At 38.3% G+C, this 72,089-nt stretch overlaps 1 protein-coding gene and 1 non-coding gene across 2 annotated transcripts; both read right to left on the minus strand.

Annotated features, from left to right (window-relative positions):
• Positions 1 to 3,316: 3,316 nt before the first annotated feature.
• Positions 3,317 to 44,760, minus strand: LOC141665135 (uncharacterized). The gene is made up of 3 exons (XM_074471118.1): positions 44,016 to 44,760; positions 4,368 to 4,519; positions 3,317 to 4,273 (listed from the first exon to the last, which is right to left on the minus strand). Exons 1-3 carry the CDS (start codon positions 44,758 to 44,760, stop codon positions 3,317 to 3,319), a joined length of 1,854 nt encoding a protein of 617 aa, XP_074327219.1.
• Positions 6,782 to 6,887, minus strand: LOC141669723 (small nucleolar RNA R71). The gene has a single exon (XR_012553989.1). It is a non-coding gene; the product is annotated as a small nucleolar RNA R71 (small nucleolar RNA).
• Positions 44,761 to 72,089: the final 27,329 nt, after the last annotated feature.

Genomic DNA, 72,089 nt, shown 5'->3' on the forward strand with positions numbered 1-72,089 from the left:
AGGACAGATCCCCAGCCCCAGATAGGACAGAACTGGATGACGATGACTGGTTCGAGAGTTTGAATGCCGATAGGTATAGGGGTGTTGAGAGGGGTATCAACGTAGGTGCATGACCTTCTAAAGTATCCTACAGGGTTGTATCCCCAAGCCCATCTCCTCAACAAACAGAGGGCGCGCCTACTTCTCCTGTCCCTAAGGGCGCGCCTAAAGTAAGTGCGTCACCTCTACGTGATGAAGAAAATTTCTTTGACGAGGACTCCTTCCAATTTTCCACCTCCCCTGAACCTTCTCCAATCCCCTTCCAATACTGGGAAGTTTCTGACAGTGATTAGACTTTGATTAGGAAGAATTCAAACCATGCAATGAAGCTGTGAAGAAACGTTTCAGGAAGGAGCATGAGAAGCTTTTCTGTGTAGGCCTGTCCTCAGCTTGTTTAGATGAGCAACTGGGATGGCTCATGGAATTTTATGATATGGAGGGCATATGGGTGCGCCCTTTAAGCATGATGCGGCCCCATATCTTCAATTATGGGAGAAACTTTAAGATTCCTAGAATGGTAACCAGCCCCAAGCTGGTATCTTTGGGTATAGGCGCGATCTTACATCCCTATCTTAGGGAAGTGATAGAACTATACGACGTGGCTCCACTCCAACTTTCTCCCAACAGCTACAAGTTTATCCTGGCTCTGTTCATCCTTTATACGGACTTGGGTTTCCCCCAGCCGTCAATGTTTGAAGTTGCTTATTTTTTCAATCTAAGAAAGTCTGACCACGGGTACTACTATTTGGTGGTAGACAAGCAGCACAACAAGAAGGGTTTTTCCTCTGGCAAGCTTAGCCATGAGAAAGGTTGGAAGGAAAACTTCTTTTACCTGTACGACATTCCCAGAATAAGGATAAGATTTAACAAGTCACCAAGTAAGGGCGCACCCTTTCTTTCTTTTCCTTGCGTTATTTCTATGTTTTTTCTTTCTTTTCTCATCCTTATACTTTTTCAGACAGACCAGTGGCCAAACCTCTTAAGGGCGAGCCCAAAAAATGAGCTGAAGCCCTCCTTAGAGTGGCTGCTGACAGGTGGAACTTAAAAACCTTAGTCACCCGGACCAACTTGATGCGAGTAGGAATTCTTTCTGACCAAGTAGGAATTCTTTCTGACCAAGTAGGAATGAAGTGTAAATATGTAAAATTTAGGAAGGATGCTCCTGTTTCTCATGTCGTCGACTTAGACAGTGAAGAAGAAGCTGAAGAAGAAGAAGAAGAGACAGAGGATGGCTCCTTACAAGGCCAAGATCCTTCAGGTTCATTAATTGTAGAACCTAAAGGCGTGCCCTCTACGATTGGCGCGTCCTAGTTTCTTTTCTAATAGCTTTTATATCATCATACTGGATATAAATTCCTATGCATGTAGTTAATCATTCCGCCTCTCAGGGCGCGCCCTTTTACTCTAGGCGTAGCATACATGTTTATCAATGTTATCTTTATCAATTGCTTAACTTGTCACGCTCAACTAACATGTTCTATATTTTGTGCAGAAATGGCTCCTCCAAGAATCCCCAAATCTTTTGGGGCGCGCCCTGGTGACAAACCTAGGCCCAAGTCAAAGAAAGATGCTCCTGCAGCACAGGCCTCCATTCCAACTTCTGTTCCCATTCCTCAAACAACACCTATTCCAAAAAGGCCCATAATTGATCTTACAGAGAAACAGGGCGCGCCTAAGAGGCATAGAGCAGAGGGTGCGCCTTCTGGCTCTTCTGCTGCATTGAACGCTCTTGGCCCCATGGGTTCCCTTCATGTTTCGGATGAAGAAGTGGAACAGTGACAAGCCATGGATTCGGGAGATGCTGCTCGTGCTTCTATAAAGGCATCTTGTCAATTGTGCATCCACTCCACTCGAGTGGTGGACAAGCTACTTGAAGAGGGGGCGCGCCTAGAGAGGTTGCAGGGTGACAACAACATTCTGAGAAATAACCTCAAGGACAAATACTTTTTGCACGCTAAGGATATCAAGGCCAAGGATTCTGAGATTTCCTTCCTCAAGGATGAGGTGGCCAATCTCACTTCTCAGCTAGAGATTGCCAACAAAAAGGCTACCTCTCTCCATACTGAGCTTGGTGCAGCCAACTTGAGGATTGAGTATCTAGAGGAGCAGTAGAAACTGGGATGGCCTGATGAAAAAGGGAAATGACTGATGAGGCATTTGCCAATGGCTTCCACTTCTACAGGGTTGGTTTTGTGGCCAATGACCCTTATTATACCTTTGAGAAGTTTGGGGAAGAGACTGTTGCTGAGATGGTGGAATTTAAAAAGGAGCATGCTGCTGAAATCAAGGCAAGGAGGATAGAACTTGGGCTGGAGGAGGAAGAAGGTGAGGGCGCGCCACAAGAGGAAATCCCCAAGGGCACGCCTAAAGCTGATCCCACTGTTCCTCTTCAATCTATTCCTCCAACAGACCAGTCTCAGGGCGCGCCTTAAGTCATTTTAATTTAAACTTTAAATACTTCTGAGGAGCCAGCCCTCTTTTGATGGTGTGCAAAGTTGTATGACTTATCTTTCTGCTACCCTTTTACTTTTGCATGTATGGCTCGACGTTAATTTTATCTTTCCCCATATGCATAAAAATTTGTTAAGGCACTTTGATTTTTCCCTTGGCCATTTATAAAAACATGACTCATATTTTCATGATGGCGCGCCCTCATATCCAAGTCTATGATAAAAGGGACGATAACAACTTCGAGATCACATAAAAAGAAAACACCCACGAATGTGCTAAATAAATAAGCTCTGATATCAAAGGGCGCGCCCTGTAGCAACATCAGTCATAATGAACATAGTGCAGATAACACGTACTTTTTCTTATCAGTAATGCCTTCGCGATTTTTTATTTACTTATTAGTTCAAGGGCGCGCCTTAATTCGATTAGCTTTTGCTTTAGCTAATTTCGTTGTCCATGTACATTTATTCCTTTCACCCTTGAATACTATGTTTATCTTGATTATGAAGCAGAAGTTATTAGATAGGGCGCGCCTCAACATGGGGTGCGCCTCTGATGTTTTTCAAATGAGAAATTTCATGTCAAGCAAATAAAGCAATTTGAAGTAACTTTTCCCTTTTATTGATAATGCGCTCTAGTGTATAAATTACACCAGTCCCATGGCTACTATGCTCTATGGGGAAATTATTTGAAAATTTTTCTTCCTTCTGCTAGTTCCAAGGTTCGCAGTCACATGTACTAACCCCCTAGGCTAGGAGGAATTTATTTGCTACTAGCCTATTACATAAGAATCAAAATAAGAAAATAAGGGGGACACAGCCACACCCTACTGATAATACTTCCGTAAATGTTCTGCGTTCCATGCTCGAGGAATAAGTTTACCATCTAGATCTTCTAAGCGATAGGTTCCCTTCCATATTATAGCTTTAACTTTGTACGGTCCTTCCCAATTAGCTCCAAGCACCCCGTGCTGAGCTATCTTAGTGTTAGGCATAACCTTTCGCAACACAAGATCTCCAACCTTGAACGGTACGGATTTTACCCTTTTATTGAAATACCTTGCGACCATCTGCTGATATGCAGCAAGCTTCAATTGAGCGTTAGTTCGAGCTTCGTCTAACAGATCCAAGTGGAGCCTCTGGTTAAGTTCTGCATCTTCCTCGACAAACACGTCTCTCCGTAGGGATCCCGCTCCTACCTCCACGGGAATCATGGCCTCATACCCATAAGTCAGCAGAAATGGGGTTTCTCCTGTGGTCGATCTAGGGGTCGTATTGTAAGACCAAAGGACCATGGGCATCTCTTCTGGCCAGTCTCCTTTTTTCTTTTCTAACTTTGCCTTCAAGGTGTGTTTTATGATTTTGTTTAAGGCTTCTGTCTGACCATTACTCTGCGGATGATAAACCACGGAGAAGTCCTTTTTAATCTTTAAGTCCTCACAAAGCTTCCTTGACTCTTTACTATCAAACTGTTTTCCATTGTCTGAGATGAGTTTGTAGGGGATACCGAACATGCATACTATGAAATTGAACACAAAATCCCTTATCTTCTTTACCGTGATCATGGCTAGTGGCATAGCCTCTGCCCATTTGGTGAAGTAGTCCACAGCCACCACAGCGTATTTCACACTCCCCCTTTGCTTTGGGCAACTCTCCAATGAGATCAATTCCCCACATGGCAAAAGGCTAGGGACTCGCCAACGAGGTAATGGTAGATGTCGGGGCGTTGGAATAGTTGGCGAATCGCTGGCAACGATCACAAGCCTGGACAAAATTGAAAGCATCTTCTCTCATAGTCGGCAAGTAGTATCCTTGTCTGAGCACTTTTAATGCCAAGGAACCACCCCCTGAGTGATTGCCACAAATCCCTCCGTGCACCTCTTTGAGAATATAATTTCCTTCTTCCATATCCATACAACGTAATAGTGGCTGGTTAAATCCTCTCTTGTATAGTACCCCGTCATATTCGACATACTTTGCGGCCTGGTAACGAAGGCGTCGAGCCCATAGTTTATCTTCTGGTATAACTCCTGTTTGAATATAGTTATGAATGGGGGTCATCCAGCTTTCTTGTGGGGTTTCTTGCATTTGAAACACCTCCACCTCCGGAATACTTGGGATTTCTTGGATTCCCAAAGGGATTTGTCCAAGTTGAACGCAGTCCATTGATAAGTGGCATTTTATACCACTTAGAACGTCTTAAAATGGCTTAAATTGGTGTCTTGAAATCAAGTATTTTGTGTATTTGATGCGTTTTTCTAGTGTTTATGCATTTCAGGGTATTAGTTGCATTTCGGAGAAGGAATCATCAAGAATAAGCATTGGCATGTGTTCACCATTGCGAGAGGAAAAGAACGGGAAGATTACGGCGAAGAAACGGAGGAAACCTGGAAATTTTCCAGTAGGGTCCTGCGCGCCCGCGCAGCAATACTGAGCGGCCGCGCAGCAGCCTTGCGCGCCCGCGCAGAAATGCTGAGCGGCCGCGCAGGGTCGGGGAAAATAATATATTGTTTTAGACTTCTACTTCTGTTTGGCTTCCAACTTCTATGTAATCTGAGTTTTATGAGACTATTATATAAGTAGATTTGAGACGTTTTTCACAGAGTATTAAGAGGGGATTATGTTTTAGATTGTGTTTTGCAAGAAGCGAAGGAGATAAGGAAGAAGACCGATTTAGCACACAGCAACGAAGAGGAAGCATATATTCTTGTAATTCTTGTTTCGTTGTAACGTTGGATGCTAGTTTTCTTGCTTTGACTTATTTACTCTTGTGACGTACTCTGTTTTAATATAATTAGTTTAGTTGTTATTTTCTTGTATTCGTTTATCATGATTTCATATGAACCCATGATGGCGATAAGTTCTATTATGGGCTAATTGTGATCATGGGGTTGCAACGGATTTATTATGGAATTCTTTAGTTAATTGTTTAATACTTTAGTGTGTGATGATTGCATGATATCTAGTATTGGTTGTGCGTATTCGTCTTATGTGCGTCGCGAACATATAAGATAGGGTGTTAATCTCTTGTGAAGCGACGGTGGATCTTGAGATTTAGAACTTGCCATGCTAGCATAGGTTCATGTACGTTGTGCATGATTAGTGGGTAACTCTAACAGTTTTATTTGCCCTATGTAATCAAAAGAAATAACTTGTGCTTAAATCGTTGTGTTGTCAATTTCTGTAGACATATAGGAAATCAACATAATTGATGACTATTCAACTTCTATCTTAATTGTGGATGTTTGGTAGAATGGTATTAGTACAATGAAAGTTGGCTTTTATCAGTTTTGTGTTATTCGATTAATATCATCACTGTCACATGCTAAAGGTAATAACTATGGCTATAGAAGGAAGTAATAATGAAGTTGTGATCTCATGAGTGTTTTATTATTGATAAATTGAAGTGTTAGTTAAGTGGTTAATTAAGTAGTTAATTATAGTTAATATTTCATCAACAATTTTAAGTGTTATCTTAACATTGAGAAGTAATCATACATTGGTGAGTGAGTTAAATTAGACAATAACTTAGTCTGAGTCTCTGAGGGAACGAACTAGAAAGTATTCTATATTACTTGCGAACGCGTATACTTGCGTGAATATTAGTGCGTGATTTCGCCCTAACAAGTTTTTGGCGCCGCTGCCGGGGACTCGGCGTATTTGTTTAGTTTATGTACTTACCAGCATTGGTCATTAGGACTCAGTGATTAGGACGTAGTAGTTAATTACTCTTTTCGGTTGTGTTTCAGGTACTTTAGCAAACGTTTATACAAACTCGTTCTCGTGCTCGCAAGAGGACCTTAGATACAGCTGAGGAGAAAGACGAAGTTCTTGATACACCGGAGAAGTTAGATTTTGAGGATTCGGATTCAGGAACTGAGCAGAAAGAACCAGTAAACATGGGAGATCATATTGTTCAAGCTGATCCAGCTCTTATGGATTTTTCTCGGCCTAAAATTGATGACATTCAGTCAAGCATCCTTCATCCGGCTATTCAAGCTAACACCTTTGAAATCAAACCGGGCACTATTCAGATGGTGCAGAATTCTGTTTCTTTTGGAGGAGCGGCAACTGAAGACCCCAACATGCACATAAGGAATTTTGTCGAGATCTGCAGCACTTTTAAGTATAATGGCGTGACTGATGAGGCTATCAAGTTGAGGCTTTTCCCATTCTCACTGAGGGATAAGGCTAAAGACTGGTTACATTCTGAACCAGCTGGGTCAATCACTACGTGGCAAGATCTTGCGCAAAAGTTTCTGGTGAAGTTTTATCCAATAGCAAAGACTGCTGCTATGAGGAGTGCTCTTACTCAGTTTGCGCAGCAACCTACAGAATCTATGTGCGAGGCTTGGGAACGCTACAAGGAATGTTGAGAAAATGTCCACATCATGGAATGCCGGATTGGATGGTAATCACTGGTTTTTATAATGGTTTGGGGGCTCAATCTCGGCCCATGCTCGATACAGCAGCTGGAGGCGCCTTATGGGCTAAAAGCTATACTGAGGCGTATAATCTTATCGAGACGATGGCTGCAAATGAGCATCAAAACCCAACTCAGAGGATGACATCAGGCAAGGTAGCAGGTATTCTGGAAGTTGATGCAGCCACCGCTATTGCAGCCCAGCTCCAAGCGCTATCAATGAAGGTTGATTCTTTGGCTACGTATGGAGTTAATCAAATAACTATGGTTTGTGAGCTTTGTGCAGGTTCTCATGCTACGGATCAGTGTTCTCTTGTCAACGAATCTGTTCAGTATGTGAATAATTATCAGCGACAACAGCAGCCTGTGCCAGCGACCTATCATCCTAACAACAGAAATCATCCAAATTTCAGCTGGGGAAATAATCAGAATGCTATTCAGCCACCATATCAGCAAGGAGTGAGTAAACAGTTTAACCCACCTGGATTCCAGCAACCACAGCAGTATGCTACAAGACAATCATATCCTCAACAGGGAAGTGCAGCTGCACCTACTAGTGCTGATTTTGAGGAACTTAAGTTGTTGTGCAAGAGTCAGGCGGTTTCTATCAAGACCTTGGAAAATCAAATCGGTCAATTAGCCAATGCAGTGCTCAATCGTCAACCTGGCACTCTTCCCAGTGACACGGAAGTACCAGGAAGGAAGGAAGCTAAAGAGCAAGTCAAGGCTATTACCTTAAGGTCTGGAAAAGTAGCTGATGCTGAAAAGGCAAAAGAAGTCGAAGCTGAAGTTCGAGATGAAGAATCTAAGCAAAGGGAGAAAGCGGCGGAACCAAGGAAGACTACTGTTGAACACACTCTGCCTGAGGCTAATATAGGGGAGAAACAGCTCTATCCTCCACCACCTTTTCCTAAGAGATTGCAGCAACAAAAGCTGGATAGACAGTTCGGGAAGTTTCTGGAGGTGTTCAAGAAACTTCACATCAATATACCTTTCGCTGAGGCTCTGGAACAAATGCCTAGTTATGCGAAGTTTATGAAGACTATTCTTTCAAGGAAGGTGAAACTGGATGACCTTGAAACCGTTGCTCTCACGGAAGAATGCAGCGCGGTTCTGCAACAAAAGTTACCACCAAAACTGAAAGATCCAGGAAGCTTCACCATTCCTTGCACCATTGGCAATCTAACTTTTGACAAGTGCCTTTGTGATTTGGGAGCAAGCATTAATCTGATGCCGTTGTCGATCTTTAAAAAGCTGGACCTACCTGATCCAAAACCCACATACATGTCGCTACAATTGGCGGACCGTTCCATTACTTACCCAAGGGGCATAGTTGAGGATGTGCTCGTCAAGGTGGATAAGCTCTTCTTTCCTGCTGATTTTGTTATTCTGGATTTTGAGGAAGATAAAAAGATTCCCATAATCTTGGGGAGGCCTTTCTTGGCGACTGGCCGTACCTTGATAGATGTGCAAAAAGGAGAACTTACTATGCGGGTTCAAGATCAGGATGTGACCTTCAACGTATTCAAGGCAATGAAATTCCCTATAGAAGATGAGGAGTGCTTAAAAGTGGATGTGATTGATTCTGCGGTTACTTCGGAACTCGATCACATGCTAGTGTCTGATGCATTGGAAAAGGCCTTAGTGGGGGAATTTGACAGTGATGATGAAGATAGCAACGAGCAATTACAATATCTGAACGCTTCTCCCTGGAAGCGAAAGCTAGATATACCATTTGAATCTCTTGGTACTTGTAATAACCCCAAAATTTTCAACTTTTTGTAACCCTTGTGAATAGTGTTTTAGCTGAATGAAGAAACTTTTCATGCCACACTATGTAGGGGTTCTGTTATGGATATTCTGGGATATTATTAGTACTCTATGAAGTATATAAGTGTATGTAAAGATCGTCAGAATCCAATTCCGAACACTTTGGTTTTTCCCGGAAATCCACAAGATACGGAGAGAATTGAGTATAAGGTAACAGGATAAAAAGGATTTAAATTAAATGATTATAATAGAGGATCATAAAAAGGAATATAATGTATTGAGAAAGGTTAAGGGAACCTAAGTAATAAGATCCCGGGTATGATCCTTCAAACGATAAGCGAGAACGAAAGTTAAGCAAACCGTATAACAGATCAGTAGTCATTAGGCAAACGATTAGGAAGTTAATCAAAGGGATTAGGGGGAATGATGTCATCCAACCAATAGAAAGAGGACAAGGAAGGGAGGATGACATCATGAGGATGACATAAGCATGACATGGGAAGGAAGGAGGTGTGGTAGCTTTGTAACCACACAATTTCAAGGGCAAGAAAGTAATTGACTAAATCAAATACAAAACAAGTCAACCAAGCCAAGTAAAAATCATTCTCATCAAAAAAATCAAAAGCAACCAAGGCATGAGTTCTTCATTTGCTCTCGGCTTTTAGCATTTTTAAAGGCATAGAATTTCAAAACTCAAGATCCAAGCCTCCTAAATTGGTAAGATAATTCCCTGATCATCTTCATGCTTAGTTAGGACTATATCATGAGTTTAAGCCATTAATTCTTTCTCAATCTTCTTCATTTAATCAAAGAAGAAGACAATGAATAGTGTTTTCAAGTTTTTAACTTGAACTTTTTCTTGTTTTTCTTGAAGATCCAAGCATTCTTAAGACTTCTCAAAGCTTCTTAAGGCTTCCTAGCTCCACCCACCACTTCAAGGAAGGTATACCATCTCCAAACCCTAGATTCCTATATATTATAAGATGATTTTGATTAGTGCGTTGATATTGTAGTTTGTTGTTATGATTTAGAGTTTGGGATTTGGAATGGTAGTGAAATGGAATGGTAATTGTTGTGGTTTTGATTTAAAGGAACTTAAGTATGATTAAAGTTAAGTTTAAGCATAAGTATGAATGATTAAATTGAATTGGTTGGGGTTGTTATGATGTGATAAGGATGGATGTTTGTTGTGTGTTGGATTTGAGGTTGGTTTGTGGTTGGTTTTGTATGGTTTAAAATTGGGAAATCGCGTAAACATAGCCGTCGTAACGTCCGATTTTCTTTGGACTGTTTTTGTGCATAGCATTATGACCCGAGAACCCCCTGCTAGATTATGACCACTGCCATGTTTAGATAGCTCATGTTACGAGCTTCGTTTTGATATGTAGTTCGTTCGATTCCGATGCACGGTTTAGGAGAAACGACCGTTTCAAGTAACGGCGTTTCGCGAACGAAACTTTTCCCCTCGCCTTACTTTGAAACATAGATTAAAGACCAAAAAGGGTTAATTAATGTATGAAACATATATGGTAAGTGTGTTAGGCAGTTGGTAAGACACTCGCGAAGGAATCGCTTTAAAACTCGTAAAGGTTAAATTATTAAAAATGGTGGAGCCGAGGGTACCCGAGTGGCTTAAGCGAATCAGTGAGCGCAAAACAAGCGTTAGAGTCTAAGTTAGTTAAAGTATAGATTTACAAGTGACTTTGGTTTAATTCCAACTTACTTGTTGTTTATAGGTTACCAGACTCGTCCCCAGCCATTCGTAACCCCAGTCGCTCAGGCAAGTTTTCTACCCGTTATACTGTTGTTGTGATGTAAATATATGTATATGCATTATCTTGTGATATTGCATGATTGTTATTAGCAAATTTTGCGATATATTGGAGCATGCTAATATGGTATATATGCATGTCTGTTTCGTAATCTGGTTATCTATCTGTTGATTTCAATGCTTATAGTTGCATAATACCTATACTAGAAATAAGCAAGTAGTTGCGTATACCCTTAGTATAGGGGATAAAAGGTGAACATATTTCTAAACCGGGAGTCGATGTTCCCGAGTATATATATATATATATATATATATATATATTTATTTATATATATATATATATATGGATATAGTTTTTAAAACTATTAATCGAATAAGGTTTATTCGATAACTTTAAACTTTATTTTATTATTGAATATTATTTCGAATATTATTCGAAGGCGTATGACTCCTTTACATTATTTATTGAATATTATTTGAATATTCATTTGAGGATGTATGACTCCTTTATTTTATTTAATGAATATTATTTATAATATTCATTCGAGGTATTATGACTCAGCTTATTTTATTTATTGAATATTATTTGAATATTCATTTGAGGATCTATGACTCCGATTATTTGCTGAGATATATTCTTTATTTTATTAAAGAATAAGGTGTCGATAATCAAACTTATTTTTGATTATTCAAATAAAGATATTACTTTCGTATAAGTATATCTTTGATTATTTGCTATTCATTTCAAGTATAAGTTTTAATACTTCTACTTCAATTATTTTATAAAGATTATTTTTTTATGGGAATATTATTTAAATAATAATATTCAGACATTTTCTAAATATTCTGGGGACTGATTTACTTCATTAAATCAGTTTTACTCCAAACACTCTTTAAAGTGTTTTCGAGTCTTTAAAATGATTTTCAAAAGTTAGAGCGGATCCCAAAACTATTTTTATATTTAAGATCTTCCTTTTAAAAAGGGGATTTAAATACTCGCTCAAAACCTGGGGGATCCGGCTCGGTGGTGTGTTTTATATTTGCAACAAGGTTGCTGTCTTGGTAAAAGAGTTTTTGATTACTTACCCAATATTCGGGAAGTAAAATTCTTGGAACAAGTTAATCCATTAACAGGCATCGCCTGGGAAATATCGGTGAGTTTTCCTTTCCAACTAGGTACGACTTCTTGGTGGAGCCGTATCAACAAGTTTCTACTTGGGGAAAGGGGGAAACGAGCTTTACGTTTCAGAGTCATGGATTTCATCTGAACTAGGAGTGGCGTAAGTGGTCGAGTAGCGCCGGCCCAGCCTTATTATATTGGCCCAAATGGCCTGGAAGTTCCGCTAAGGCGGTCCATTCCTTAGGAGTTCAGTGTTCGGTTGACAAGTAAATCCGACAGGTTCTCCTCTACATGTAGAAAATGGTGGGGTTGTACTACTACGACTGATCATCGTAAGTGGTCTTCCTGGCGCGGCAAACTCCCGTAATGAGTTCATCATCCAATTGGATAATTTCTGCAACACTACCCAGAGCACTTCGATAGAAAGGCTACGGTTGGGCGAGTGTTGAGTGTTGGCAGGGTCAAGTTTTCAAAATGATGTTTACATCAAATGAAGTATCTCATAACTTCATTTTATTTTGATGATATTTTAAAGGTTGAATCTATTCAAGTATTATCTTGTAGTCTCATCTATGTGATGAACTTTTGAACTAATTATAACTTGAACGGTGGTAGTTCAAGTAGTATTTGGAAAAGATATAAGTATATTGGAGTATCTGGTAACTTCATCTTTTAAACTTATATCTAGTAAATGATTATCTTATGCATGACAAAGATTTTCAGAAAAACGTTGAGACAAGGTTAGATATATGAGATCACCTTGCAACGATATTTTTATACAGTTATACACTGGAACTCTGTGTATATTATGCATGGAAGAGGACTTCCAAGATTTTGAAAAGTATATATGTATATATACTGAATATTTTGCGACTTCATCGCATTAAGATATCAAACTTGGTTCATTTCTTTTGACCAAGACTTTCATGAGTACTATGAGAAGGCTCATATATTGTAAATTATTATACATATTATTTTGGTGGGCTTGCTGCTCACCCTTGCTTTCTTCTTTCATCACACAACATCAGATAGACAAGATGAACAGGACCAAGCTCCCAATTCGCGAGCGGATAGGAAACGTTCTGCAACTTCCTATAGGCATTGAAGTCGCTGTATGTAACACCCCCAGATCCGGGGTCGGGGATCCGGGTTGTCACGGTCTTTCTTTCCACAATATCACTTCACTTAATTAATAATAAATAACCTCATACTGTGACCCCACACTAACACACACCACAACCCGTTATAGTCTCAGAGATGAAATTGAAATAAGTACAAGTCTTTGAATCCACAATTTAAAATTATTACAACCCAAAATGATTACTTGATAATTTACAGTTAATTGCCATTATCTGCCACAAGTTATAATTATACATAATTTGATTCTCAAAAGTAGATGGTCTAAACTATAATGGATCTACCTCTGCAGCTATAGCAGCTACAACATCAGCGGGAAGACGCGGGACGCTTCCCACGCGCTTGCGCTGGGTCTGCTGGAGTCTGGCCATCTCTCCTAACTGTTGTTGTGTGATGAAGAAATAAAGCAAGAGTGAGCCTTACAGCTCGCAAGATAATATATATAGTGATAACAATAATATAAGTATCTAAATGGATACTTAATAGCATCTCTATCATATGCAAGATAATTACTTGCTAGATATAAGTAAAAACAAGGAATGAAGTTACCAATACTTCACCACACTTATATCATATAAAGTTACTTGAACTGCCACCGTTCAAAGTATTATAAGTTTTAAGAAAAACATCCCATAGATGAGACCACAAGTTAAGACTTGAATAGATTCAATCTTTGAAATATTATTGAATGAAAAAGTTATGAGATACTTTATTTAGTCCCGATATATATATATCCACATATATATATATCCCGAAAACATTTCCTGGAACCTCTGTTATGTGAAGTATGAACAGAGTTCGAAACATCCAATGAATTTTGGAAAGGAAAAGAATTTTGGCATAAACCCGATATCTCGCTGATCAGGCAAAGATACCAATAAGTAACCTTTTCTACTAGTAGATGGATGAATTCCTCACCGGTCATCACCCTGGCCGCATTAGGACCTCGCGCTCGACCGTACCCCGGTCCCTCACGCGTTGATGGACTGCCACCCAGCCACTTACACAATAATAGACCGTACCCCGGCCTGTCGCTTATGCCGACTCAATGAGATGGGCTTACTTCCCGAACGTTGGGCAAGTAATCAATTCATTTACCAAATCTGCAACCTCGTTGCGAATATAAAATACACCACAGAGCCGGATTCCCCAGGTTTTGAGCGAGTATTTAAATCCCCTTTAAAAGGAAGATCTTAAATATAAAAATGAGTTTTGGGATCCGCTCTGACTCTTTAAAAATCATTTTGAAGACTCGAAAACACTTTAAAGAGTGTTTGGAGTAAGGCTGATTTAATGAAGTAAATCAGTCCCCAGAATATTTAGAAAATATCTGAATATTATTAATTAAATAATATTCCCATAAAGAATAATCTTTATAAAAATAATTGAAGTAGAAGTATTAAAATTTATACTTGAAACGAGTATTAAATAACCCAAGATATACTTATATGAAAGTATTATCTTTATTTGAATAATCGAAAATAAGTTTGATTATTGACATCTTATTCTTTAATAAAATAAAGAATATATTTCAGCAAATAATCGGAGTCATAGATCCTCAAATGAATATTCAAATAATATTCAATAAATAAAATAAGCTGAGTCATAATACCTCGAATGAATATTATAAATAATATTCATTAAATAAAATAAAAGGAGTCATAAGTCCTCGAATACTATTCGAAATAATATTCAATAATAAAATAAAGTTTCAAGTTATCGAATAAACCTTATTCGATTAATAGTTTGGAAAACTATAACCATATATATATATAAATATATATATATATATATATATATCCATATCCATATATACAAGATTACTCGGGATCCTCGACTCCCGGTTTTTAGAAAATATTTTCACCTTTGAGTCCCTATACTAAGGGTATATGCAAGATACAACTATCCTTTAGCATAGGTATTATCAAATAAACCAACAGATATATATCTCAAGAATATAAAACAGGCATGCATATATACCATATCACATGCTACAATATATCGCAACATTTGCTAAATAACAATCATGCAATATCACAAGATAATGCATAAACATACATTTACATCACAACAACAGTGTATCGGATAGAATACTTGCCTGAGCGACTTGGGGGTGAGAAAGGCTCGGGACGAGTCTGGTAACCTATAAACAACAAGTAAGTTGGAATTAAACCAAAATCACTTGTAAATCTATACTTTAACTAACTTAGACTCTAACGCTTGTTTTGCGCTCACCGATTTGCTTAAGTCACTCGGGTACCCTCGGCTCCATCATTTTTAATAATTTAATCTTTACGAGTTTTAAAGCGATTCCTTCGCGAATGACTTACCAACTGCCTAACACACTTACCATAAATGTGTCACACATTAATTAACCCTTTTTGGTCTTTAACCTATGTTCCAAGGTAAGGCGAGGGAAAAAGTTTCGTCCGCGAAACGCCGTTACTTGAAACGGTCGTTTCTCCTAAACCGTAAATCAGAATCGGACGAACTACATATCAAAACGAAGCTCGTAACATGAGCTATCTAAACATGGCAGTGGTCACAATATAGCAGGGGGTTCTCGGGTCCTAATGCTATGCACAAAAACAGTCCAAAGAAAATCGGACGTTACGACGGCTATGTTTACGTGATTTCCAAATTTTAACCCATTCACAAACAACCCAAATCAACCTCAAATCCAACATACAACCATCCTCCATCCTTATCACATCATAACAACCCCAACCAATTCAATTTAACCATTCATACTTATGCTTAAACTTTACTTTAATCATTCTTAAGTTTCTTTAAATCAAAACCACAAAATTACCATTTCATTTCACTACCATTCCAAATCTCAAACTCTAATCATAACAACAACTACAATAACATCCTACTCATCAAAATCACCTTATAATATATATGAACCTAGGGTTTGAAAATGGTATACCTTCCTTGGATTGGTGGGTGGAGCTAGGAAGCCTTAAGAAGCTTGGAGAAGCCTTAGGAAAGCTTGGATCTTCAAGAAAAACAAGAAAAAGTTCAAGTTAAAAAACTTGAAAACACTATTCATTGTCTTCTTCCTTGATTAAATGAAGAAGTTAGAGAAAGAATTAATGGCTTAAACTCATGATATAGCCATAACTAAGCATAAAGATGATTAGGGAATTTTCTTACCAATTTAGGATGCTTGGATCTTGATTTTTGAAAAATCTTGCCTTTTAAAAAGTAAAAAGCCGAGAGCTAAGTGATGAACAAATGCCTTGGTTGATTTTTTTGATTTTTGATGAAATGATTTGCTAGCTTGGTTGGCTTGGTTTTGTTTTTGATTTAGCAAATTACTACCTTGCCCTTGAATTTGTGTGGTCCTTAATCAACCACACCTCCCTTCTTCCCATGTCATGCTTACCTCATCCTCATGATGTCATCCTTCCTTCCTTGTCTTCTTTCTATTGGTTGGATGACATCACTCCCATTAATCCCTTTGATTAACTTCCTAATCGTTTGCCTAATGACCGCTGATCTGTTATACGGTTCGCTTAACTTTCGTTCTCGTTTATCGTTTGAAGGATCATACCCGGGATCTTATTACTTAGGTTCCCTTAACCTTTCTCAATACATTATATTCCTTTTTATGATCCTCTATTATAATCCTTTAATTTAAATCCTTTTTATCCTGTTACCTTATACTCAATTCTCTCCGTATCTTATGGATTTCCGGGAAAAACCAAAGTGTTCGGAATTGGGTTCTGACGATATTTACATACACTTATATACTTCATAGAGTACTAATAAAATCCCAGAATATCCATAACAGAACCCCTACATAGTGTGGCGTGAAAAGTTTTCTCATTCAGCTAAAACACTATTCACAAGGGTTACAAAAAGTTGAAAAATTTTGGGGTTATTACAGTCTCCCCTCCTTAAAAGGATTCCGTCCCGGAATCGAACAGAAAACAATTGGGGGTACTTTTCTAGCATTGCGCTCTCTAGTTCCCAAGTCGATTCTTCCACATTATGATTCTGCCATAGTACTCTGACTAGCTTGATCACTTTGTTCCGAAGCACCTGCTCCTTCGTATCCATAATCCTTACTGGCTTCTCCACGTAAGTTAGATCTGGCTGCATATCCACCTGCTCGTACTCCACTATGTGCCTGGCATCCCGATGATACCTCCTTAGCATTGACACATGGAACACATTATGAACTTGTTGCAAATTAGGGGGTAGGGCTAGCTCGTAAGCTAACTTTCCAATCCGTCTTAATATCTCAAAAGGTCCAATGTATCTTGGGCTTAGTTTTCCTTTCTTTCCGAACCTCATTAATCCCTTCCAAGGGGATACTTTCAACAGTACTAAGTCCCCTACTTCATATTCCTTGTCCTTTCGGGCTAGGTCTGCATATTTCTTCTGTCTGTCTTGGGCTGCTACAAGTCGCCCTCTGATAAGATCCACTATATCTTTGGTCCTTTGGACCACTTCGGGTCCGAGCATCTTCCGCTCTCCTACTTCATCCCAGTATAAGGGAGATCGGCACCTTCTTCCGTACAAGGCCTCATAAGGCGGCATTCCGATGCTAGCATGAAAGCTATTGTTATAAGAAAACTCGATCAACGGCAGGTGATCATCCCAACTTCCTTTAAGGTCTATTGCACAGACTCTCAACATATCCTCTAGTGTCTGGATGGTCCTTTCACTCTGTCCATCCGTTTGGGGATGGTACGCGGTACTCATATTTAACTTGGTCCCCGCACATTCCTGAAAGCTCCTCCAAAATCTGGAGTTGAACCTTGGGTCTCGGTCTGAGACAATGGACGCTGGGACTCCATGTCGCGTTACTATTTCCTTAAGGTAAATGTCCACCAGTCTATCGACTGTGTACCTCTCGTTGATAGGAATGAAATGAGCTGACTTTGTCAGTCGGTCTATAATTACCCAAATGGCGTCGTGATTGGCTTTCGTCCTTGGCAAGCCTACAACAAAATCCATCGCTATCTGTTCCCATTTCCATTCGGGAATCTCCAGGGGTCGCAAAAGCCCACTGGGTCTCTGGTGCTCTGCCTTTACTCTTTGGCAAGTCAAACACTTGTTTACCCATTCTGCTACGTCCCTCTTCATGTTGGGCCACCAGTAATATTCCTTCAAATCCCTATACATCTTGGTACTTCCCGGGTGAATGGAATACCTTGAACTATGGCTTTCATCCAAAATCTCATCTTTAAGTTCTTGAACATTCGGAACCCAAATTCGGTAGGAATACCTCATTATCCCTTTATCATCTTTCTCAGTATGGATCTCCTCTCCAGTCATTGACTTTCTGTCTTCATTCATTATTTTCTCTTGGCACAATCTGATCTTTTCCAATAATTCTGGCTGCATTGAGATCTCAAAAAGCTTTTCAGTTCCGGTTCCGGTTACCTTTACCTCTATTTCCATTTTCTCAAAATCCCTTATCAACTCTTCCGAGGTCGTTATCATTCTGAGTCTTTCCTTTCTACTAAGGGCATCAGCCACCACATTGGCTTTCCCTGGATGATAGAGAATCTCACAATCGTAGTCCTTGATTAGTTCTAACCATCTCCTCTGGCGCATGTTGAGCTCTTTCTGCGTAAATATGTACTTGAGGCTCTTATGGTCTGTGAAAATCTCGCACTTCTCTCCATACAAGTAGTGCCTCCAAATTTTTAAAGCAAATACTATTGCCGCGAGCTCAAGGTCATGAGTAGGATATCTAACCTCGTATTCCTTCAGTTGTCTCGACGCATACGCAATGACTTTACCGTGCTGCATAAGCACACATCCTAATCCTTTGTGCGATGCGTCACTATATATCACAAAATCTCCTTTTCCATCCGGCAATGCCAATACCGGAGCCGTTATCAACCTTTTCTTTAATTCCTGAAAACTGTTCTCGCATTTCTCCGTCCATTCAAACTTCTCTGTCTTACGAGTAAGTCGTATCAAAGGGGCTGCGATCTTCGCAAAGTCCTGCACAAATCTACGATAGTAGCCGGCCAATCCTATGAAACTCCTTACCTCTGTGGGTGTGGTTGGCCTTTCCCAATTTGAGACCGCCTCTATCTTGGAGGGGTCGACCAATACTCCTTCTTTATTGATCACATATCCTAAAAACTGTACTTCATTCCGCCAGAATTCACACTTCGAGAATTTGGCATATAACTGCTCCTCTCTGAGTATTCCTAGAGCTATCCTCAGATGCTCTGCATGTTCTGCCTCAGTCCTTGAGTAGATCAAAATATCATCGATAAAAACTATCACACACTTGTCCAAGTACTTCTTAAATACTCTATTCATTAAATCCATGAAAGCTGCTGGGGCGTTGGTTAATCCAAAGGACATTACCAAGAACTCATAATGCCCATACCTGGTACGGAACACTGTCTTGGAAATATCTTCGGGTTTAATCTTTAGTTGGTGATATCCAGTTCTCAGGTCAATCTTGGAAAAATAAACAGCATCCTTTAGCTGGTCGAACAGATCGTCTATTCTAGGTAATGGGTACCTGTTCTTTATGGTTAGCTTGTTCAACTCTCGATAGTCTATGCACAACCTCATGCTCCCATCTTTCTTCTTAACAAATAAAACAGGTGCTCCCCACGGAGACACACTGGGTCTTATCATACCCTTATCCAAGAGTTCCTGCAATTGGATAGCTAATTCCTTCATTTCTAACGGGGCTAACCGGTAAGGTGCTTTTGAAACTGGCGCCATCCCTGGGGCCAACTCAATAGCAAATTCAATCACTCTATCGGGTGGTAATCCCGGAAGGTCTTGGGGGAATACATCTTCAAATTCGTTGACTACTGGAATATCTTGTAAGCTGGGCACCTCCTTCTGTGTGTCCACCACATAGGCTAGGTAGGCCTCACTTCCTTTTCGTAGCATCCTTTTGGCCTGAGCCATAGTCAAAAATTTCTGCGTCTGCCTTTTTCCTCTAAATATAACTTCTTTCTTCCCGGGGATATTTAACTTAACTTTCTTCCCTTTACAGTCTATCTGAGCATCGTTGCTAGATAGCCAGTCCATCCCCAAAATCACATCAAACTCCCCTAATTTAAAAGGAATCAGATCAACACTGAAAGATTGCTCCCCTATGCCTATCTCGCAGGCGGGGTGAATCTGGTTTACAGGAATAATTTCATGATTGGCTATTTCTACTTGTAAGGGTTCTATCAAAGGTTTAGCCTTAAGTCTTAACCTACGCGCAAAGTCCTTTGATATAAAAGATTTAGTTGCTCCCGAATCAAATAAAACATTTGCACTGACTGAATTTAGAGAAAGGGTACCTGCTATCACATCTGAATCTTTCATAGCATCCTGGACTGTCATGTTGAAAGTCCTCGTAGTAGGTGGCTTATTGGAAGCAGCCCTGCTTGCTCCCGAAGCTGCTGGTTTGTTCATTGGGCATTCCTTCTTCCAATGACCCGAGCGTCCACACTGATGACAATTGGTGGTTGGAACGACAGCAGGGGTTAATGATGGGCACTTATTTGAATAGTGGCCCTCCCGACCGCACTTAAAACAGGTTACTGGCCTTCCTTTACACTCCCCAGTGTGATTCCTTCCACATATGTTACAGGCTGGCAATGGGGGTCGAGACTGGTTGGAATAGGACATTCTTGACTTCTGGCCGCCCTGGCTCACACTCACACTCATTGGTCGCTTAAACCCAGTGTTCCTTCCTGGCAGGGACACTGCTCCTCGATTAAACCTAGTTGGGAAGCTCCTTCCTGCGGAACCTCCACCCATGCTCATACTTTTCCTCTTTATTCCTTTCTTCTCTCTTTCCTTCTGCATCTGCTCACTTCCAACTTCTACAATCGTTGCTTTTTGCACCAGAGTGGCATAGTCCGTAAGCTCAAGGATTGCCACCCTATTCTGAATCCATGGTTTCAGTCCCTGCTGAAACCTCCTAGCTTTCTTTTCCTCAGTGCTCACAAACTCCGGCACAAACCTTGATAATTCAGTAAATTTCGCTTCGTACTCTGCTACAGACAAATCATTCTGCTTTAGCTCCAAGAACTTGAGCTCCATCTGGTTTTCCATAAACCTCGGGAAATACTTTCCCAGAAACAACTGACTAAATCTCTCCCAGGTTATAATAGCATCTGTCTCCATGTTTTTCTTGGCCTCCCACCAGTAGTTAGCTTCTCCTTTCAGAAGGTAGGTAGCAAATACAGTTTTCTGTGCCTCATCGATACTCAAAATCTCAAAAGATTTCTCCATTTCCTTTAACCATGCCCTTGCCTCAACTGGGTCGGCTAATCCGTGGAACTCAGGGGGCTTAAGGGACTTAAAAGCCCTGAAAGAGTTTGCCACTGCATTGTTACTTCCTTGAGGGGGTGGGTTGGGTTGACGTTCCAAATTCTGTCTTAAGAGTTGCATGAACTGGCTCATGGGATCCATGCCTGGGTTTGGTACTGGTTGCTCAACCTCGGTTTCTCCTTCTTCAGCCTCTATCTCGAATCCCTCAACATCATACGTTTCCTCTTCCTCTTCATACAGGGAGTCATCCTGTTCCACATAATCCTCATCTTCCTCTTCACTGTGTTCTTGGTTTCTATTGTCCTGATTATGGCTTCCCTGGTCCTCAGACCCAGGGTTCGCCCTAGTTCCAATCTTTCTTGGCGGCATGATTCTGATAATAATAAAAACAATTATTGAGAAAATTCAACGTTAGGTCACAATCATATACAACATTGTGCCTTGCACAGCTCTTATAATGGGGAGAACGTATATCGCAATTCTATTAATTTAAGAAAGTTCTAATACGAAGTGCAGTAATAATAATAATAAAACAGTGATCCCGTCACTATGGAACTGAACTGAAAGGAAACAAATATATACATAATGCGAGAATACATAGTTTGATCTGGTCAAAAGTACAACAGTGCTACAGTCATCTGTCCCAAAAGTGATACACAAGAGTCTATCTGTCTAGTCAGAAAAAGGGATGCTATATACAAGTCAACTATCCCGGAAAATTGGCTCTTACTAAGGCCTCGGCTAACTAGACAACTAGACTATTCCATCATCAATCCTGAATCACACACCGGAACGGGTCAGCTCCCAAACCCTTTCCATCGCACGACGGAAGATATAGTCGGCCTGCCGCCTGGAGATCCTACCATGCCTGTCCCCCTGGAGAGATCTGAGTCTCGCTCGGGACGTGAGCTCTATCCCCGTAAGCTCCCTCCTCAAGGATCGGGGTATAGAAGCCCTGGTCTCATAAGCTCGGGTACGCCTACCCGCCCTCTCTGCATCCAACTCCCTCCTGGCCTCATCCAGTCGGGCCTCGGTAACAGCCACTCGGGTCCTCAAAACATCCTGAACATATCCATGAGCTAACGAAGACTGTCTCTGGGCAGGGTCAAGAGGTGGTGAATCCGGAGCCGCTGAGGGTGCCTCCTCGGTCTGCCTAGGCTCGGAAGTATGGGTCTCTGAGCTGTCATCATCAGGAATCCAAGATAGTGGTGGAGGGGTAGGGGCTCTGACCACCGGAAGTGTGGGTAAAGGGATACCAGCATACACTACCATAGATCCAACACGCTCCTCAGCTACTGGGACCTCATCCGGGTCCTCCTCATCTGGAATAGCAATAACCTCTGTCTCTGACTCCTCTGAGGGGTCCTCCTCATCTGAAACAGCAATGACCTCCGTCTCAGGCTCCTCTGGGGGGTCCTCCTCATCCTCCTCCATCTCAGGCTCCTCCTGATCCTCAACATCCAGCAATGCCTCATCATGCTCACGCTCGTACATCTCAGGGTCCTCCATCTCAGGCGCCTACACATTAAACGAGCTAAGTTACTATCATGATACTTATAAGGGTTCCCGTAAGGGTTTTAGCTGTCAGTACTACTTTAAGTAGTCCGACCATGAACTTGGCAAGAGTTCTTATTATCTTTGTGAGTTTATTATTTTATCGTCGCATCATCTCTGAGGTTTATAACGCTTAGCTCTGATACCATTTCTGTAACACCCCCAGATCCGGGGTCGGGGATCCGGGTTGTCACGGTCTTTCTTTCCACAATATCACTTCACTTAATTAATAATAAATAACCTCATACTGTGACCCCACACTAACACACACCACAACCCGTTATAGTCTCAGAGATGAAATTGAAATAAGTACAAGTCTTTGAATCCACAATTTAAAATTATTACAACCCAAAATGATTACTTGATAATTTACAGTTAATTGCCATTATCTGCCACAAGTTATAATTATACATAATTTGATTCTCAAAAGTAGATGGTCTAAACTACAATGGATCTACCTCTGCAGCTATAGCAGCTACAACATCAGCGGGAAGACGCGGGACGCTTCCCACGCGCTTGCGCTGGGTCTGCTGGAGTCTGGCCATCTCTCCTAACTGTTGTTGTGTGATGAAGAAATAAAGCAAGAGTGAGCCTTACAGCTCGCAAGATAATATATATAGTGATAACAATAATATAAGTATCTAAATGGATACTTAATAGCATCTCTATCATATGCAAGATAATTACTTGCTAGATATAAGTAAAAACAAGGAATTAAGTTACCAATACTTCACCACACTTATATCATATAAAGTTACTTGAACTGCCACCGTTCAAAGTATTATAAGTTTTAAGAAAAACATCCCATAGATGAGACCACAAGTTAAGACTTGAATAGATTCAATCTTTGAAATATTATTGAATGAAAAAGTTATGAGATACTTTATTTAGTCCCGATATATATATATATCCACATATATATATCCCGAAAACATTTCCTGGAACCTCTGTTATGTGAAGTATGAACAGAGTTCGAAACATCCAATGAATTTTGGAAAGGAAAAGAATTTTGGCATAAACCCGATATCTCGCTGATCAGGCAAAGATACCAATAAGTAACCTTTTCTACTAGTAGATGGATGAATTCCTCACCGGTCATCACCCTGGCCGCATTAGGACCTCGCGCTCGACCGTACCCCGGTCCCTCACGCGTTGATGGACTGCCACCCAGCCACTTACACAATAATAGACCGTACCCCGGCCTGTCGCTTATGCCGACTCAATGAGATGGGCTTACTTCCCGAACGTTGGGCAAGTAATCAATTCATTTACCAAATCTGCAACCTCGTTGCGAATATAAAATACACCACAGAGCCGGATTCCCCAGGTTTTGAGCGAGTATTTAAATCCCCTTTAAAAGGAAGATCTTAAATATAAAAATGAGTTTTGGGATCCGCTCTGACTCTTTAAAAATCATTTTGAAGACTCGAAAACACTTTAAAGAGTGTTTGGAGTAAGGCTGATTTAATGAAGTAAATCAGTCCCCAGAATATTTAGAAAATATCTGAATATTATTAATTAAATAATATTCCCATAAAGAATAATCTTTATAAAAATAATTGAAGTAGAAGTATTAAAATTTATACTTGAAACGAGTATTAAATAACCCAAGATATACTTATATGAAAGTATTATCTTTATTTGAATAATCGAAAATAAGTTTGATTATTGACATCTTATTCTTTAATAAAATAAAGAATATATTTCAGCAAATAATCGGAGTCATAGATCCTCAAATGAATATTCAAATAATATTCAATAAATAAAATAAGCTGAGTCATAATACCTCGAATGAATATTATAAATAATATTCATTAAATAAAATAAAAGGAGTCATAAGTCCTCGAATACTATTCGAAATAATATTCAATAATAAAATAAAGTTTCAAGTTATCGAATAAACCTTATTCGATTAATAGTTTGGAAAACTATAACCATATATATATATAAATATATATATATATATATATATCCATATCCATATATACAAGATTACTCGGGATCCTCGACTCCCGGTTTTTAGAAAATATTTTCACCTTTGAGTCCCTATACTAAGGGTATATGCAAGATACAACTATCCTTTAGCATAGGTATTATCAAATAAACCAACAGATATATATCTCAAGAATATAAAACAGGCATGCATATATACCATATCACATGCTACAATATATCGCAACATTTGCTAAATAACAATCATGCAATATCACAAGATAATGCATAAACATACATTTACATCACAACAACAGTGTATCGGATAGAATACTTGCCTGAGCGACTTGGGGGTGAGAAAGGCTCGGGACGAGTCTGGTAACCTATAAACAACAAGTAAGTTGGAATTAAACCAAAATCACTTGTAAATCTATACTTTAACTAACTTAGACTCTAACGCTTGTTTTGCGCTCACCGATTTGCTTAAGTCACTCGGGTACCCTCGGCTCCATCATTTTTAATAATTTAATCTTTACGAGTTTTAAAGCGATTCCTTCGCGAATGACTTACCAACTGCCTAACACACTTACCATAAATGTGTCACACATTAATTAACCCTTTTTGGTCTTTAACCTATGTTCCAAGGTAAGGCGAGGGAAAAAGTTTCGTCCGCGAAACGCCGTTACTTGAAACGGTCGTTTCTCCTAAACCGTAAATCGGAATCGGACGAACTACATATCAAAACGAAGCTCGTACATTGAGCTATCTAAACATGGCAGTGGTCACAATCTAGCAGGGGGTTCTCGGGTCCTAATGCTATGCACAAAAACAGTCCAAAGAAAATCGGACGTTACGACGGCTATGTTTACGTGATTTCCAAATTTTAACCCATTCACAAACAACCCAAATCAACCTCAAATCCAACATACAACCATCCTCCATCCTTATCACATCATAACAACCCCAACCAATTCAATTTAACCATTCATACTTATGCTTAAACTTTACTTTAATCATTCTTAAGTTTCTTTAAATCAAAACCACAAAATTACCATTTCATTTCACTACCATTCCAAATCTCAAACTCTAATCATAACAACAACTACAATAACATCCTACTCATCAAAATCACCTTATAATATATATGAACCTAGGGTTTGAAAATGGTATACCTTCCTTGGATTGGTGGGTGGAGCTAGGAAGCCTTAAGAAGCTTGGAGAAGCCTTAGGAAAGCTTGGATCTTCAAGAAAAACAAGAAAAAGTTCAAGTTAAAAAACTTGAAAACACTATTCATTGTCTTCTTCCTTGATTAAATGAAGAAGTTAGAGAAAGAATTAATGGCTTAAACTCATGATATAGCCATAACTAAGCATAAAGATGATTAGGGAATTTTCTTACCAATTTAGGATGCTTGGATCTTGATTTTTGAAAAATCTTGCCTTTTAAAAAGTAAAAAGCCGAGAGCTAAGTGATGAACAAATGCCTTGGTTGATTTTTTTGATTTTTGATGAAATGATTTGCTAGCTTGGTTGGCTTGGTTTTGTTTTTGATTTAGCAAATTACTACCTTGCCCTTGAATTTGTGTGGTCCTTAATCAACCACACCTCCCTTCTTCCCATGTCATGCTTACCTCATCCTCATGATGTCATCCTTCCTTCCTTGTCTTCTTTCTATTGGTTGGATGACATCACTCCCATTAATCCCTTTGATTAACTTCCTAATCGTTTGCCTAATGACCGCTGATCTGTTATACGGTTCGCTTAACTTTCGTTCTCGTTTATCGTTTGAAGGATCATACCCGGGATCTTATTACTTAGGTTCCCTTAACCTTTCTCAATACATTATATTCCTTTTTATGATCCTCTATTATAATCCTTTAATTTAAATCCTTTTTATCCTGTTACCTTATACTCAATTCTCTCCGTATCTTATGGATTTCCGGGAAAAACCAAAGTGTTCGGAATTGGGTTCTGACGATATTTACATACACTTATATACTTCATAGAGTACTAATAAAATCCCAGAATATCCATAACAGAACCCCTACATAGTGTGGCGTGAAAAGTTTTCTCATTCAGCTAAAACACTATTCACAAGGGTTACAAAAAGTTGAAAAATTTTGGGGTTATTACACTGTAGCTAAGGTGGGAACTACTAATAGACTAGACTTCAACTTTTGATGTACCAGATTTATGTATACTTATGAATTGTAATAATGGCAAAGAAAATGTAAATTATTCAGAAAACTTTTTAAGGTGTATTGGCAGATAATTATGGAATAAAATGACTTGTGGTTATTTTTTGGATGTTCATCTCTGAGACTATAACGTATGGTGTGTGTGTTTATTGTGGGGTCACAATACAGAGTAGTTGAGTAATTATTAAGATTGGGTGTTATTAAGGGAAATGGAACTCGTGATGACCCGGATCCCCGACCCCGGATCTGGGGGTGTTACAGAAATGGTATCAGAGCTAAGCGTTATAAACCTCAGAGATGATGGGACGTTAAGATAATAAGTTCACTAAGATAATAAGAACTCTTGCCAAGTTCATAGTCGGGCTACCTAACGTAGTACTGACAGTTAAAACCCTTATGGGAACCCTTATAAATATCGTGATAGGAGCGTAGTTCGTTATCGTATATGGTAGCGGGACTCCGAACCCTGAGGTTGAGGAGCAACATCGCGATGATATTTTATTACTAATTGGAGATCGGATTGTGGATCCGATAGAGTGTCCTAATGCAGGACCGAATGATGTTGATATTGAGGATTTAGCGGTTGAGAATGTTGTCCTAGAAGGGATAGTTATTGAGGAGGATCCCATGGAGGATCCTGACAGGATTGGATAAAGGACCACTGATGAATTGATGACCATGGTTTGGTCGACTACCAGAGGTAGGATTGGCCGGTCACTACCGGAGGTTCGTTCAAGTTGTAAAGATAGTAGCCCCTTTAACGCGGCTTACTCGTAAGACTGAGAAGTTCGAATAGACAGAGAAATGCGAGAACAACTTTCAAGAACTGAAGCAGAGGTTGGTGATGGCCCTTATGCTGGCGTTGCCGGATGGAAAAAAAAAAAAAATTTGTGAAGTATAGTGACACTTCGCACAAGGGCTTAGGGTGCGTGCTTATGCAGCACGGTAAGGTAATCGCGTACATGTCAAGACAATTAAGGTAATATGAAATTCGATATCCCCGCCCATGAGCTTAGGCTCGTGGCAATAGTTTTACCCTAAAGATTAGAGGCACTACTTGTATGGAGAGAAGTGCGAGAATTACCTAAGCCATAAGGGCTCTAGTACATTTTCACGTAGAAAGAGCTCAACATATGCCAGAGGAGGCAGTTAGAGCTAATCAAGAATAATGATTGGGAGATTCTTTATCATTCGGGGAAAGCCAATGTGGTGGCTGATGCCCTTAGTAAAAAGGAGAGACTCAAGATGATAATGTCTTTGGGAGAGTTTATAAGAGATTTTGGAAATAGTAGTGAAGGTAACCGGAGCCGGTACCGAAAAGCTGTTTGAGATTGCAATACAGCCCGAATTATTGGAAAAGATCATATTGTGCCAGAAAAAGTTATGAATGAAGGCAAAGAGCCAACAATTAGATAAAAGATTAATATCGAGAAAGATGATAAGGGAATAATGAGGTATTCTTATAGAATTTGGGTTCCGAAAGTTCAAGAGCGTAAGGATGAGAACTTAGATGAGAGCCATAGTTTGAGGAATAAGATTTAGAGCAAACCCTGAACGTGATAATCAGGGAGGTTGCAATTAAGATATAAAGAACCCGGAATATAATAAAGTGGAAAATGAAGATTTTAAATTAAAAGATGACCCCAATTATGGGGAGTAGGAAGAAATATTTATACTAAGGAAACAGAAAGTCGAGTAAGGAAAGGAGACCCGAGATGGTACTCCTATACGGCAATTCATGGACCTGTCTAAACAGAACTTATATTTTATTCCCAACCACCACCTTGAGGAAACAATGTGGTGTGAAATTCTTTCATGACCTTTAAGTCGCTAAGCTCTCAGAGTTCCAAGGAACAAGCTGACCCAGTCGAGGCAAGAGCCTGGCTAAAGGAAATAGATGAATCATTTGAGATTCTAAATGATTGACGAACCACAAAAGACTGTTTTGTCACTTACCCTCCCAAGAGAGAGACCACCCGCTGGTGAAAGGCCAAGGAAGGCACGGAGCAAGAGGTTATAATAAACTGATTAAAGTTCAGCCAATTGTTTTCGGGAAAGTAATTCCCAAGGTTATGGAATAGTGTAAAAGCTTTAGAGCCCGAACAAAGGCAGACGAGTATGATGAATTATGAATCTAAGTTGTAAAAGTTGTTAAGATTCGTTCTGAAGACGCGAATCCAGAATGACGGGATATTTGAAATCAATGCTTATGTTGTGTTGGTTCATGAAATAATGATAAGAGAAAGGAAAATAAAAAGGAATTGAGGTGGAAAGGAATATAAAGGCAACAGAGTTTGAGGAATGATAAGGGAGTTGGGTATGAGGAAACCCTAAAGACTCATATTAATAGAAATAGAAAAGTATATGATCGTCAGGATGAGGGTGATTCACCATGAGTTAAAGTTGACGGTTGAAGGCATAAGAGGTGCATATATTTTATCCCCTTTAAGTTGGGAGGATTCGAGGAAACATTGAGATAGTTCGAAGGATAAACAATGAGACGCAGATAGACTGAGGAGACAAGAAAGTAAGAAATTAAGAAAATTGGATGAAGGAAGTGACCTTCAAGAATGTGAAGTGTAAGACCGGTGGCTTGATACCCAGGAAGGGAGACGCCAGGTATGAAAGATATCCCAACATTGAGATGACTGTTGAGATAAACAACAAAAGTAAATAAGGAATTATTAAAAAGAAGTTCACGTTGAACATGACCAATATCTTCCAGAACATCTATGTTATCATTACCAAATCAGGAAAGAAAAGCAGATGACCATTGTTATCTTTTGGAGGCCATATGGATTGACCTCAATTTGAATAAGGATGCTATTATGAAGTTAGGTATAGACTATCGAGGTGAGAATGATGAATAAGATAATCTATCAAGGATATATGACTTGATTTATCCATGGAAGGATGCAGGTACCTTTTAAAGGTGGAATTAAGGATAGAACATTGGTAACTTAAAATGAATCCTAGGGGAATGCATACAGGTTGGCATTTCACCCTTAATAGGGATAGTATGAGTTTTGACAGTATGAATTGGAAAATATTAAGGTAATGATGACCTTTAAGGATCAGTGGAGAAATTTTTCAGAAGTATATAGACAATGGTTCTAGTAATAGTGAATGGTATTTTGATATGCCCTGTATCTAAGGAATACAGGAGGAACGATTCAAGGATAACCCTAGAGGTTTTACAAGGAGAAAGGTAATATTCAAAATTTTCAAGAATAGAAATGTTGATAAAGGAAATATGACGTAATTATATTGATGCCAAGTGAGGCACGTGTTAAACCACGAGAACGTATGAATCGAACCAGTAAAGGTCAAAATTGTTCAGGGCAATTAGGGCCCAGAATAAAAGATGTTCTAAGTATGATTGAGAGTCAGTCTTGACAGTGATTAGCCTCTAAAGACTGAGGCAATAACTTATGGAAAAATGGTGATTTTTTTTACTCATCTGATTTTAAGGAAAACATCTTCACTCAAGCAGTGATCGGAAATAGGGTAGAAAATTAGTGAAAGTGGTTAAGACGACATTGATTGTAAGGAAATATTACTATCAGGAAAGGCCAAAGAGGTGGCCGACACTTTAAATGTAAGAGGACAATTACAGGCGCTCGTGCCAGAGGAATACAGTAATAATGGTTGAAGCCGTAAAGGTTGTTTTATGGTTGGAGAGATTGACATTCCTTCTGATGACTGTGCAAATACCCAACCCTAATAGTAGTTGGTAAAGGTTTAATTCGTGTAATCGCCATGAGCAGGCTATCTATCTTAGAAGGTCCTATATTGAGATAAGCCAGGACCATGTTTCAAAAAGGACTAGACGAACCTTTGAGTAAGTCTTCTATTTAAGGCATATGATTTAGAATGGTATTAACCTGCTATCGTTGCTTTGATTGAAACTCTTCTGCAATTTTATCTGCTTCATGTCATGTATGTATGTCAGGATCAGGAGTGTTCTTCATGAATCAGGAATGGTGATTATGTTACCTCCTTAGAATGATTTGATACGACATGTATGGACTCCGTATGGTTAGATATTAAGATTTTATGGAAAAGTGAATGATGACAGTAGGTCAGTGGTGGACCATAGTAAGGCAGCAATGATTCTGCGAGTAGTGAGCTGATTACAACCATGAGAGTTGTATTGGAATGGGTGTTGAGATTGAGTACCACTAATCGGGTCGTGGTAGTGTATAAGTTATCATTGATAGACTAATTAAGTAGAGTATCTACCTATTGCATATTTATTCTACTTATCAATAGAGAGTCGTATTACTATACGAGGAAGGTTGCAGTGCAAGCATAGAATTTTAGTAACGGTGATGTCTAGAATGAAAACCCAGATTCGATTTTCGATGTCGAGGGAGTTTCAAAGGTGATTGTGTATAAGCTCGAGGAAGAGCATGGGTCCATAGAATGATGGACGGAATAGCAAAAAATATTTAAGCATGTAAAATGCGATGCGATAATACTTGATGTTGATATAAATACATATGTTTTGTTCTCCTATGACAAACCTCTATAGTTCAGAGGTAGATTCCAAGCCAGATATTTTGTGGCAGTATATTTTTTTCATATATACAATTCTCTTCAGTTCGTTCTTTTCTCTTCTTTTCATTTCATGTAAGCTGAGAAGAACAACCCTTCCAGAAAAGGGAGGTATTGCCGAATGACTATCTATCTGTGTGATAGAAGCCTAGTAGGATACCAGCTATTGTTTAATTGCTTGTCAAGTACTAAAGGCTGGCCACCTTCTGTACTAACTATGCGATATAACAAGTGTTCATGATCTTAGTGATCTCTCAACAAATTCCTTTACTTCTATTTGATTGATCAAATTTTGGAAAATAGAAGCAACTGATAAAGGAGTAATAAAGTGGTGGTAGTATGCGGAATGGGAACACATTCGTGATACTAAGGTTGACGTGGTTATTAAAAGGTTATAGAACGCTAACGAGCAAACGTATAACCAGTATAATATTAGGAACGAAAGGTAGTAGCGATTACGAACTGGAAAAGAATGGGTATTGAGAAGCAGAAGCTCTAATGTTAAAAGCAATGATGAGAGTCTGTGTAATAGACTTGAAAGAATTTGGAATGATCACTTAATTCGGATTGAGTTATCTTACGACAATAGATCATATGTCATTATCGAGATGTCGCCTTATGAGATCCTTGAGGGAAGACAATGTCGATCTCCCTTATGTTAGGATGAAGTTGTAGAGCGCAAGATGCTCGGACCCGCAGTAGTCCAAAGGACCAAGGATATGATAGATCTAATCAGAGGACGGCTGGTAGTAGCCCAAGATGGACATGATAAGTATGTTGATTTGATACGAAAGGATAAAGAGTACGAAATAGGGGACCTAGTAATGTTATAGGTATCCATTGGAAAGGATTGATGAGATTCGGAAAGAAAGGAAAGCTAAGTCTACAAATTGTTGGACCCTTGGATATATTAAGACGTTTGGGAAGTTAGCATATGAGCTAGCCCTAACCCCGAACATGTAGCAGGTCGTAACGTGTTCCACGTATTAATGTTAAGGAAGTGTAATTCAGATGCCAGACAAATAGGGGCATATGAGCGCATAGACATGCAACCAGACGTAACCTATATGGAGCAACCAGGAAGGGTTATAGAGTGAAAAGGAACGAGTGCTTAGGAGAAGGGTTATCAAACTAGTAAGAGTTTGATGGTAGAACCACAATGTGGGAAAATTGACTTGAGAGTTAGAAAGTGCAATACTAAGAAAGTATCCCTATTTATTTCTATCTGATTCCGGGACGGTATCCTTTTAAGGAGGGGAGACTGTAATAACCCCAAAATTTTCAACTTTTTGTAACCCTTGTGAATAGTGTTTTAGCTGAATGAAGAAACTTTTCATGCCACACTATGTAGGGGTTCTGTTATGGATATTCTGGGATATTATTAGTACTCTATGAAGTATATAAGTGTATGTAAAGATCGTCAGAATCCAATTCCGAACACTTTGGTTTTTCCCGGAAATCCACAAGATACGGAGAGAATTGAGTATAAGGTAACAGGATAAAAAGGATTTAAATTAAAGGATTATAATAGAGGATCATAAAAAGGAATATAATGTATTGAGAAAGGTTAAGGGAACCTAAGTAATAAGATCCCGGGTATGATCCTTCAAACGATAAGCGAGAACGAAAGTTAAGCAAACCGTATAACAGATCAGCGGTCATTAGGCAAACGATTAGGAAGTTAATCAGGGATTAGGGGGAATGATGTCATCCAACCAATAGAAAGAGGACAAGGAAGGGAGGATGACATCATGAGGATGACATAAGCATGACATGGGAAGGAAGGAGGTGTGGTAGCTTTATAACCACACAATTTCAAGGGCAAGAAAGTAATTGACTAAATCAAATACAAAACAAGTCAACCAAGCCAAGTAAAAATCATTCTCATCAAAAAAATCAAAAGCAACCAAGGCATGAGTTCTTCATTTGCTCTCGGCTTTTAGCATTTTTAAAGGCATAGAATTTCAAAACTCAAGATCCAAGCCTCCTAAATTGGTAAGATAATTCCCTAATCATCTTCATGCTTAGTTAGGACTATATCATGAGTTTAAGCCATTAATTCTTTCTCAATCTTCTTCATTTAATCAAAGAAGAAGACAATGAATAGTGTTTTCAAGTTTTTAACTTGAACTTTTTCTTGTTTTTCTTGAAGATCCAAGCATTCTTAAGACTTCTCAAAGCTTCTTAAGGCTTCCTAGCTCCACCCACCACTTCAAGGAAGGTATACCATCTCCAAACCCTAGATTCCTATATATTATAAGATGATTTTGATTAGTGGGTTGATATTGTAGTTTGTTGTTATGATTTAGAGTTTGGGATTTGGAATGGTAGTGAAATGGAATGGTAATTGTTGTGGTTTTGATTTAAAGGAACTTAAGTATGATTAAAGTTAAGTTTAAGCATAAGTATGAATGATTAAATTGAATTGGTTGGGGTTGTTATGATGTGATAAGGATGGATGTTTGTTGTGTGTTGGATTTGAGGTTGGTTTGTGGTTGGTTTTGTATGGTTTAAAATTGGGAAATCGCGTAAACATAGCCGTCGTAACGTCCGATTTTCTTTGGACTGTTTTTGTGCATAGCATTAGGACCCGAGAACCCCCTGCTAGATTATGACCACTGCCATGTTTAGATAGCTCATGTTACGAGCTTCGTTTTGATATGTAGTTCATTCGATTCCGATGCACGGTTTAGGAGAAACGACCGTTTCAAGTAACGGCGTTTCGCGAACGAAACTTTTCCCCTCGCCTTACTTTGAAACATAGATTAAAGACCAAAAAGGGTTAATTAATGTATGAAACATTTATGGTAAGTGTGTTAGGTAGTTGGTAAGACACTCGCGAAGGAATCGCTTTAAAACTCGTAAAGGTTAAATTATTAAAAATGGTGGAGCCGAGGGTACCCGAGTGGCTTAAGCGAATCAGTGAGCGCAAAACAAGCGTTAGAGTCTAAGTTAGTTAAAGTATAGATTTACAAGTGACTTTGGTTTAATTCCAACTTACTTGTTGTTTATAGGTTACCAGACTCGTCCCGAGCCATTCGTAACCCCAGTCGCTCAGGCAAGTTTTCTACCCGTTATACTGTTGTTGTGATGTAAATATATATATATGCATTATCTTGTGATATTGCATGATTGTTATTAGCAAATTTTGCGATATATTGGAGCATGCTAATATGGTATATATGCATGTCTGTTTCGTAATCTGGTTATCTATCTGTTGATTTCAATGCTTATAGTTGCATAATACCTATGCTAGAAATAAGCAAGTAGTTGCGTATACCCTTAGTATAGGGGATAAAAGGTGAACATATTTCTAAACCGGGAGTCGATGTTCCCGAGTATATATATATATATATATTTATTTATTTATATATATATATATATATGGATATAGTTTTTAAAACTATTAATCGAATAAGGTTTATTCGATAACTTTAAACTTTATTTTATTATTGAATATTATTTCGAATATTATTCGAAGGCGTATGACTCCTTTACATTATTTATTGAATATTATTTGAATATTCATTTGAGGATGTATGACTCCTTTATTTTATTTAATGAATATTATTTATAATATTCATTCGAGGTATTATGACTCAGCTTATTTTATTTATTGAATATTATTTGAATATTCATTTGAGGATCTATGACTCCGATTATTTGCTGAGATATATTCTTTATTTTATTAAAGAATAAGGTGTCGATAATCAAACTTATTTTTGATTATTCAAATAAAGATATTACTTTCGTATAAGTATATCTTTGATTATTTGCTATTCATTTCAAGTATAAGTTTTAATACTTCTACTTCAATTATTTTATAAAGATTATTTTTTTATGGGAATATTATTTAAATAATAATATTCAGACATTTTCTAAATATTCTGGGGACTGATTTACTTCATTAAATCAGTTTTACTCCAAACACTCTTTAAAGTGTTTTCGAGTCTTTAAAATGATTTTCAAAAGTTAGAGCGGATCCCAAAACTATTTTTATATTTAAGATCTTCCTTTTAAAAAGGGGATTTAAATACTCGCTCAAAACCTGGGGGATCCGGCTCGGTGGTGTGTTTTATATTCGCAACAAGGTTGCTGTCTTGGTAAAAGAGTTTTTGATTACTTACCCAATATTCGGGAAGTAAAATTCTTGGAACAAGTTAATCCATTAACAGGCATCGCCTGGGAAATATCGGTGAGTTTTCCTTTCCAACTAGGTACGACTTCTTGGTGGAGCCGTATCAACAAGTTTCTACTTGGGGAAAGGGGGAAACGAGCTTTACGTTTCAGAGTCATGGATTTCATCTGAACTAGGAGTGGCGTAAGTGGTCGAGTAGCGCCGGCCCAGCCTTATTATATTGGCCCAAATGGCCTGGAAGTTCCGCTAAGGCGGTCCATTCCTTAGGAGTTCAGTGTTCGGTTGACAAGTAAATCCGACAGGTTCTCCTCTACATGTAGAAAATGGTGGGGTTGTACTACTACGACTGATCATCGTAAGTGGTCTTCCTGGCGCGGCAAACTCCCGTAATGAGTTCATCATCCAATTGGATAATTTCTGCAATACTACCCAGAGCACTTCGATAGAAAGGCTACGGTTGGGCGAGTGTTGAGTGTTGGCAGGGTCAAGTTTTCAAAATGATGTTTACATCAAATGAAGTATCTCATAACTTCATTTTATTTTGATGATATTTTAAAGGTTGAATCTATTCAAGTATTATCTTGTAGTCTCATCTATGTGATGAACTTTTGAACTAATTATAACTTGAACGGTGGTAGTTCAAGTAGTATTTGGAAAAGATATAAGTATATTGGAGTATCTGGTAACTTCATCTTTTAAACTTATATCTAGTAAATGATTATCTTATGCATGACAAAGATTTTCAGAAAAACGTTGAGACAAGGTTAGATATATGAGATCACCTTGCAACGATATTTTTATACAGTTATACACTGGAACTCTGTGTATATTATGCATGGAAGAGGACTTCCAAGATTTTGAAAATTATATATGTATATATACTGAATATTTTGCGACTTCATCGCATTAAGATATCAAACTTGGTTCATTTCTTTTGACCAAGACTTTCATGAGTACTATGAGAAGGCTCATATATTGTAAATTATTATACATATTATTTTGGTGGGCTTGCTGCTCACCCTTGCTTTCTTCTTTCATCACACAACATCAGATAGACAAGATGAACATGACCAAGCTCCCAATTCGCGAGCGGATAGGAAACGTTCTGCAACTTCCTATAGGCATTGAAGTCGCTGTAGCTAAGGTGGGAACTACTAATAGACTAGACTTCAACTTTTGATGTACCAGATTTATGTATACTTATGAATTGTAATAATGGCAAAGAAAATGTAAATTATTCAGAAAACCTTTTAAGGTGTATTGGCAGATAATTATGGAATAAAATGACTTGTGGTTATTTTTTGGATGTTCATCTCTGAGACTATAACGTATGGTGTGTGTGTTTATTGTGGGGTCATAATACAGAGTAGTTGAGTAATTATTAAGATTGGGTGTTATTAAGGGAAATGGAACTCGTGATGACCCGGATCCCCGACCCCGGATCTGGGGGTGTTACAGTACTTCTGACCTTAAGAATGCTGAAGGGAAGCTCAAACCATCAATAGAGGAAGCGCCTACCTTAGAGCTCAAACCATTACCTGAACACTTGAGGTATGCCTTTTTAGGTGATTCATCTACGTTACCTGTTATTATTTCAGCTGACCTTTCAGGTAGTGAGGAAGACAAGCTCTTAAGGATTTTGAGAGAATTCAAATTGGCTATAGGATGGACTATAGCAGACATCAAGGGGATAAGTCCCTCATATTGTATGCATAAAATTCTGTTAGAGGAAGGTAGTAAGCCAACTGTGGAACAGCAGCGAAGACTGAACCCAATCATGAAGGAGGTGGTGAAGAAAGAAATTCTGAAATGGCTAGATGCAGGCATCATTTATCCTATTTCTGACAGCTCATGGGTGAGCCCTGTACAATGTGTTCCTAAGAAGGGAGGTATCACTGTGGTCGCAAATGAAAAGAATAGCTCATCACTACTCGAACAGTTACAGGATGGAGAGTATGCATGGATTATAGAAAATTGAACAAAGCCACAAGAAAGGATCACTTCCCTCTCCCATTCATTGATCAAATGCTTGACAGATTGGCGGGACATGAGTATTTTTGTCTTCTGGATGGGTATTCCGGGTATAATCAGATTTGTATTGCACCAGAGGATCAGGAAAAGACTACCTTCACTTGTCCATTTGGCACATTTGCTTTTCGTAGAGTTTCATTTGGGTTATGTGGCGCCCCGGCCACCTTTCAGAGATGTATGATGGCTATATTCTCTGACATGATTGGAAATAACGTCGAAGTATTCATGGATGACTTCTCCGTCTTTGGACACTCATATGATGAATGCTTGAATAATCTGCGCGCCGTACTCAAAAGATGCGTGGAAACTAATTTGGTGCTTAATTGGGAGAAATGTCATTTTATGGTGCGTGAAGGCATTATCCTTGGGCATAAGGTCTCTAGCAAAGGTCTGGAGGTGGACAAGGCCAAGGTGGAAGTCATTGAAAATCTTCCCCCACCTAATTCAGTGAAAGGAATCCGTAGTTTTCTCGGTCATGCGGGTTTTTATCGCCGATTCATCAAGGACTTTTCAAAGATATCTAAGCCGTTGTGTAATTTACTTGAGAAAGATGTGCCTTTCAAATTTGATGATGAATGTTTGGCAGCATTCGAGACTCTCAAGGAGAGTTTGATCACGGCACCAGTTATTACACCACCAGATTGGACAGAACCGTTTGAGATGATGTGTGATGCGAGTGACTATGCGGTAGGTGCAGTTCTGGGACAGCGCAAGAAAAATCTCTTCCATGTGGTCTACTATGCGAGTAAGACTTTAAATGGGGCCCAATTGAACTACACCACTACTGAGAAGGAGCTTTTGGCTATAGTCTTTGGCTTTGAGAAATTTCGATCTTATCTGCTTGGTACGAAAGTGACAGTATTCACTGATCATGCAGCTATTCGCTATCTGGTTTCTAAGAAGGATTCGAAGCCGAGACTCATTCGTTGGGTGCTTTTACTTCAAGAATTTGAGTTAGAGATCAAAGATAGAAAAGGTACCGAGAATCAAGTAGCTGACCATCTTTCTAGGTTGGAGAATCCCGATTCTACTTCACAAGATAGGACGTTAATCAATGAATCTTTTCCGGATGAGCAGTTGTTTGCAATTCAGGAGGAAGAACCATGGTTTACAGATATTGTAAACTATCTTGTCAGCAATATAATGCCTCTTAATTTGACATCCGCGTAAAAGAAGAAGTTTCTGCATGAGGTGAAGTGGTATATGTGGGATGAACCATATTTGTTTAGACAGGGAGCTGACCAGATCATCAGGAGATGTATCCCGTTCTGTGAGACGGAGGGGATATTATGAGACTTCCATTCCACGGTTTATGGTGGACACTATGGAGGTGAGAAAACGGCAGCTCGTATTCTGCAAGCAGGTTTTTTCTGGCCCACCTTGTTCAAGGATGCTCATCAGTTTGTTTTAAGGTGTGATCGTTGCCAAAGAGTGGGAAATTTGTCAAGGAAGGATGAGATGCCATTAAATGTGATGCTTGAAGTCGAGGTCTTTGATGTATGGGGAATCAATTTCATGGGGCCTTTTATCTCGTCTTGCAATAATCAGTACATTTTGCTGGCAGTCGATTATGTCTCAAAATGGGTCGAAGTTAAAGCTTTACCGACAAATGATGCAAAGGCAGTGCTAAATTTTCTCCATAAGCAAATTTTCACAAGGTTTGGAACACCTCGGGTAATCATAAGTGATGAAGGATCGCATTTTTGCAACCGTAAGTTCACTTCTATGATGCAGCGTTATAATGTGAATCATCGAGTAGCTACTGCCTATCATCCGCAAACAAATGGTCAAGCGGAAGTGTCTAACAGAGAGATAAAGTGCATTCTAGAGAAGGTTGTTTGTCCATCAAGGAAGGATTGGTCTTTAAAGCTCGATGAAGCTGTTTGGGCTTACAGAACAGCATACAAAACTCCACTTGGGATGTCACCGTTTCAGTTGGTGTACGGTAAGGGATGTCATCTACCGGCGGAGCTTGAGCATAAGGCCTACTGGGCATTGAAGAAATTGAACCTGGATTTAGATGCAGCTGGTAAGAAAAGAATGCTTCAGCTTAATGAACTTGATGAATTTCGACTTCAAGCGTACGAGAATAACAAAATATATAAGGAAAAGGTGAAAAGGTGGCACGATAGGAAGCTACATCCTAAGTTGTTTGTGCCAGGGCAACAAGTTTTGTTATTCAACTCTCGGCTCCGACTTTTTTCTGGGAAGTTGAAATCAAGGTGGTCTGGACCTTTTATTGTCAAAACTGTGTTTCCACATGGAGCGGTGGAAATTTTTGAGAATGATTCGGACCAAGCATTCAAGGTTAACGGTCAGCGGTTGAAGCACTACTATGGGGACATGGCAAACCGAGAGGTGATTAGTGCCATTTTGTTGACTACGTGAGAAAGGAACGGAACGTCAAGCTAATGACGAAAAAGAAGCGCTGCGTGGGAGGCAACCCATGAATTGTTGTTACAGGAACCCTTAGAAGTTAATAACCTATCCAAAAACACAAAAAAATCAGAAAACAGGGGCTGAAAAAAAAAATTCCAGAGACCCTCTGCGCGCCCGCGCAGCTTGCTGTGCGCCCGCGCAGAAATGCTGAGCGGCCGCGCAGGGTTCCAGTTCCAGAATTTTTTTTTTTACTGTTCAGAAAAAAAAAAAAAAACAAAAACACAAAAACCCATTACAGCCCATAAACCCACGAATTCTTTTCCCATTACCCCATGATTTTATCCCTCAACCCCACTCCTAATCTAATTTAACCTACTCCACACCCTATATATACATACACCTATCCTACATATCTCCCACAACTTCCTACACTTAAACCCTCTCATAAACATCAAAAATCAGTTCTTACACACTTTTATTCACAAATCAATGGCACCCAAGAGAGCACGCACTATTGACAGCAGCAGCACAGTTCCTACTGCTGATTCATCAAGGGGTACTGCTGCAAGGCCTCGGTTAACTGACAGAGCCGCGGAGGAGGAGTACACTAGGCTGTTGGGGAAGCCGATTCTGAAAGAGAGGGGGTTTTTACCATCAGGGAGGGATGGTGAGTTGTTGCCCATGATTGCAGAGAAGGGGTGGATAGCTTTTTGTGAGTCACCCGAAGCAGTACCGATGAGTGTTGTTCGCGAGTTCTACGCGAACGCAAAGGCTGAAAAGAATAGGTTTTCTGTAGTTCGTGGGCTGACAGTTGATTATCATCCTGCGGCGATTCGCCGTGTGATTGGACAGCGAGAGAGGAAGCCCGAGGAGGAGAACTGGAATGAAAAGACTGCTGAGGACTTTGACTTGGATTTGATTTATGCGACTCTATGTCGACCGGGCACAGTTTGGAACCGCAGTCCAGCCAATAATGAGTATCGTCACTTTCCGGCGATCGCCATGAACAGGTATGCCCGTGCATGGAACGCATTTATATGTGCTAATATTTTGCCTTCTTCACATGCACACGAGGTCACAGTTGAGAGAGCACAGTTGTTGTGGGGAATTCTGAATGAGGAATACTATGTGGACCTTGGTGAGTTTATCTACCAAGGAATTCTAAAGTTTTTGAGGGGAGCAAAGCATATGAACATCCCTTATGCATCCACGGTTACAAAGCTATGCCGTGCAGTAGGAGTGAACTGGCCGGCTCATGAGCAGTTGCAGTTGCCAGCAGCTCCTATAGATTCTGGCACTCTGAATGGGATGCAGGAGTGGACCGGTGGTGAGCCTGAGGAGCATGGGCTGGGTTATCGTCTTCCAGGAGGGCGTCCAGCATGAGGTGCTACTATGGCCAGGCCAGGGCGTGGTGAGGCTAGTTCTTCAAGAGCTCAGGAGGGTGTTGGGATGGGTGATGCCCAGTATAGGAGGCTTTCACGGCGGATGGATGCCATGTATGAGACGCAGAGCAGGTTTGCTCAGGAGCTCACCCTTGCGTTAGGGACTGCTTTTCGAGGCCTTGGAGCTGATATCCAGTGGCCAGTTTTTGGTGAGGACTCTGCATACCCGCCGCCTGATACTCCACCCACTGAGGGTGATGATGATGATGACTCCGAGTAGGTATAACCTGTGTTCCTTTCTACTACCTTCACTGGGGACAGTGAAGATTTTAAGTTTGGGGGTGGTAGTTAAGGAATATTTTGTGTGTGTCATATAGTTGCATATTCATGATAGTTAGTTCATATAGTTGCATAATTTTTGCCATATAGTTTTTTTATATATAGCTTTATTTGTTGTCATATCATATAGCTCATGCATATACCATGATCCCTTTTGCAATGATTTATCGACTGAATTGTGATATTGATGCGAGTGTAGTGATAACATTAAAGTGATATTAAGTTGTGTAGGTTGATATGCATGCTAGAAGTACTTGTATTGTCACTAAGTCTTAGAGAATGCTAAAGGACTAGATTGTTGTTATGATCTGATTATTTTCGAGGATAATCTATTTATTATGCTTAGAATTTGATAATAGGTTCTTAGTGGTAAAGGCATGAAAACGAAAAAAAAATGGAGTAAAAATGGAATTTGTTGCTAGTTGTGGCTAGGCGTCAAATGGCTAGTAGCCGGCTCGCATGTTATGCGAGTAGTCTAGGGTTGAGCAAGATGGAGCGAAACGCACTTGCTCAGAGTTAAAAAAAAAAAAAATTAAATTTTTTTTTTTGCGTAATTGATCAAGAGTGGGCTCTTTGGTATTCGAGTTATTAAGTTCTTAGGGGACTTTGTGCCTAGTGACCTAAGGCTTTTAGAGTCTGGGATCCGCTAACCTAACGCTCGTTACATGGATACCATTGTATAAGTCTTTTGTGGACCTCACTCATTGCACGGTCAAATAAGCATTTGCGTTGTAAATAAAAAGCACGATTCCGTAGTAAGCTCCAAAGTTCTTGTAGTGTTGTATATCACTTTGTGCCTAGAATTTTTATTCTTTGTATAATCCTAGGATTGCCTTGAGGATAGTCTAGTCATAGTAATTGGTCTAGTTCCGAAGCATATCTGTTAAGCATTTGCACACACCACGTTTCTGGCGGTATGTCCGTTTGCATGAGTTTCTTGATCTTTAGTGTCTAACTGCATTCGTTGAGACGTGACAATTTGGTTGGTTAATTGTAGTAAGGGGGATCGTTGCATTTTCATATAGATTGCATTCATGCATATTTTTATTTGTTTTTGAGTCTGTGACGCTTGAGGACAAGCATCGATTTAAGTTTGGGGGTGTGATAAGTGGCATTTTATACCACTTAGAACGTCTTAAAATGGCTTAAATTGGTGTCTTGAAATCAAGTATTTTGTGTATTTGATACGTTTTTCTAGTGTTTATGCATTTCAGGGTATTAGTTGCATTTCGGAGAAGGAATCATCAAGAATAAGCCTTGGCATGTGTTCACCATTGCGAGAGGAAAAGAACGGGCAGATTACGGTGAAGAAACGGAGCAAACCTGGAAATTTTCCAGTAGGGTCCTGCGCGCCCGCGCAGCAATGCTGAGCGGCCGCGCAGCAGCCTTGCGCGCCCGCGCAGAAATGCTGAGCGGCCGCGCAGGGTCGGGGAAAATAATATATTGTTTTAGACTTCTACTTCTGTTTGGCTTCCAACTTCTATGTAATCTGAGTTTTATGGGACTATTATATAAGTAGATTTGAGACGTTTTTCACAGAGTATTAAGAGGGGATTATGTTTTAGATTGTGTTTTGCAAGAAGCGAAGGAGATAAGGAAGAAGACCGATTTAGCACACAGCAACGAAGAGGAAGCATATATTCTTGTGATTCTTGTTTCGTTGTAACGTTGGATGCTAGTTTTCTTGCTTTGACTTATTTACTCTTGTGACATACTCTGTTTTAATATAATTAGTTTAGTTGTTATTTTCTTATGTTCACTTATCATGATTTCATATGAACCCATGATGGCGATAAGTTCTATTATGGGCTAATTGTGATCATGGGGTTGCAACGGATTTATTATGGAATTCTTTAGTTAATTGTTTAATACTTTAGTGTGTGATGATTGCATGATATCTAGTATTGGTTGTGCGTATTCGTCTTATGTGCGTCGCGAACATATAAGATAGGGTGTTAATCTCTTGTGAAGCGACGGTGGATCTTGAGATTTAGAACTTGCCATGCTAGCATAGGTTCATGTACGTTGTGCATGATTAGTGGGTAACTCTAACAGTTTTATTTGCCCTATGTAATCAAAAGGAATAACTTGTGCTTAAATCGTTGTGTTGTCAATTTCTGTAGACATATAGGAACTCAACATAATTGATGACTATTCAACTTCTATCTTAATTGTGGATGTTTGGTAGAATGGTATTAGTACAATGAAAGTTGGCTTTTATCAGTTTTGTGTTATTCGATTAATATCATCACTGTCACATGCTAAAGGTAATAACTATGACTATAGAAGGAAGTAATAATGAAGTTGTGATCTCATGAGTGTTTTATTATTGATAAATTGAAGTGTTAGTTAAGTGGTTAATTAAGTAGTTAATTATAATTAATATTTCATCAACAATTTTAAGTGTTATCTTAACATTGAGAAGTAATCATACATTGGTGAGTGAGTTAAATTAGACAATAACTTAGTCTGAGTCTCTGAGGGAACGAACTAGAAAGTATTCTATATTACTTGCGAACGCGTATACTTGCGTGAATATTAGTGCATGATTTCGCCCTAACATCCATCTGTGAACCCATCTTGGCCAAAGCATCCGCATTACTATTTTCTTCTCGCGGAACGCTTTCTAGCCTGGCATTTGAAATTTTTTTCAGTAAGCGTTGTGCACATCTCATATATAGCTCCGTTCGCGGTCCCCGGGCTTGGAAACCTCCGTTGACCTGGTTCACAACTAATTCGGAATCGCTCTGAACTATCAGATTCACGGCTCCTACCTCCAGAGCTAATTTCAGACCGTTGATCAAGGCTTCATACTCAGCATCATTGTTAGTAGCATAAAATTTGAAATGGATAGCACTCATCAAACGGTGTCCCTCCGGACTGATCAAGACAATTCCGGCACCTGATCCATTGTTGTTCACGGCCCCGTCCATATGTAATATCCACCAAGGGTGTGGGAGTTCCTGCCTCTTTTCATCCTGGTGACTTCCTTGCGAGGTCGGTTCTGCCAACACTATGGCCTTATCATTGACTTCTGCATCGAACTCAAGTATGAAATCAGCCAATGCTTGTCCCATGATTGTCGTGCGAGGACAATATTCTAAATCTAATTGTCCTAGCTCTACTGCCCATTTTAACATTCTCCCTGACGATTCGGGTTTATGTAGAATATGCCGAAGCGGATAAGCGGTGCGAACTTCTATTCGGTGAGCCTGAAAGTATGGTCTTAGCTTTCGTGCTGCAAGAATAAGTGCGTACACTAGTTTTTCCATGTTGGTATATTTGGTTTCCGCATCCAACAACCTTTTCCTCACATAGTATACGGGCCACTGGTGGCTTGTTTCTTCCTTTACCAATATTGCATTGACGGATTATTCAGACACCGCCAAATAAAGAATCAATATCTCTCCGTCTTCAGGCTTGGCCAACATCGGAGGATTTCCCAACTGCTCTTTGATTTTCAGAAAAGCTTCTTCACACTCGGGAGTCCACAGAAAATCCTTCCCCCTTTCTTTGATTGCCTTGAAGAATTCTTTGCACCTATCCGATAAATTTGAGACAAATCGATTCAGGGCCGCAATCCTTCATGTCAGGCTCTGTACTTGTTTGACGCTGGTGGGGGATTTCATGTCTAGCAGAGCTTTTATTTTTACCGGGTTAGCCTCAATCCCCCGGTGGTTGACCATGAATCTCAAGAATTTCCCCGACTCCACGCCGAACACACACTTCTGCGGGTTTAGTTTCATCTTATATTTTCTCAGAATATGGAACATTTCAGCTAAGTCGGCGAGGTGGTCTTCCGCCTTTTTCGATTTTACGAGCATGTCATCCACATACACTTCCATTGTTTTTCCAATCTACTTCTTGAACATTTTGTTTACCAATCTTTGATAAGTGGCACCGGCGTTGATCAGACCAAATGGCATTCCGATATAGCAGTAGAGTCTTCTATCAGTGATGAAAGAGGTGTGCTCCTGGTCAGGCTCATACATAAGGATTTGGTTATACCCAGAGTATGCGTCCATGAAGCTGAGCAAGGCATGTCCTGCCGTGGCGTCGACCAACTGATCAATTCTCGGTAGGGGAAAACTATCTTTTGGGCACGCCTTATTTAGATCGGTGAAATCCACGCATGTTCGCCATTTGCCATTGGGCTTTTTTACCAACACCGGGTTTGCTAGCCATTCTGGGTAGAAGGATTCCCGGATTAGTCCGACATCCAGGAGCCTATCTACTTCCTCTGCTAGGGCTATTGTAATATCCGGGATATATCGTGTAATTATTTTTGCTATTAAATAATTATTATGTGTGTTCAGTATCTATTCTGTGAGATAATTGTTAAGTATTATCTGTACTTGGATATTCAAAAATAATATTAATTGAGTATTTTAATTTTTATATGTTCAAAATAAAATATAGATAATTGTCATATCTTCCTAATTATTTTGACGTTGATTTATGGATTTATAAGAATCATATGAAATTTCTAAAATCTTTTTTCGGGTAATTAAAATCTATTTTAGAAAAACGGGAACCAGCCGACGTCACCCGTTGTTACGTTTTTGGACCCGAAACTCTACCGAAAACTCCTTCCTAACCCAATTGTAATATTCCGAGCATATTCCATGTTTCGAGTTTTTCGATCCGGCGTACGGTTTGTTCTACGCGGGTCCCGGCGCAATATTTTCGATACAATATTCGTCTCGGTAAATCAATAAAACCCGTATTTTCGATAAACGGGAGCTTTTTATTAAAATATCCCAATTATCACTTTGTAATACGTGTAACCAGGCGCTGGGACCAAGACCGCAGTACAAAGTGTATTGGTTTGGATAATTATCCCGAAAACCGATACCATTTGGATCAGTTTTTATAAATAAACGTACCGTTTTGATCTAACGGGATACTAATTTTCCATAAATATAAATAGCCTTCTACCGTATTTTATTTCATATCAAAATCATTTGCAGAAAGATAAATATATGATTTTACAGAGAAAAATCATATATTCATAAATTGTTCCAAGAATCAAATCAAGTTTTGAAGGTGTTATTGATCTTTGTTTGAAAAGCTCGAGTACTGGATTTGAAGGTCTTGAAAAGCTCTATCAGAATCTGTAATCCATATACCTGCAGAATCAAAGGCTTATTTTCTGGAAATTTATTTATTTTCGAATTTATTTTATTAAAAATATGAATTTTTGTTCAGATGATTGTTTGTATGAGTTGATGATTGCATGTTGTAGAGCTTATTTTCCTGATGATTGTCATATGTCATACGTCTGATTTGGAGTTCAATAACATGCTCAAAAGTGGGTTTAATTTTCGAATTTCAAAATTAGGGTTTATAACCCGTATGAATGTTTTCAATTGAAATTTGGGGGTTTTTGATTCAGGGGTTATTAACTGTTGATTTATAGTTGGTTGTATTCCTTATGAAATTTGCAATCGATTGATATATAGCTCGTTAACAGAGGACGCTTGAATCATAGGGAGTTGTGTTTTTAAAAATTCCCGATGTTCGCCGGAAACCGGCGATGTTCTTTGCCAATTTCCGGCCAGAACAGGGATGATTAGAATGATTTATTTGCATGGATATGTACTTTTGAAAACGATGAAGTTTGGTCCCCCAGGTTTCCAGACTTTGCAAAAATCGGATTCCTGTTTTAAAAATATTTAAAAATAATATTTCCTATTTATTTTTATTATAAAAATTCATTTTTAATTTCTGAAAATTCTAAAAATTAGTATTTTAATTCCGAAAATTATTTTTAATTCCAAAATAAATCTAAATTAATTAGTTAATTAATTTCAGTTAATTTCTAATTGATTAATTGGTCAATGAATTTGAAAATTAATTGATTAATTGATTTAATTAATTATTAATTGATTTTAATTAATTATTTAATTAGATTTAATTATTTAAAAATGATTTAAAAATTCCGAAAAATAGTTTCGAGCTTTAAAATATTATTCTAAATTATTTCCAAGGCTCGATAATTATTATAAAATTGTTTCGGAGCCAGAACTGGTCAACCGAACACTGTTTATTATTCCGAAATTGATCCAACGACCCGTTTTAATTACGAAAAATATTTTAAAAATCATTTTAAATACCCGAAAGCCTATTTATGACCCGAGACTTCTTTATAAATGACATATCATTGATTACGTGATGTATTATGTGCTATACGTGACTTATTGATTGACTATCGGTCTATATATTCGGTGTTTACTTGATTATTGCATAACTTTCAATCCGTTAATCGGATTTGGGTAAAACGAAGGGTAGATAGAAGTATGTGTTGAATAGAACTCTATGAGTCGATTTTTGATAGATGCTTATGATATGTGAGCAGAAGAGGCAAGGCGTAGGAAAGGGAAACATGTAGTTGAGGAGTAAAACAGTTGTGATTGGAAGCGAGTGCAGTGTAGTAAGCTAATACCAGGCAAATGTTCTGAATTTTCTCGAGATATTGTAGTACTTGATAGTCTTGTTGATATTGCAAGTGCTTTGAAACACTAAAACCCAAACTCTGATTCCAGTTATTGTTCTTGAGCCATGAACCTTATTCTTTCTGTTAGGTCACACACACTGTAGAGGGGGGGGGGGTGAATACAGTGTGTAATACAATAAAATCGAACTTTAATATATTAAAGTAACAGAAACAAACTTTATTGAAACAATAAACTCTGTTACAGTATGGAACTGTTACCTCTCAGTGATGAACAAATATCACGAGAGCTGCTAGGGTTACAATGAATAATCTTCTCGAATATGATAACACTTATAGTGTAAACCCTATGTCTGTGTTTATATACTACACAGTTACAAGATAATCGCTAATTGATATGGAATATAATTCTGCTTCCTAAAATATATCAATCAGATATCTTTTCTTCCAAGTATTCCATTCTTCACAGAACTCCTTCTTCATGCATATCTCTTTTTATGTTTATCTCGATCTTCTTTCCTTTAATCAGCTACTGTCCTTATCTGATCATCCTTCAGCACTTAAGTTCTGATATCTAACTTCTGATGATTATCTCCTGATAATATAAGTACTGATATCCTTAAGTCTTGACTTCCAGTATAAGTACTGATCAACAATTAAGTACTGATTTGTCCTGTTAAGTAAGATCTGAAATCTAAACATAAATCATATTAGCCATGACATTATCAAATATATCTAACAATCTCCCCCAACTTGTAAATTGGCATAATATACAAGTTTAACAGATATTTGATGATGTCAAAAACATTAAGTACAAATGCATGAGAATTAGACTAGATAACTACAACTTACAGTCCTTAAAGCTTTACCAATATTCAACTTCTGATAACAACTTCAGTCTGTACAAATATCATAATTTAAGCAGTTGTAGATCTTCGACTTGGCTTCATCATCTGATCTCTCTGATGTCAGGAGTTGTTCTGAGATAGTTCTTTAACAAACATTTCTCAGCATATCTGAGTTCATCAATCATTCTCCTTTTGGCATCTTTAAGCTCTGCAGTATCTTCACCAGTTTGAAAGATTGCAGCTCTGAGATCATTGATCTTTGCTTTTCTCAACTCCTGATCTAGTCTTATGACATAGGCTTTGTCAGACTCCAGATTGAATTCAAGTCCCTTAATACCAAGATATGTTCTGATTTGTGCAGTATTAGGTTTCATATCAACAATATCACCATTGTGATCTCTGTACTTTGGAACATATGTGATGTCAGACTTAACAGAATAAAGCCTTTTCTGTCTCTGAATCTGTTCTTTTAAATAGTTTGCAGCAGTTCATGTTATTATGTCATCCACTTGAAGTAAGAAAAGTACATGCTCCAATTCTTCAAAATACTTCAATGGAATGGCATTTTGTCTTATATGATAAACACTACCATCTGTCATGAAATACAACATGATGTATTCTTTCAAGTAGGTATGGTAAACCATCTGTACAGATTCCAGTTGATTCAATCTCTCAGGAGTTGCTCCAATACCTGGTTCACTCAAGGAAGTTGGATCATTGGTAGTGTTATGTATTCTTCTTTCATCAACAGTTCCCAATCCAGTTTTATCTCTAGCTTCCTTTCCAGTAACTACTCTTACTTCAAAACCACTTGCAGTAGTCTTCAAAGGTTGAGTCTGTTTTGCTTTAGTGAATCCTGGTAGGAGTGTCTTTGGTCTATCTTCTGATATCAAGTTAACTTGAGCTATGTCAGAGGTTACTTGCTTCTTCTGAATATCAGAACTTACAATTTCTTGACTCTGAATAACTTGAGCCATGTCAGAGGTTATTTTAAGAACTTTTCTTGAAGTCAGAGCAAGATCATCCTTTTCATCAGTAATTTCTTCATCCTCAGGAGGCACATAAACATTGATAGGTTCACCAACTTTTTCTTTACCCTTGGATCTTGGATCTATCTGCGGTTGTGATCTAGCCAATGTTGCTTCAGTATGTGTTCTTTCTTTGATCACAATGCCTTTGAGTTTTGGAAGTGGCTTTTTACCAGAAGCTTCAGATTTAGATGTGACTTTCTCTGATTTAAGCCTGGCTTCTTCTTTCATTAAACTCTCCAAGTCCATTCCTGGATTTTCCTGAAGAAATAACTGTCTTGACATTTCCTCATCAAGATCTAAAAGTTCATCAGAACTTATCTTTTTACCAGTAGCAGAACTTATTCTCTTCCCAGTATCAGAACTTGTCCTGTGACTAGCTTGTCTTGATGTGAATCCTCTACCTTGACTATGACCTCTACCCATTCCAGAGTTTCCTTGATCATCTTTTTCATTATCCTTTCCTGTCAGTGTCTTGTCAGTCTTGCATTTGGACTTAATTACTTTCTCCCCCTTTTTGGCATCAGCAGGTAGTAGTAGAGAGATAAGCAATTCCACTGAGGATTGGATTTCAGTTAGTTGTGATTGCTGAGAAGCTTGATTTTTCAGAATTTCATCAATCTGAACTTGTTGATGATCTTGAGTCTTCTCAATATAAGCAATCCTGTCAATGGTAGGTTGGAAGAACTTTTTCTTATCAATTTTCCAAACTTGTTCCTATTTGATAAAGTTCTCCTGAATCTTGTGTAGCTCTGCATGAGTAGTTGAATGAAGACCTTGTAGATGTTTAGTACTCAATGCAGTGACTTTAAGCTAGGTTTTGAAATCATCAGAATTTAACATTTCATCAGCTTTAGTCAAGTGCTCAGCAAGATGCTTTTCAGTTGGAACACATGAAACTGAGTTCCATTCCATAGTCCACTCCTGTCCTGCAGGAGTTGCACTCCAAGGTACTGGTGCTTCTCCAGTAACAAACTTCTTAACCAGTTCAGACTTTAGAATAGTCTGTTGAGGAGCATGTCCTGAAGGACCTGCTGTATCAGCATCTGCAGTTGGAGCAGCATCACCAGTATCTCCAGCATTTGCAGCATCAGAACTTAAAGAATCAGTATCTTCTGATAAGACAACAGTGTGAGTAGTAATGGAGGTTTTAGCATCCTCTAATTGCTGATCTGGTTCTAAGTTCTGATCAACAGCCATATCCAGATGCTCACCTAAAGTCTGATCATCAGCATCTTGATGCAGAGAAGGTGTTGTTGATAACTCTGGAGTATGAACAGCATCAGTAACAGGTGTTGTGGAATGATTATTTGTTGTTGGAGCTTCTAAGAGAATTACTTCAGGCACAACCAAGTTTTGAACATCAATATCAGCACTTGTGCCTGGATCAACAGGAGACACAGAAGGTGTGTTAGCCTTTTCAGAAACAGCTTCCTGAGATGGAGTTGATGGAGAAGAAGTGACTGGAGCAAATTCCTTGTCTTGTGAGATCAGAGATTCCTGATCCCCTTCCTTAGCTGCTTCCTCTTCATCATCTGAAACTGGCTTTTTTGCCCTCTGTTTCTTGTATCTCTTTGTTGATTTGTATCTCTGAGGATTGATCAGTCTGTGAAGTGGAGAGATAGGATTTGAGATATGTCCTGAGGGTAGGTTGAGTAGAATGAGTGGTAGGTGCTGAGGATGATGGTTTTTGGGTGATTGTGGTTGGTTGGACATCAGAGTAAACAGATCTATAAGTATGAGGATCAACATTTACTAAGATCTGTTTTACAGACTGAGGAATCTGTAATGGTCTAACACTGATTTCTTAGTATCAGCATTTACCAGGTCATTAAAGTATCGTTTTGCAACTCTAAAAGGTGGGGTTGAGGAACTGATTAATTGAGGTTCATCAGTACAAAAAGTATATATAAGTTGACAGAATCTAGAAAAATAGACAACATTCCTATCCTCTGTCATCCTATCCCCAATAAAACCAATTATTCCGGTTGCAAAATCAAAATGAGTTTGATGGATAATAGCATACCCTATGTGCTGACTCAGAATTGGGATAGCATCAAAATTCGAACATTTGTTCCCAAAAGCTTTGGTGATGCAGTCGAAGAAGAAGCTCCATTCTCTTCTGATATGAGCCCGTTTCAACTGCCCAAGTTTTGCCAATCCTTTCATACCCCAAATTTGCCATTAACTCCTGAAGAGCTGATTCTTCTGGAATTGAAAAGGTACAATCTTCTGGGAGATGTAGAGCTTTGCGTATTGTACCAGGAGTGACTACATAAGATGAATCACCCACTTCGAAAACAATACTGGGAGTGCCATGTTTACCACCATCATCAAAATGCCCAGTCCGCCAAAATGTCAGAACTTGTTGGCTCGAAAAGACTGAAGGCTGGGTCAGTACATACCCAATCTCACTATGTGCAAGAAGATCTCGCACAAAATGCAATTCAGATGGAGCTTCAGCATGATCAAGAATTACAGCATAGTTGTTTGGAACAAACTTAGCTCCATCAATGAGTAAATCTGTTGGACACCTGTCAGACATGCAGTAATAACTGATAGTTACTGGGCGCGAGAAAACAGTAATCATTACTTGCCCACTTGCCTGTTTTCAAGAAAAAACCGTTCCATTTACCCAGATATTCCATTAATCAAGGTGAAACAGTTTTAATTCAAAATTGAAACCATTCCCACTGATTTAATTATTTTTCACTGCATCATTAATTTTCTGAAAAGAAATCAAGTGAAAATGACCAAGATAAATCATATGAGTAAGTACTGATAAAGGAAAGTCAGAACTTAAATTAAAACAGAATTTATATAGTCATCAGAATATCAATCAGGATTTATCAATGTATTACAAAATAACTTAGAGACAAAATCTTGAAACAAAAACAAATTTCATTAATATATCAAGAGAATACATTCATGAAATGGAAATTACATCAGTACTTATACAAGATTTCCCTAAGCTACGAAACTTAACATCAACAGCTTTAGTCCTAGCTAAGAAGCCTGACAAAGCTGATGATGAAGAATAACAGGAAGAAGACGAGATTAAATCATTTCTTCTTCCTACTCTCGACAAACAGAATGGCGAGTCGGATGATTCGCTCTTGCTGGTGGAGAGCTTCCAGCCTTTCCTCCTCCAATCGCTCCAGATGGCGATGGTAGTCCATATAGAAGAACAGGAGGTGGGTCAGTACCTCCTGTGGGATCGAGTCCCATATCTCCTCAGGAATGGCCGTGACGTGCCATTCCTGCTGCCAGTCGGCACAGCTTAGCTCCATATTGAAGTTTTGGTAGTTCAAAAACATGTTGTATCTGACCATTGTGTTTTTGAAAGAAAAAGTATGAAGGTAAGTTTGTGAGAAAGAATTTGATGGGAAGGCTGATGTGAAGAGGCTGTTTATATAGGCAAGAGAATGCCAGGAGACATAAAGGTTTTTAATGCTGACAGGTAGAATTAATTCTACCTCGTCTCCCCAGACTTGAAAAAAGAATAACATTCATTGGAAAGAGAAAACATGGTTTAATGCGCACAAGAAGCAAGTAAAAGTTGACTGTTGAAGTACGAATACCATTAACCCTAACCATAGTGACTATTAATCTTCCACTTCAACATATTCTAGTTTGAACCGAGATTGTTAACAAATTTTATCCACAGATAAGTTAAGTAACGAATTAGACTGTAATATCAGAACTTAGACTTATATCAGAACTTAACAGTCATCAGAACATGATTTCTTAACTCGAAAAGGAATGCCTATTTTAGTAAATCCTCATACAAGTTCTGAGTTATATTCTTCAGAACTTAATCATCAGAACATGTAATCAGAACTTGTCCTCAGAATTAGTGCAAGGTGACACAATAACTGTTTATCTAAAACAACATAGACCACCACAGTAATTTTCATCATTAAGATGGAGTGATTAGTGTGTGCATTAAGCTAAATTTCAGACAAGGAGTACAATTTGATTCACTTCAGTATATCTTAAAAATAAGACATAACTAAAATTTTGCTAAAGAGCTGTCATTATCCTGAATCCTACTGATGAATGAGTTCATGCTTGAGTACACCTCAACTGTTTTGTGCTAATTTTATTCATCTTTTTAAATTCTATTTTACAGTGGCTCCTCAGTGTAAGTGAGTCACGACTGCTTATCAGAATTTATGCTGTTATCAGAGTATTTCTCCAGTAATCATAGAGTGTGAAAAGTCACCAAAAAAATATTTTTCTTTTCTAATGCATATTTACTTAATACCAGCAATGCACTTGGGTCTTCCCTTCCACATTTTTACTCTAGATCTCAAAGGAGTACCTGATTTTATTCTTTGATCCTTTTGATTTTTCTTTTTATAAGTGAGGTTTATCAGCACTTAGTACATTCAGCAGTTTTACTAGTATCAGAACTTAACAGATGAGTAGCATTATTCTAATTTGTGACTTAGTAATAAGATAAACAAAGTAAACTCAACTAAGCTCAATTATCAGAATTTGCTAGTGTCATAATATTTCCACAGAAATAATTACTTCTTACATGGGATCATTTGTTTATTGAAGACTAGTAATTCAGTATCTAGCACAGTTATCCTCATAGGATTGAATGGTTATTTAGACAGACATATCACTTATCAGAGTTTAGAAACATATATCAGACGGCAGTTAGTACTTAAAAATATTTGACAATTAATCACAGAATACACAAGAGATTAAATTCTGTAAATACTGATCATAAAGTCTGATAATACAGAACAAGACTAAGCAGATTTAGAGAAAGAACCTGAAATCATTCCAAGTTCATTTACCAATCTTGTAAAAGTGGCTTCACACAGTGGTTTTGTGAAGATATCTGCTAGTTGTTGATCTGTTGGAATAAAGTGCAATTCCACTGTACCTTCATCCACATGTTCCCTTATGAAGTGGTACCTGATGCTGATGTGCTTTGTCATAGAGTGTTGAACTGGATTACCTGTCATAGCAATAGCACTTTGATTATCACAGTAAATAGGGATTTTGAAGTATGTTAACCCATAATCCAGTAACTGATTCTTCATCCAAAGAATTTGTGCACAACAGCTTCCTGCAGCAATATACTCTGCTTCAGCAGTTGATGTGGAAATTGACTTTTGTTTCTTGCTGAACCAAGAAACCAATCTGCCTCCAAGGAATTGGCAGCTTCCACTTGTGCTTTTCCTGTCAATTTTGCAACCTGCAAAATCTGCATCTGAGTAACCTATTAGTTTAAAATCTGATTCTCTAGGATACCACAATCCCAGATCAGCTGTTCCTTTAAGATACTTAAAGATTCTTTTCACAGCTTTTAAGTGAGGTTCTCTTGGATCTGCTTGAAATCTTGCACAAAGACAGGTAGCATACATGATATCAGGTCTACTAGCAGTTAGATAGAGTAGAGAGCCAATCATACCTCTGTATTCAATAATATCTACTGATTTACCAGTATCCTTATCCAGTTTTGTTGCAGTGGCCATGGGAGTGGATGCACTTGAACAATCTTGCATTCCAAATTTCTTCAGCAAGTTTCTGGTGTACTTAGTTTGACAAATAGAAGTGCCTTCTTCATTCTGCTTGACTTGAAGGCCCAGAAAATAGCTAAGTTCCCCCATCATACTCATCTGATATCTTGACTGCATTAGTTTGGCAAACTTGTTGCAAAGTCTGTCATTTGTAGACCCAAAAATGATATCATCAACATAAATCTGGACCAGAAGTAAGTCATTTCCATGGTTGAGGTAGAACAGTGTTTTGTCTATTGTTCCTCTGTTGAATCCACTTTCCAAAAGACACTGAGCTAAAGTCTCATACCAAGCTCTAGGAGCTTGCTTAAGTCCATAAAGTGCTTTATCAAGCCAGTAGACATAATCTGGATGTTTGGAATCTACAAAGTCTGGAGGTTGTTCAACATATACCTCCTCCTCCAATTCTCCATTGAGAAAAGCACTTTTCACATCCATTTGAAAGACAGTAAACTTTTTGTGAGCAGCATAAGCCAAAAATATCCTTATGACTTCTAACCTAGCAACTGGTGCAAATGTTTCATCATAATCAATTCCCTCCTGTTGAGAATATCCTTTTGCAACCAACCTTGCCTTATTCCTTGTAATTTTGCCATCACTGTCAGTTTTGTTTCTGAATACCCACTTTGTACCAACAACAGATCTATTTTTTGGTCTTGGCACTAGGGTCCAGACTTTGTTTCTTTCAAATTCATTTAACTCTTCCTGCATTGCTTGCACCCAATCAGCATCTTGAAGAGCTTCTTCCACTTTCTTTGGCTCAGTCTGAGAGAGAAAAGAATTATAGAGACATTCATTTGAAGTACCTGTTCTAGTTCTGACACCTGCATCAGGATTTCCAATTATCAAATCAGGTGTATGTGATTTTGTCCACTTCCTTGCAGATGGAAGGTTTTCTCTAGAACTGGATGCTCCCCCATAATCCATGCTGTCTTCATTTTCATTTTCTGATGCTCCCCCTGAAACTATGCTCTCTGAGTTGGATTCTTCAGAATTTAGATTTTCAGCACTAACATAATTTGGCTTATCAGAACTTGACGAATCAGAACTTGAAGAGCCAGATGTATGTTCTGATGTTTCTTGAGATGTGGTAGGATCTTGAGTATGCTCCCCCTGCATAGGTGCATCTTCCTTTGACGTAGTCACCACAGTTTCAATAACATCAGAGTTTAATCCATCAGAGTTTACAGTATCAGGACTTAGACTGTCAGGATTTTCAGTATCAGAATTTGAGTCTTCATTTTCAAATCTCAGCTGATCATGGTCAATGAAATGTTCAAGACCAGTAATCTTCTTGTCATCAAAAGAGACATTGATAGATTCCATGACCACTTTTGTTCTCAAATTATAGACTCTGAAGGCTTTTGTGGAAAGTGGATATCCAATAAAGATTCCTTCATCAGCTTTTAGATCAAACTTGGATAGCTGTTCAGGATGAATCTTTAGAACAAAACACTTGCATCCAAATACATGAAAGTATTTCAGATTTGGCTTCTTTTTCTTTACCATCTCATATGGTGTTTTTCCATGCTTGTTAATGAGTGTTGCATTTTGAGTAAAACAAGCAGTCTGCACAGCTTCAGCCCAGAAATAGGTTGGAAGCTTTGCTTCTTCAAGCATTGTACGTGCAGCTTCAATGAGAGTTCTATTCTTCCTTTCAACAACTCCATTTTGCCGTGGAGTTCTAGGAGCAAAAAATTCCTGCTTTATTCCATGGTTTTTGCAGAACTCTTCCATTATCAAATTCTTGAACTCAGTGCCATTATAACTCCTTAAAATTTTTACAGAGTCTTTGACCAGTTTATCCAGATGTTTGACATGATCAATCAAGATAGATGCAGTTTCACTTTTTGTGTGCAAAAAATGCACCCATGTGTATCTGGTGAACTCATCCACTATGACCAATGCATAATTCTTCTATGCAATAGACATGACATTTACTGGACCAAATAGATCAACATGTAGTAGATGATAAGGCTCAAGAATTGATGATTCAGTCTTGCTCTTGAATGAAGATTTCCTTTGTTTGGCCTTCTGAGAGGAATCACAAAGGCCATCAGGAGCAAATACTGACTTTGGCAGTCCTCTCACAAGATTTTTCTTGACCAGTTCATTTATATTGTTGAAGTTTAAATGAGAGAGTTTCTTGTGCCAATTCCATCTTTCTTCAATTGATGCTCTACTCATCAGAAAGATTGCAGAACCATCAGTACTTGTTGAAAGCTTAGCTTCATAAATGTTACCACGCCTGTATCCTTTCAGAACAACTTTGCCTTTAGATTTACTCACAATTTCACAGTGTTCTTCAAAGAAATCAACATGATAATCTTTGTCACAGATTTGACTTATACTCAGCAGATTGTGTTTAAGTCCTGAGACCAGAGCTACTTCTTTAATTATGACATTTCCAAGATTGATATTCCCATATCCCAATATTTTTTCAATGTTGCCATCTCCATAAGAAACACTTGGGCCAGCTTTCTCCACAAAGTCTGATAGCAGGGCCTTATTTCCAGTCAGATTTCCTGAACATCCACTATCCAGAACTAGAATATTTTTCCTGTTGCCCTGCAATCACAAAGACCACTAATTATTAGTTTTAAGGACCCAGACTTGCTTGGATCCTTTGGCCTTATTAAGTTTGTTAACATTTGCAGCGGATTTAGCATCAGAGTTTATGTAAACATTTTTCTTATCAGAACTTACACTATCAGACTTTGAATCAGAATTTACACTAGAAGGAACAATGGAAACTTTCTTCAAAGAAGGTTTTATTTGATAATAATCATAGTACAAACTATGATATTCCTTACAAGTATAAATGGAATGCCATAAACTACCACAATGAAAACAAGGATTTTGTGGTTTGTATCTAACAGACTGACTCTTAACTCCTGGTTTTGAAGGTAAGGAGTTAATATTCTTATTCTTCCTGCAAAAAGAAGCCAGATGGTTAGAACTTCCACAGTTATGACATGTTTTCCTAGGAGCATCAGGAACAGGTTTATAATCATTGCTTTTATTCACACCTTCCTTTCCATTCCTATTTTTCCTAGGTGATTTTACCTTGTTTGCATTCTTAACATCTTTCATCTTATGCTTAAGCTGCTTCTTTGTCATTAAGCCTATGTTCACTTCAGCTGTCTTTTCCTGTTTTAGTTTGTCAGAAGTTAATTCCTCTTTAACTTCTGATTTCTCATTTTCAGACTTTACAGTTACAAACTTAACAGGTTTTAACTTTGGCTTTTGCTTAACAACAGGCTTAATTTCTTCAGTTCCTTTATCATTCTTATCTTCTCCATAACCTAAGCCCTCTTTCCAGTTTCCACTACTTAGCAAATTTTGAGTTATTTTGCCAGAGTTAGTCCATGTCCTGATAATCTCTCTTTCCTTTTCTAACTCAGTTTTTAGAGATTCATTCATTTTTAGCACTTTATCCCTAACATAAAAAGCATCATCTCTATCCTTCTGAGTTTGATGAAACATGACTAACTCTTTTTCTAAGAAATCATTTCTTTTCTTAAAAGCAAGATTTTCAGAAGTTAATCTTTCACATGTTAAAGTTTGATCTCTATAACTAACAAACATGGTTTTAAGATATCTTCTTAACTCATTAATATCATTAGTATGAAAAGCATAAGTAGTCTAAGGTACCTTTGTTTCAGTAGCTTCAGAACTGCTCTCAGCATTTTCTTTATCAGCATTTGCCATCAATGCATAGTTCTCCTCACTTTCAGAGTCTGAGGAGTCTGTCCAGCTTTTCTGCTTTGTGACAAGAGCCTTGCCTTTGTCACCCTTTGCCTTCTTGCAATCAGGAGATATGTGGCCTTTCTCACCACAATTATAGCATTTAACATTGGTATAATCTCCTCTGCCTTCAGATCTTCTGAAATTCTTCTTATCAGAACTTATGCCTTTCCTGGAAAACTTCTTTCCCTTCCTGAACTTCCTGTATGCAATCTTTGTGATTCCTTTCACCATAAGAGCACACAGCTTCATCATCTCCTCATCAACATCAGTTTCAGGCAAGCTTTCAGAATCTGAGTCATCATCACTTTAAGTACTTGATAACTCAGTTTCAGACTTTATGACAAGAGCTTTACCCTTGTCTTTCCTTGAGGAAGCTGCTTTGGGGGATTCTTCTTCAGCCTTAAGAGCAACTGTCCTTGACTTTCCTCCTTTCCTCTTGCTTCTTTGTTCCATCTCAAGCTCATGAGTCTTGAGCATTCCATAGAGTTCATCAAGAGTTGTTTCATCAAGATTGTAGTTGTCTCTTATTGTCATTGCCTTCAAATCCCAGCATTCAGGAAGAGCTAACAGGAATTTAAGGTTTGAATCTTCAAGATCATACTCTTTATCAACCAATGACAAATCATTCAAAAGTTTGACAAATCTATCATATAAATCATTCAATGACTCATTAGTCTTTGAGTCAAAATGTTCATACTCTTGAGTGAGTATTGTCTTCCTGTTCTTCTTAATTGTGTCAGTTCCCTGACACCTTGTTTCCAGAGCATCCCATATCTCCATAGCAGTCTTGCAGTTGATTACCCTGTTTGACATTACATTATCAATGGCACTATGCAGTAAGTGTCGTACCTTAGCATCCTTAGCAATTGATGCTATATCTTCAGCAGTATAATCACTCTTCTCCTTTGGTACTGTCTTTGCTGCTTCACCTGTAACTGCAACAGCGAGCTTGGTTGGTTTATGAGGGCCTTCCTTGATTCTATCAAGGTATTCTGGATCTGTTGCTTCCAGGAACATGGTCATCCTTACCGTCCATATGGGATATTCAGATGGTCTCAGTATGGGAACTCTGATGGTCTCATACCGACTCTGAATTTGTGTCTTTGGTGGTTCCTCAGTTTTGGTAGGCTTAGTTGGAGTTTCTGTGTCCGACATGATTGTGTTTGGATCTTTAACTGTATGTGTGTTAACAGATAAGCTCTGATGCCACTTGTTAGGTCACACACACTGTAGAGGGGGGTGAATACAGTGTATAATATAATCAAATCGAACTTTAATATATTAAAGTAACAGAAAACAAACTTTATTGAAACAATAAACTCTGTTACAGTATGGAACTGTTACCTCTCAGTGATGAACAAATATCACGAGAGCTGCTAGGGTTACAATGAATAATCTTCTCGAATATGATAACACTTATAGTGTAAACCCTATGTCTGTGTTTATATACTACACAGTTACAAGATAATCGCTAATTGATATGGAATATAATTCTGCTTCCTAAAATATATCAATCAGATATCTTTTCTTCCAAGTATTCCATTCTTCACGGAACTCCTTCTTCATGCATATCTCTTTTTATGTTTATCTCGATCTTCTTTCCTTTAATCAGCTACTGTCCTTTTCAGATCATCCTTCAGCACTTAAGTTCTGATATCTAACTTCTGACGATTATCTCCTGATAATATAAGTACTGATATCCTTAAGACCTGACTTCCAGTATAAGTACTGATCAACAGTTAAGTACAAATTTGTCCTGTTAAGTAAGATCTGAAATCTAAACATAAATCATATTAGCCATGACATTATCAAATATATCTAACACTTTCTATACCATTGATTGTTGTATACCCAAACACGAACCTCAAATATACAATACTACTCCACAAATACATACACATTAAATATTAAACACGGAACCAGATTGCTTATACCTTCAAACCATTGTATTTTATGCTTCGAAAGCCCAAATCTTTGAAACCCTGAAACGTTGATTCCTTTGTTATCTAATTATTTCATTACCCAGCATCCAAGCTTTGAAATTATCTTATTGATCCTTACAAGGATTGAAACCCTTTCATTGTTAAACACTTATTGTTGTTAATGATTCTGGTTATTGTTTATTATTTCTTATTCTGTTATTATGTTAGAATTAGATTGTTTTTATAAAATTATGGACCAGATTCGTGGTCAGACCATATCTAATGGTCAAGTTAGGCCAATGTGTGCCTTGGATCCAGTAGTTAGAGCAATGTCGTGTGCCTTGCTCGGGGTTAGTGCAAGACTGATCAGCAGCCTAACCTTGGTTTTTAAATTAAAAGTATAGTATCCAATTCTAAATCATAATCCATTGTTCACTTGATATCATAATCATGTTCACCTGATGATCAATATTCTCAGTTTTGTCATTGTGACTTGCTGAGCTAGTTAGCTCATTTGTGCGATATTGTTTCTGTTCTTTTCCAGTTAAGAAGGAACCAGTTGGTACCGCGGATCCCCAGTCCAGCGCGAGAGCTAGGGGTTCAGGTTGTTCGAGCTAAGCTAGTAGGCTTCTTTTGGGATAATTTAAGTTTGTAAAAGTTGTAATAAAGTTTAATACTCAGTTTGAGTTTGAATGATTGGATTTGAACGGTTTGTAATATATTAGTGTGTTTGGCTTGTGTGCATACTTTAACCTGTTGCGGTCCGTGGTAGTTGGTAAGTAGGGTCACTGCATATATTATTATTATCTTTATTATTGTTATAAGCAGGTTATAAATAAGGTGTGTGTGTGGACCCCAAACTTCTGACCCGGGTTTGTAGGGCACCACAGGTTTGGTATCAGAGCCACATGTTATAAGTCACTGACACAAGCCTAGGTTGACGGGAATGGGTAGAGGGTTAGGATTAGAAGTAAGTAATAGAATGATAGAACGTCGAGAGGTTGAGTGTTATGGTATAACCAGTAGTAGTATAATTCGCGTCGTGGTTCGAGATTCTTATATTGCGATATAATTTCAGATAGCAGCGATGGCCGACTCTTTTATTCCCGTATCAGCTGATCACTCAGAGCCTTCAGTTGGAGTGCCGTCTTCGGATCCACGTCCTGTTGTTCCACCAGTGTTGGCTATACTACCTCCACCTGTGTTGCAGCCCGTACCATTGCAGGCTATTCCACCTCCGGGCATGAGGCCACCTATCAGAGGACCCCCACCAGCTGATTCAGATTCTACTGGGCATTCAGTTGCGAGTGCCCCATTTCAGTCTACATTGCCCCAGTTCCTTACTACCAGTATGAGGCTCTTCTATTGGGGCGTGATTCCTTGTTGGCCCAGATCAGAGAGCTACAGCATATCATTAGGACTACTGATGTTGATCGTGGTATGAGGGAACTTCGAGAGGAGATTCATGTGACACGAAGGGTTCTTGAGGCTAGGCTATATGGAGCTACATTACCTGGCAGAGGCCTTGATGCACTGATGGGCTGGGCTACTGAGGTGATGGAGGACTTTGAGAGGCTGGCAGGACTAGAGTTTCCCTGGAGCTGAGTCAGAGATTCAGAGATGGAGATTCTGAGCAGTGTTGTTATGGTTATGTAGTATGTACAGTAGTGTGTAGTGTGTATTAGTAGACTTTTGAGTTGTATTTACAGACTAGCTATGCTGACTAGTGAGTAGGTTGTTGTACCCTTTTTGTTTTTACTTTCGAAGCGTCTTTACGCTTGTACTGCCTAAAACTTTTGATCTATATATATCAGCACCTTTTTCCTTCCCATTACTGTCATTTACTTTATTGCACCAATTATACCCTGTGATACCATGTACCCTGTTTTCCATAACTGTTTATATATTCTGTAAAGAAGCATGCAATTTACTTAGTTACAACTGTTTTCAAAAAGAGATATTTCTGTTTTGCAAAACTATTCTTTTATGTAAAAGATTGATTCAAAAGCTAAATAAGTTGATTGATTCTTTACAGAAAATACCTCCCAGAAGAAATACCCGCACCAACACCCAGAATGAAGAAACCAACAACAACAACAACCAAGATGATACAAACCCGAATGTGAACCCAGGACCCATGGACCCAGCAATAGCCCAGATTCTTCAAATCTTGGCCCAACAAACAGTTCACCTGGCACAACAACAACAAAGACAGACCAACCCCTAGGTAACTTTTAAAACTTTCCAGGCAGTAAACCCACCAGAATTTAAGGGTTCCTTAGAGCCAATTGAAGCAAATGTTTGGTTAAAGGAAATAGAGAAGGCATTTGCCTAAGTGAAAGTAAAGGAAGAACAGAAGGTTGAGTTTACAAGTTACTATCTGAAGAATGAGGCCACCTATTGGTGGGAGATGGTGAAGACATTGGAAGGTACAGATATTATTAATTGGGAAAGGTTTAAGGAATTGTTTTTAGAAAAGTATTTTCCTCAGTTTGTTCAAGATCAAATGGAGCTGAAGTTTTTAGAATTAAAGCAAGGGAACATGTCGGTAACAGATTATGAGGGTAAGTTTGAAGAATTGTCAAGGTATGTGTCGTCGTATGTTGATACTGACAGTAAGAAGGCTAAAAGATTCCAGTAAGGTTTGAAACCATGGATCAGAGGGAAGGTAGCCATTTTTGAATTGGATACCTACGCAGGAGTGGTACAAAAGGCTATGATCGCAGAGACAGAGAGTGAGATGTTCCAGAAGGAGAAAGAAAGCAAGAAAAGGAAAGCTGAGGGAAGTGAGAGTCAGTCACAACCAGGGAAGTTTCCAAATTTTAAAAAGGGCAAGTTTCAGCCAGGGAGAAATTTTAATTTCAGGAAACAGAATGCAGGAGACGGAGGCCAGAGCAACCGTCCAGTTAATGCGAATCAGCGGAATCAATTGAGATTAACTTTTCCAGATTGTCAAGTATGTGGAAAGAAGCATGGAGGAGTTTGTAAGAAGTTCAATGTGGTATGTGTTAGGTCCCAATTTGTTTGTAGAAGGGGGGGTTGAATGCAAACAATACCGTTTTGTCGAATAAAATGCGGAATAAAATTGTGAAACAAAATTCAAGTTAAATAAAACTTTTATTAAACTTGAAAGGTGTTACAACTACGGTATCGATTACAAGGGATTAATCTCAAATCAATTATTACAAATTTAGAATAAATTCGACATGAACTTTTTCTATTTTTGTAATTAAAAGATCAAATGCTAAAAGCGATTTGAGATTAAGTTCTAGGGATTTTAATCCGCTAGATTGATATACAAGAACAAGATAAGTAATTCTAGTGGTTTGGATTTAACATTAACAAACTAGAATATTTGATCTTGAATAAGCAGATGAATGATGAAATATTTTCTTTTGTTTTCTGCTGTGTTTTCTTGTTCTGTATGTGCTGCTCTGTTTTTGCTGAGTTGTCTTTTGATATTGTCTTCTGCTTTCTTTTAATCAATCACAGCCTGAGTTGTTGAACTGGTGTGACAATCTATTTGAGCTTGAAAGACTTTCGGTGAGACAATCTATTAGAGCTAGGAAGACAATTAAAATGAACTAGCAAGACTTTCGGTATGACTATTGATTGTCATACCGATTGTCATAGTAGTACAATTGAAATTGTTTTTCTGAATACATAATTGATTTTAATCTAATTGAAAATTCTATCAATACAATCAACTGAATTAGCAAGACATTCGGTATGACTATCAATTGTCATACCGATTGTCATACTAGTACAATCAGTTGTCTTTTTAGAATTATCACAGATTTTAATCAATTAACATTCTGAAAATCCTCATTATTAATTCTAAATTAATTAATCAATTTAATTCAATTAATCAATAAATTAATCCTTGCAGATTTAATTTATTCTCTTAATTAAATTATATGACTTAATTAATTAATAGTGAATTAATACTATCCCTGAGCAGCATCCATTCTTCTGACAATCTTCTGAAAGTCTCTGAGACTTATGAATCAATTCCGTCACTTCAATGCTGACACTCGATGTACTGTCTGGTTCATGAGTGACTAACTTTCGTGACGTTTCTTCATGTCTTGACTTTGTTGTTCTGATTGAATCCTTGTAATAAATGATACCTTGACGAGATCTCTGTCACTTGATTAAATCCACGATCTTGATTTATATCACTGAGGCATGATCAAATTCTTGAACTTCTTCCAGTGAATCTTCAAGTCTGCAGATGAACAATGTTTCTTTATTCTTTGACAGATGTTACTTTGTGAGATCTCTCTGATGCTTGATCCACTATTTACTTATTACATTCTTATTTGAGTTGAGTTAAATACTCGAATAAACGAGTAGGCTATGACATATGCCTTTCAATCTCCCCTTATTTGCTTGTTAGACAATAACAACAAATACCTAGAGGATAACTCAACTAACAAATAAGAAAAAGATATAAACAGTAATGTAAAGTAAATAGCAGAAAAGTTCTGGATTATATTTAACATTTTCCAGATTCCAAATGAAATTTACAAGTGAATACAAGATAGATGTTCCTCTAGCCTGAACATATAACTACATTAGACTATCTTGATTCATAACGCTCTAATCATATTACATTGAGTTTTGAGCTAATTGACTTTAGTTGTCTTCTCTTCTGACTTCACCTTCTTCTAAATCTTGAAGCAATTCCTTGTCAAAAATATGATCTTTTTCTGAAGTGAAGCTTGCAGGTCTGACTGGTTGAACTCCAACTGTCTTCAACTTATTCTTGAGTTGATTGTACCTTTTAACATTCTTCTCACAATAAGCTTGAATCAAGTCAGCAGCTTGAGTCTTCAACATGGATGAATATCCAGCAGTTCTCAAATGATGTTCCATCCAGACCAGATGCTTAGCTGAGTAGTCTTTAAGAGATTGTACATCTAGCTGACAGATTTGAAGACAATCAGACTTAAAGAATCTCACCTGATGAGGATTGTTGACCACTTGAGGACTAGCCCTGCTGGCAAACTCTTTAAGCCTTTCCCGAAGAACTTCATTCAACTCTGAGCTTCTTTTCACTTTGTTTAAAAGAACCCAAATCTCTGACAACGAACGATTCTCAAATAGATGAAGTGACACTTTGAATGATCCTTCACTCTGACAATATACAAAAATGCTCATCTCATTTAGGGATCTATCAAAAGCAGCTGTGATCCTTGAGACTTCAGTCTTGATAGCATTCATGTACATGTCATTGTTAGGATTTGAGATTTCCAGCTTGTCAAGAAGATGTAAGAACTGCCTATCATTGTTAGTGCATAGCTGAGGCATATCGAGTACTCTCCTAGCTTCATCCCACTTTCCACCAATCTTCAGTCTGACATCTCTTCTCCTTTCTTGAGCTTTAATGTCATGAAGACGTTGCTTTTGAAGAGTTTCTGTTCTTTGTATGTCTTTTCTCCTATCAATGATCTGTGAGACCTTCTTGAGTTCAGCTTCTTTTCTTTGCATCTCTGACTGCTCTTTCTGAAATTCTTTCTCAAACCTAGGATCCACTGTATCTTCTTCTTCCCAATCTTCAAAATCACTTTCTTCTTCAGCTTCAAATAACCCATCTTTATCTTCCTGAACTGGTTCAGTGGGAATGTCAAAAATATCGAAGTCATCCTGTTCTCCACTGTAGTAGGCATCATCAGCCTTTCCTTTATCTCCAGCAGAAGTATCTTTTTCTTTCCCTTTGGAACTACTCCCTTTCTTCTCCCCCTTAGTTGAGGGATCCTCTACTGACTTTCCTTTGAAACCTCCACCACTTCCAGAGCCTGATCCTCCACCAGACGGTCCTTCAAAATAAGCTCTTTGTTCTTCATTAGGGCAATGAGAATTCTTGATCATGTAATATAAGTGCTTCATGCCTTCATTTAGATGTTCCATGCCCGTCTCTATCTTTAGAAATCTTGAGTTGTCCAGTGAATGATTCATCTCAACGAGGTCTTCAAGAGAAGTCATTCTTGTATGTAGGGAGCAGAAGTTGGATATGTCATCAGCTGATAAATTTGGAGTGTCCTGAATAGAATTGAGCTTTGGTATTACAGTAGTCTTTAAATCTGAGATGTCATTCCTTATGATTGCAAGCTGATTGTCGACAGAGGTGGAAGAAGAAGACCGTTCAACCACTTGTGCTTTGAATGCTTGAGCTTCAGCTTGACTTTTAGCAAGTTCTTCTTTCAGGGCAGCAATCTGAGCTAACAGGTTGACAGTATCAGTGTCTGTGTGTGCTCTCACCTGAAGTTCACTCGTATTTGGTTCACTCATCTCACGTGCATGTGTTTCTCTCAATATGATTGCTCGTGAGGAGTCTTCCAATTGCTGTTCTTTTGTACCTGCATTAAAAATCACCCTAGCCTCTTCAAGAGAGGTCAGTGGTGGTGCAATGGGAATTCGCGAGTCCCGATCCTCAGTCAATGCTATCAAATCTTTTGGAATAGATGTCTGAATTGCTTCAGGGATAGATTGACCGAGTTGCCCTCCACTTTCTCCAGATAAATCTGCGAGTGGAGAATCCCATAAGGGAGCCAGAGTTGTTGGATCTGGGAGGGGAGAAAATGACTCTATTAAAGATGGCGGAGAGTCAGATTTTCCCTCTGAAGCATGTGACTGCTCTTCTGCCGTAACTATGGCAGGCACTGTAACCGACTCTACGTGCACTCCTCGCTGGGTGTCCTGAGTATTATCTGGGGAAGTGTATGGTTCCATTGTGAGTAATGGAATTGTGCTTGACTCAGTACAAGATGCCATGGCCCGATGGCGAATTTCAATAGATGCATCCTGTTGAGAGAATGCCTCTAGTAACTGTTCATTGGCCATTTCAAAGTCCATGTCCTGTTGGGAGGACAAGGATGGGCTTTCAGATGCCTCAGAATAGGTTTTTCTTTTCTTAGGAGGAGGCAGAGCTGAGGGTTCACTCATATTTGACATTGTACTACTTCCTAGTAATCTTCTGGGTAACATTTTATACAGTGGGGGAGAGGGTGAGATAGAATGAGACTCTGTGTTTGGCTCTATGACCTGGGATTGAAGCTGTGGTTCTACAACTTCATGGTCTGCCCTATCAACCACTGAGGGTCTGTTAACAGAAGTAGGAAGAGAGTGAGAGTGAGAGTGAGGAGTTACTACCTGTAATGGAAGAGCCTGGGTGGCTTGAACCACTGGAGGTTGAGGTTGCTGTTCATGGCCGGGAAGATTAAAAATAGGCAAGGGAATATAATTGGCCATGAAAGCAGATACAAGTACTGGTACTTGCATAAATTTGAAGGTTGTGTCTTGGCGAGTGTAAATCTTTTTGCTAACTGGTGGGGGTTCGGTTACAGCAGAGTTAGCAAAAAGTGCTTTGTGTTCAGGGGTGAGTAGATGATCTGCTATAAGCATAAGAAAACGAGCATAGTAACATGATACCCTACGATTTGTAGAATGATCACGTAAAGCAGAAGTTAGATGTCTCAAGAGAATGGGAAAAAGTAGTTTGCCAAAATTGATTCTTTGATTGAAAACAACCGCAAGACCAATATACTGCAGGGTGGAAGTAATGTTATGAAAATTAGATTTTGTGCAGTTGGCAAACACTTTGGAAAGTGTATCGAAGAATATATCCCATTCAGACACCAAATTTGATTTAGAAAGTTTGGTTAAATTGATCACCCCCTGATAGTGAATAGCATTGAAAAAATTTGTGATATCAATTTCAGAGGGTAAATTACAGAAATTGTCTAGTGGAAAATTTAACGCACGATTGACGACTGTTTCATCAACTACATACTGTGTGTTTACGATGGTGAATGAAAAAGATTTTGAATCATCGGCCACAGTAGAAGTTGTGCAAATCAGTCTAAGTAGATCGACGTTTAAAATCACATTTGATTTAATAGCAGAGCTAACAATCGAATGATCATTTAAAAATCTAATCCAAGGCTTAAATTTTTCAACATCACATTTTTCCGGAATGAAATAACCAACTTGATTATGCGCGACAATTTGGAAATTGAGAGCCATTTTTTATAAAATAATAATAAGACACAAACTTTTCAGAATTTTAAGAATAATATTAAGAAAATTCGAATTAATTAAATTAATTTAATAATTCGAATTAAATTAATTATAATCGAAAAATTTAGACAGAAATGTATCTCATTAAAATTCTTAAGTCACTAACACAGTTTTGACACACCAAAAGACACAAATAAGAAATTAAAATTAAAATGGAATTTGAAGGGGCAAACTGATTTTAATTTGATTTTTGCATTTTTTTTATAATAACTTTTATTTTTCAGAAAATTCAACAACACTTCTTTATGTATATACTTATATGTATATATCACTAAAGTGATGATTAAGTTTGCTGAGTAAAAACTCGAGCAAGGAAATAACAGGTTTTTGGTTTGGTTCTTGTTCGAGGAGAGAGAAGAGAGAAAAAGAGAGTGAAAAACTGTTCAAAATTCTTGAAAATGAACTGTTATGTTGAAAATGATTTAACATAACACAGCAAAAGCCTTATATAACAGCTGGTATGACAATCCGGGATTGTCATACCGATTGTCATACCAGGCAAAAGAAGGAAAAGAAACAAATAAAAATAAACAACTGGTATGACAATCTGATAGTCATACCGATTGTCATACCAGTACAAAATAAAACAATATAATTCTGATATTAATTTTATTACTGGCATGACAATCAATAGTCCTACCGATTGTCTTGCCAGTTATAAAATTAATCTGATATTAAAATAAGCAATCAATATTACTAAAATGACTTTCAGCAAGACAATTTCAATTGTCTTGCCGATTGTCTTTCTAGAATAAGATAAAATAAGCATTAACAGATTTATATTTACATGTTTACTGAAATGATTTTCAGCAAGACAATTTTAATTGTCTTGCCGATTGTCTTTGCAGTAGAAAAACAAAATGAATATGTACAGACAATTATTAATGTACTGAAACTTTATTACAAAATAGTAAAACTGAAATAAATACTTAAAATTTTTACAGAAAATAAAGACAATATTTCAGAATTAATTATTTTTATTCCAAAAATAGATTTCTGTTGAATTTTAGCAAATAAAATTCATAGAAAAATATTTTTAGAGGAAATAAAATATTCTGAGATATTTTAAATTAACAAGTAGAGTAAATAACATAGATAAGATAATATATATTACATAGAAATAAGCAAGAAATATGATAAAATGATAAAATAAATTTGCAAATGAATTTTTCATTTATGAAAAATTCATTTGTAAATTCATTCAAGAACAGATTCCAGATATTAATTAAATTAATCACAAAAACTATTTAACATGCCCAATTTACCAACTAATCTGGTAAATGTGGATTCGTCAAGTGGTTTAGTGAAAATATCTGCTATTTGTTCTTCTGTTGGAACAAAAAATAGTTCAACAGTACCATTCATGACGTGCTCTCTAATAAAATGATACCTGATGTCAATGTGCTTTGTCCTCGAGTGCTGCACAGGGTTGTTGGTGATGGCTATTGCACTTGTGTTGTCACATAAAATAGGAATCTTGTTCAATACAGAGCCATAGTCTCGTAGTTGGTTCCTAATCCACAAGATCTGAGCACAGCAGCTTCCAGCAGCAATATATTCAGCCTCGGCCGTTGAGTTGGAAACTGTTTGCTGTTTCTTGCTGTACCATGAGACTAGCCTGCTTCCTAAAAATTGACAACTTTCTGAGGTGCTTTTCCTATCAACAACACTTCCTGCATAATCTGAATCTGTATATCCGACAAGGTTAAAACCAGATTCTTTAGGGTACCAAATACCTAGATTTGGTGTTCCCTTAAGATATCTTAAGATTCGTTTAACAGCAACGAGATGAATATCTCTAGGATCCGCTTGGAACCTTGCACATAGGCATGTAGCATACATAATATCTGGTCTACTTGCAGTAAGATAGAGTAACGAGCCAATCATACCTCTGTAGCTTGTGACATCTACCTTAATGGAGTTTTCACATGGTCCAAGCTTGACAGCTGTAGTTGATGGAGTCCTTGCTGATGCAGAATCCTCTAGATTGTATTTTTTGAGGAGTTCCTTGAGATACTTGGATTGACAAATAAATGTTCCATCTAACCTTTGATTTACTTGTAATCCAAGAAAGAACTTCAGCTCTCCCATCATGCTCATTTCAAACTTGCTGTGCATTAACTTAGCAAATCTCTTACAGAGATTATCATTAGTAGACCCAAATATTATATCATCCACATAGACTTGGACTAATATAGTATCATTCTTATGTTTTTTAGAAAAGAGAGTTTTGTCTATGACACCTCTAATAAAGCTATTTTCAATAAGAAATTCAGAGAGAGTGTCATACCATTTTCTTGGTGACTGTTTTAGCCCATAGATAGCCTTGAAAAGAAAGAAGACAAAATCCATATGATCTGGATCTTCAAAACCAGGAGGTTGCTCTACATATACCTCTTCATCCAGCTTTCCATTCAGAAAGGCGCTCTTGACATCCATTTGATAAACTTTAAAGTTTGAAAATGCTGCGAATGCCAGAAATATCCTGATGGCCTCAAGTCTAGCCACTGGAGCATAGGTTTCATCATAATCAATACCTTCAGCTTGAGAATACCCTTTAGCTACCAGTCTTGCCTTGTTTCTTGTAACCACACCATCTTCATCTAGTTTATTCCTGAATACCCACCTTGTACCAACAGCTTTCTTGTGTACAGGCCTAGGTACCAGTTTCCAGACTTGTTGATTTCAAACTGATTGAGTTCATCTTGCATAGCAATCACCCAATCTGGATCAGTCAGTGCTTCTTCAATTTTCTTAGGTTCCATCTCAGAAAGAAATCCTGAGAACAGACACTCATTTTGAGTAGCACGTCTAGTTCTGACTCCAACATCTGGATCACCAATAATCAACTCAAAAGGGTGAGCTTTATTCCAGACAGTCTATCTTGGAAGATTTGATCTTGATGATTCGCCTTGAAATTCATTGTGATGTTGTGTCCTACTAGATGATCCTTCAGCATCTCCCCCTGAGTTGTTGC

The sequence above is a fragment of the Apium graveolens genome, chromosome 6, assembly GCF_009905375.1.
Source record: "Apium graveolens cultivar Ventura chromosome 6, ASM990537v1, whole genome shotgun sequence".
Lineage (NCBI taxonomy): Eukaryota > Viridiplantae > Streptophyta > Magnoliopsida > Apiales > Apiaceae > Apium > Apium graveolens.

What these genes read in the sequence shown, in the direction of transcription:
- LOC141665135 (XM_074471118.1), bottom strand. Translation starts at nt 44,760, where the DNA reads ATGGAAAAACTAGTGTACGCACTTATTCTTGCAGCACGAAAGCTAAGA. An exon ending in ATGCACTAATATTCACGCAA is followed by an intron (nt 4,520 to 44,015) that starts GTATACGCGTTC and finishes ATATTCAAACAG; the next exon opens with GAGTTATACCAGAAGATAAA. An exon ending in GAAATTATATTCTCAAAGAG is followed by an intron (nt 4,274 to 4,367) that starts GTGCACGGAGGG and finishes CTATGAGAGAAG; the next exon opens with ATGCTTTCAATTTTGTCCAG.